The 72089-nt window shown below is 42.3% G+C and overlaps 1 protein-coding gene across 1 annotated transcript; it reads left to right on the top strand.

Moving 5' to 3' along the window:
* Nucleotides 1-24919: 24919 nt before the first annotated feature.
* Etnk1 (ethanolamine kinase 1) lies at nucleotides 24920-66563 on the top strand. Its single transcript, XM_028879864.2, has 8 exons — nucleotides 24920-25330; nucleotides 39354-39613; nucleotides 44118-44258; nucleotides 46270-46412; nucleotides 55446-55529; nucleotides 58152-58312; nucleotides 61045-61118; nucleotides 61390-66563. Exons 1-8 carry the CDS (start codon nucleotides 25175-25177, stop codon nucleotides 61460-61462), a joined length of 1092 nt encoding a protein of 363 aa, XP_028735697.1. The 5' UTR covers nucleotides 24920-25174; the 3' UTR covers nucleotides 61463-66563.
* Nucleotides 66564-72089: the final 5526 nt, after the last annotated feature.

The following is a 72089-nucleotide window of genomic DNA, read 5'->3' as shown; positions in this document are numbered from 1 at the left end:
TTATCACTAAGAGCAGTCATTGCAAAGTAAGTTCTTTTAAAAAAAGAACAGTAAAAAGTTACCTCTGAAACCTGTTTACCCTTTAATAAGAAACATGTTAGCAAGACAAACCTGTGTGTCTTTCTCAGCAGGAGACCTAGTAGCTCTAGAAAAAAGCAAGACCTGATTTTTGTATATGAAATGAACTAACAAGGTGGCTGCAGCCTTGAGGAAGAAACTGGTTGCCTGGTGTTGAGCTAACAAAGCTATAATTAGCCTAAACATCAATACCATCAGAGATCTGAGAAGCATAAATTATAGCAGGAAGTATAATCCAAATGGCCTATGTATGGAGTAAAATGACAGAGACTATCCATAGTCCATACCTAGACAGTCATCCAGATTCCTGTGGTCTCCATGGCGTTGGGGGCAGAGGTTTCAGGACAGCATTAGTCTTCAGCAGCCAGGCCCAGAAGATGTGAGAGGCTTTCCCGTGGAGGCGGAATATGGGGAACTGAGCTTATTTTGTTTATGCAAAGGAGGCAATCAACTCTCCAGTGTCCTATTTGTGACAGTTTTGGCGGGGTTCTGGTGGCAGGTGAGGCATTGGGCAATGTTTCCCAGTGGTTCAAGTCACCACAAGCAGGTAGAGTGGTTATCGTGCCCCATCATCTTCTTTGGAGACCTTGGGGTGACTGCTAGGAGTTGGGGGTCTCTGCCACAGTAAGATTTTTCCATTAAACATTTTAAATGCCACATTCAACAGATCTCTGACAAGTTTGAGGACCATTATCTATTAAGTATATCTGAGCTAAACAAACTTTGCTTGTTTTTAGTTACTTGTTTTAGGCTTAACCTTGAAAACATATATGGGAGACTAATTAAAGCTTTTTCCTATAATTAACTACATCAATACTTAATAAGACTACAAGTATCATACTGAACATATTAAAGAATATGATCCTTTAGGAGGTGACTGACCATTAACTTGCATGTGTTAATTTTATCTAACAGTTTACAATTATCAGCTTTTTATAAGATTAGGATTTTATAGCTTTATCTCTGTTAAGTTTGAGTCTTAAAAATATAAAACAATATCTGAATTGAAGCACCTTTTAGTATCAAAATAAAACTTTAATCATGAATGTAGTCTGTGGGAGACAGGCAGCTTTACTTTTCTAGTCCTCACATAGTGCACCACTGTAGAAGATCACATTTTCTTATGTGACTCAGTTTAACAAAATAGCCAAAGCTTAACAAAGTTAGCAAAGACAAAGGAGGCTAGACATACATTCTTAGCCTGAGGAGACCTTAAGTAAGGAGGCACAGTTTCTGAGACAGTTGTTCTTTACCTTCCTAACACTGTGACCTTTTACATAGTTCCCCATGGTGTGGTGACCCCCAACCATAAATCATCCTCGTTGCTGTTTCATAACTGCGCTTTTGCCTTTGGTTGGTTGCAATGGGAACACCGACATGCAAATGGTCCCAGGCTACCCTATGAAAGGGACTTTTGACCCAAAGGGTCCTGATCCACAGGTCGAGGACCACTGCTCCAAGCTCTTTGCCAAACACTTGCAAACCTTAGCTAGTACCACCTGGGTGACTCTTGTGTTACAAAGTTTGCCTGCCACCTCAAGGTATATTCTTGCATATGAACACATGAAGGTGAAACTTTAACATCTTATTAGACAAGCATTGTTTTTAAATCCTATTTTTCATAAACCTTGTTTTCAGGACAGAAATTATCATATAAAAATCCACCCTAATCCAAAATATCTTGGAGTCCTGGTATTGCCTCCTTGGTTGGGCCACACCATGTAGTCACCTTTAATCAAGATGGTGGTGACATCACATGACATCCGTTTTCTCCAAGCCTAACAAAAACAGTTGCCAGCCATGTGACTGCCTAAAGATGGCAGCAAGGCACAGGTTGCTTATATCCCAAAATAGAATCATGCCACATAGTTTCTTTAGGATTACTTATGCATAGATTTTTAATTATCAACCCTATGTTACAAGCCATCCCAATTAAATGTTTTCTTTATGAGAGAAATGCCTCTTCACAGCATTAGAACACCCTCACTAGGACACCTACCCATAAGATAAGCCATGGCAGTGGTGGTGGCTGGTAGCTGGCAGCAGCAGAGGCAGCAAAAATACAACCAAGGAAACACAGGACACAGAAAGCTCACATTCCAGATGGGGATCCCACAGAACAAACAGACTATGGTTCAGTGGAGTCCTCTGTAGATGCTTGCTACTTTTTTTCAGCATGGAAGTTCACCCTGATACTCCTGGAGCTGAAGGCAGCTTGGAGCCTTGGACCATCTCAAGGCACATGCCTCCTGAAGCAGTCACTCAGCCGCGGTTCCAAAGTGAAGCTAAGGCTTTAGAATTTGGGTGGTTGGTCTGAATCTTGCTGTGGTTCCCAGAAAGTGTCAATACCACCAGTGGAGATAAGACTACTACCACAATTTAAAGCCAGATTTGAAGCAAGCTTTAATTAAATACTGGCCAGGTTGATGGACTCTGGCCAGTCCATCTCTGGGTTTCCAGACAATGGCCACAAGTCATGCCTTGCAGGGGCTTAAAAAAAGTAAAACTCATAATTCACTATAATTCACCGCATTTCCCATCAGGTCCAGTCAGGGGCAAACATATATCCTGATGCATTTCCTGCCTCTGAACCTCCTGCCCACATGTGCTCAAGCACATCTGGTGTAGAAGTCAAACGAACTTGTTTAGGGGAATAAAAATATGTGGCTTGTTATCTCCCATGAACAACAGCCTCCAACACCTCAGGAAGTATCTGTCCTTGGGCAAGGGGCTCACAGGTTAGAGGCGTTTTTTGTTTCATGAATCTTTTAGGAACAATAATTAAAACTTAAAATGTAACTTTGGCTCTCACAGATCTTGTTAAGTCACCCAGGAGGACTACCTTGGTGTGTGCCCACACCCAGCTCTTTGAAAACTTATTTTTAAATTTCATCTATTATTATTGTGAGTATGTATGATGTGTGAGTGCGGCATGCGTGCTGTGAGTGGAGGCAACTTTTGGAGTTAGTTCCCTCCTTCCATGGTGGGTTCCTGGAGTCACACTCACATCATCTGCTGAGCCAGATCCACGGCCCGTCATTGTGTGGGAATGGTCATGGATAATGGCGAGTAACTCAGTCTCCAACCCTTGACTCCTCCTGGGAGGCTGAGGATGACACCGGACATTTATTTCAACTTTCTGATGGAGGCCTGGGCTTTCTGGAAATCATGCCCCATTCTGAGACTCCAGATGCCTGGCCAGGAGTGGCCTCGTTCAGAACAAGAGACACTCCTAATACTCCCAAGTGCTTATGGTTTTATTTTTCTGCCAGGAACCAGGGAAAGAGACAAAATGTCTCATCTTATCATAGATGGAGAAGGGAATGTTCTTGTTTTACTGCGGAACCTCAATGAATAAGTGTAGAAAGAAGCCAAGCATGGGAGGCATGTCCCCACTCAGGGCTGAGGCAGAAAGAGCTACTAGTTTTAGGTCAAGCCGGAGTTACATAGCAAGTTTGAGGTCAGGCAGGGCTATACAGCAATACCTTGTGTCAAAAGAAAACAACCAAATACACAAAACAAATTAATTAGTTTAATTAAAAACTGTGAACTCATTTCCTTTTTCATGAAATTTTCATTTTAAAAAGTGGTTTGCAGAATACTACGTATAACATAATATCTGTTTAACATTTATAAAATTTCAGAATAATATTATACAGTGCTATTGTGTGTATCAAAAAAATAGGTAAAACATTTATAAAAAGCATATCCATGCCAAGTTTAGGGTCATGGTTTTCCTTGGGAAGGGAGGGTGGTAAATGGAGTGGAAAGGCTTTAACTCCCAGGGCTTCATTTCCTAGGAAAAAATGACCGAAGAAGATTAGTCTTTGAAAGAACTAGCTAATGTGTGCCTGCTGAATTCTATGTGGTCCTTGGTAATCTTCCATGTGCCATGGTTGCTTCATGTTTAAAATGTTAGAGTTGGGGCCAGAGAGATGTCTCAGTGGTGAAGAGGTTTTACTGTTCTTGCAGAGGATCTGAGTTTGATTCCTAGCTAGCACATGGGAGGCTCACAACTACCTGTAACTCCAACTCCCCCGGGGTGTTCTGACATCTCTGGCCTCCATACACACACACACACACACACACACACACACACACACACACACACACACACACACTCATAATTTAAGATAGCAATAAAAATAGTTAGAGATGTTTGCCTCATGTGACTAAGGCTGCCAGTGACTCTAGCTGATACCATGGAGCCTTGGTTACTCACGCAGTCTCCTGGAAGTTGACATGTGACTATAGAGTTCATTAGAATACCTGAGGGCACCTGATATTGACATGATTGCATTCATTGGCATATCAAAGGGCGTCTCTTCAGAGGTTGCTTTCTCATGGTTGCCAGGTAGAACAGTAACAGCCCAAGATTCATAGTCAATTGTCCATGACTGTTGCTAAGCTAAAAAGGGCCAAAGGAAGCCAGAGGACACACACGTGTCCCAGTCAAACTTGCAGTCTGATGTTCAACCTACTGTAAGCCAGTGTTAACCCCTTCCAACAGTCCAGACAGGATGGAAATGTGGGCAGTGCTCTCAGCTAAGTTCTGTTTTCATTTTGTGCATTTTAAATGTAGTAACAAAGTATGGAAACAAGGGATTTCAAGAATGAGACAGACAGACACACGGGCATGCAGACACACGGAGATACATAGTCACAGACAAATACAAGGGCACACACGCATGAGTTGGGAGGACAATAGTGAGAGCTAGTGAGACAAAAGAGTAAAGGAAACACAATCAGGATTTAGGATGTGCAAATCTGGGGGCATGGAGCAGGTCTCTGTGGTGTTGGACTACTGACTGCTTTGTCTATTTCAACCTTCTCCAAATTATTTTCATTTAATTTTCAAGTGAATATAATAAGCACAGCAGCAAATTCAATGTGAGATAAAAGGTTTTTTGTTATTAAGGAAGATATGAATGCCAGCTAGTTCTTTTCATATAGCCACCCTGGGCTGTGGATCAGAACCCAGGTATGAGTACTCGTGAGTGTGCATGAGAGAGAGAGAGAGAGAGAGAGAGAGAGAGAGAGAGAGAGAGAGAGAGAGAGAGAATTAGAAAGAGGACTATGAGAGGTAGAAAGAGATCTTAGGGGAGGGGAAAGTGGTGGGTAAAAAAAGATAAAAAGCGGTAGGTAAAAAATGTACGGTTAAAAGATGGTTTTGGGGATGGAGATCAGAAGCCAAGGGGTAGGGCAGGATGGGGAGAGGGTGACGGATGTCAGGTCTCAGACCCTGAAACAAATGGCTGAGGTGCCTATTTAAGGTATCAAACTGGACCTGGCTACCAGGTTCTCCCAGCATCCCTCAGTCCCTACCTGTTACAGGGTATGGCTGGCATACCCCACCCCTACCCATTTCTCCAGCCCAGGGGCTGGGCTGCCCTTCCCTATATAATCCAGCCAGTCTCTTGGCCCAGGCTACCCCTCTTGGTTGGCAGCTCCTCCTCCTTCTCCCCTCCCCCTCTTCTCACATGGTTCAGGGTCACGTCCACTCTGGACTCTCCCAGATGTCTCTGCCTCAGGCTATGCTCTCCCTTTTATCTTCAACAAACCTTCTCCTCCACCTCCACTGTATCTAAGTACAGTAGTCACGTCCTTTTTTTTTGTTTTCATTCAATGACTAAGAGCAAAATATGTATGAAAATGTCATAGTGAAACATACTACTTTGTATGCTGAGTTAAAGATTAATTTTTAAAAAGAAAAATCAATTTAATAATTTTCTGTCATTATGAACATTTTCAGATATTCACAAAAGTAGAGCCACTAGTATAATGGATTGTTCAGATTTTTAAAATTATTTCAGCATTCTGGCTTTGTTTTATTAGCATTTATTTGGGAAAAAATCTAAATCTAAGACCTCTTGAGAATTCATCTCACATATTTATAACTCTTATTTTTAATTGAGCTGTTGAATAGCTGGTTAACAAAGCACAGGATATCTCAGGAAATGTCTTGTGAGGTGCAAAGCATAGCAATTAATCTTGTCTTTCTAATCAAAGAAAGCAGCAGGGTCCAAGTTATATCAATTATGCTTAGAAATGGGATTTTTTTTTTTAAATCAAAAATCATGGAAGCAATTTTGTGTCCTTCAGGCCCTGACTTCTCCTTCCCTTCCTCTTGGACTCCCCGTGAGCAGCTGGGTACATCTCAGCCCTCCCTTGTCCCTGGCGTGACCCTGCAGAAGGTAACCCACACTTGTTAACTCTGCAAGGAGCCGGCAGGCCTCTGGGACTTAATTAACAGGAACTGCTCACCTGACAGCAGGCTCCTGACCTGTCCGTCTGCCTCAAGAACTTCCAGTCCTTTACATGCTACCACAGCCACTTCTGTTAATACGTTAGGACTGCAGGTCTCAGTTTTTAAAAATAAATTGGGAGCCGGGCATGGTGACTGGTGCCTCTAAACACAACTTCCTGAGAGGGCAGAGCAAGAGGATACCCCGAATGCAAGAACTCAGGCCGCAGAGTGTGGCGTGCTGCTGTGGGTCCTCCTAAGGCACGGCATCAGTCTTCTTTGTAGCCAGGAGTCTCCAAGGTGCCCGTGCTGATCATAATAATCACACCCGTGAGTGTGCCCTGTGCTCCTGCTGCAGCTTGATCTTGTCTCTTTTTTTTTAAAAAAAAAAAGTATTATGGGGTGTGGCATGGTAATGCATGACTTTAATCCCAGCACTAAGGGGACAGAGGCAGGTGGATCTCTGTAAGTTCAAGGCCAGCCTGGTCTACACAGTGAGGTTTTTAAAAAGTCATAACAATTTTGTTGCTGTTGTTTGTCATGTCTCTTTGAGACAGGATCTCACTCACATAGCCCAGGTTAGCTCACAATGTAGTTGAGACAGGCTGGCTCCATGAGACTCTGTCTCAAACAAAACAAACAAACAAACAAACAAAAGAAAAACACAAAACAAAGAACTTTATCAACTGATTTACAACCAAAGGCCTTGAAACTTTGAAATTTCTTTTAAAAAAATGATTTTGTCGTTGGAATGGCACTCCTGTGAAACTTTTCAGTTATCTGCAAGCATGTACCTTCTCTGAAAATACCTGTTTGAAGCTAGCATAAGTTTCTGTTTAATGAATGTACTGTACTTGACACACTATTCTCCTAAAACTGGATTTATATTATTTCTAACTTTCTTATGTAAGACTCTTTCTATGATGAATTCACAAATACAGAATTAAACTGTTAAATTTTTTTTTTGTTGTTGTTTTTGTTTTTGTTTTTGTTTTTCGAGACAGGGTTTCTCTGTGCAGTTTTGGTGCCTGTCCTGGATTTTGCTCTGTAGACCAGGCTGGCCTCGAACTTGCAGAGATCCACCTGTCTCTGCCTCCTGAGCGCTGGGATTAAAGGTGTGCGACACCACCACCCGGCTAAACCGTTAAAATTTTAAACATCTTATACTGTCAAAAAAAAAAAATGGTTTTACTGTATGAATTCAATACACAGCTCCCGATAGAAATCTACAAGAACACTCATTATCTATACTTTAATCAACGCTGAGCTTGGGTAATCTTAATACTCAGGAGGATTAATAGTTGGAGACTAGCCTAGTCTCCTGGATTACCTGGCCTAGTCCTGATTTAAAACAAACAAACAAACAAAAAACAAAAACAAAACAGAACAAGATAAAATAAAGCACTGGCCAGGTAGGTGGTGGTGGCACATGCCTTTAATCCCAGCACCAGCACTTGGGCAGCAGACGCAGGCAGATGTCTGTGAGTTCAAGGCTAGCCTGGCCTACAGAGCGAGTTCTAGGACAGCCAGAGCTACATAGAGAAACCTTGTCTCAAAAAAACAAAAAAACAAAAAAAGAAAGAAAAAAAAAAAAAGCAGCACTGGGCATCTTATTCCCTGGGATTGTCACTGTAGGGTTGTTTGATAACTTTTGACATGTCTACCAGGTCACACTGAATACCTTTCCTGTTCTCAGGAGGAAGGAGGAACTAGAGACTGACAAATTAAATTGCATTTACCCATTAGAAAAAGATCTTTAATAAATGATCTTGTTTTCCTCAACCTTTCTTCCCCCTTCTTTCCTTCCTTCCTGCCTGCCTGCCAGCTTGGCTGGCCTACCTTCCTGCCTCTTGGCTGTCTCTCATCTCTCCCTCTCTTTTTGATTAAAAAAAAATTTCATGTTTATTTTGGAAAAATTTTAAAGAGAACAGAAACAAAGCCCTTTCCTGGCAATGATAACCAAGTGTGTCTCACGGTGTAAAGAGAACTCAGAGATGCAAAAATAAGGTCTAATCTGTTCTGGAAAGCTCTGGAATAAAGAGCCCATAGTGGCGCTAGTCTGTCCATGGTGACATATTCCCAAGTGGTTCACTAACCTGTGAGGCTTTCTCAGGACAACTGTTTACTTCAGAAGTGACCACGTTTTATAGGGCAGCATTATACATTGTCTAGATACACACAACTAAAAATACTTGTGCATTATGTTGAAACTATCCTTTGGAATGGAGTCACACTATTGGTTGACACTGCTCAGACCCTCTAAAAAGGGTTTCCTCTCTTAGAACAATGTATCACAGCATGGTGTTTGGTAGTAACAGTTGTTCTTGCAGTAGTTTTAAACTAGTGTTAATTGTGTATTGGTGGTTAACTGATGTGTTCTGGAACACTCAGATACAGTTAGTGTACACTTTCTGGTTATATTTATCTCCAACATCATCAAAAATGTCTTATTCTTTTTTAATTATTTAATTTACATTGTAAATTAATGGTAGTCATGCAGAAGTCTCATGTGAACTACATTAAATACCTAGCACTCTTCTTGGGATCTTTTTGGTTTTGTTCTTAAAGCAGAGTCAGGCTGTCTTAGAACTCACTGGGTAGCTCAGGCTGGCCTCACGCTCATTGCAATTCTCCAGCCTCAGACTCCCAAGTCCTGGGATTACAAGAATGAGCCACCATACTAATATGAGAAATCCATGGATGTCTAGGAAGAAGACTTATGAAGGGATGAAATAGGGATCACACACTCACCAGTACTAAATGAATTGATACCGTTACCTTCCAGGGGAAGACGGGGAAAGCTCCAGAGCAGGCTGCTGAACTGTGGGTCAGGAAGCCTTCCACATCTAAGAGAGCTCCGGACCCTCCTTTCTCTTCCCTTTTAAGAGGTCACATAGGCAGACAAGGAGCACCACCTCTATGTGTCCAGGTAGCCCAAAGTCACTGGCTGAGGGATTGATTATCCACTACACCATACCTGGCTACTTTTCTTGATCTTTTACTGTAGATTACAATCACTAATTTGGTTTATAAGAAGCAGGGGACTCAGCAGTGTGGTTGCACACAGGTTTAGTCCCAGCACTCCAGAGGCAGAGGCAGGCATATTTCCGAGTTCCAGCCAGCCTGGTCTACAGAGCAAGTTCCAGGACAGTCAGGACTACATAGAGAAACTCTGTCTTGAAAAACAAACAAACAAAATAAAAATAAAAACAAGAGGATCTTTTTGTCGGGCAGCAGTGGCACACACCTTTAATCCCAGCACTCGGGAGACAGAGCCAGGTGGATCTCTGTGAGTTTGAGGCCAGCCTGGTCTACAGAGTGAGATCCAGGACAGGCACCAAAAGAAACCCTGTCTTGAAAAACCAAAATAAATAAATAAACAAATAAATAAATAAAATCTATCACCCATAGCTAGGAAACAGTTACGTAAGAAAAGGAAAGAAAACCAGACCTGGTGGTGCACACCTTTAATGTCAGAGCTCGGGAGACAGAGGCAGGCAGAGATCTGTGAGTTCCAGGCCGGCCTGGGCCAGGGCAGCAAAGAGACACCCTGTAATTCTTTAATTGTAGTTTAATTTAAGTATTCTTAAATTACAAGGTATTCTGTTTTTCTCTTCATGTATTCATATGCCAGCGAACAAAAGATATACAAGACTCAAACAAATGTTTAGATTGTTGCCAAGTGGGTTATCCCTACCATCACCACCACACACACACACACACACACACACACACACACACACACCTTTTGTTTTTGTTGTGGTTGTTTTGAGACAGGATCTCCTGGAGCCTGGACTGGCCCTGATCTTCACGCCTTCACCTTCCTAAGTGCTTGAGCCAGGCACTACAGCTCAAACTGAGTTTTCTGTGTTAGAGAACTTACGAAAATACTCCATGTTTCTTTGAAGAAACTGTATCTAGACATTAGACACTGTACTCAAGTCAACAAACTTGTCACTCAGAGGTAAGGCCACCTCAGTGCCAATGTCATTGTTCTTTGGAGACTGAAACACACACACACACACACACACACACACACACACACACACACGTATAAACAAAACAGTGTTACATTTGCCTTTTAAATAGACTTTTAGAATTCAGCACCACACCACTGTGTTTCCATGTGCATATTTGAGTGGGTGCCAAGTTGTTATGAGAAATGAATCACAAGACAAAGCTCAGCTGAAAGCTTTTGCACAAATTTGAAATCCAGAGTTTGCTCTCCAAGCCAAACGCTGGAGGTACCATGCCCATAGAAGATAGCTCACCAGCAGGGTGGCATCTCTTGGTCCGAGAGGGCAAAAAAGTTCCCATCTCCAAACACACTTGGGAGTCTAGGTAATTATTTCAGGAGCCTCACACATGCACGCGATCGTGACTTCAGGAATACAAATAGTTAATGAGTTACTGGAAGAAGTTAAACAGCCGTGTAGAATAGCCAGCCTGCGGTCATGTTCCACAGTCCAACTCAGCGTGACGCCCGGGGAAGTAAAGGGCGGCTTGCAACTGTTCTCGTGTTCGGCAATAAACGCATCGCAGCCTGCTGCAAACAGTGAGCTTTAAAAACAAGTGTTGATGCTTTGTAAGTTACAATGCCTGTGTTTGTGGAGGCAGTTTGGTGGACAATGAAGCAGATTATTAGTTTGGTAACCGCATAACCTTACCGAAAAGTGACTTTGTCACCCCACACATTCAGACAGTGTCTTCACCAACATCGTTTAGGATGCTAGCCAACTTTCACCTTTCTGTTAGGTGAAACATATGATGTCTTGAATTCACAAACACATTCATTTTTAGGTACACATCTACTACTGAACTACATACACCTATACCCCATCATATTGAAAATGCCTACTATGTGTCAAGCATCTTGTTAGGCATGGGTATTTAAAAAACAAAACAAAACAGACATTCAACAAACAGACACACACATTCAACATTATTCTTAAGTACAACACTGTTCTCTTTGGTAGGGCCTATACTCAGAAATCTCACTTTTCTGTTTTTATTTGTCTACATATTTTTTTTTTTACAGTACTGGGAATGGAAGCCAGGGCTTCTTACCCACTAGGCCAGTGACTGACCAGTGCACTACACCAGCAGACCTCTTTTCGAGGCCTCACTAAACCGCCCTGTCTGGCCTTGAACTCACTTTGTAGCCCAGATTGGCCTTGACCTTTTCATCCTTTTGCCTCAACCTCCCAAACAGCCAGGACCACAGGCCTGTGCTCCAGGTCCAGCTAGATATCTTAGGTGGTTAGTAGTGTCAGTCCTTAGCAATCAGGCCTGTAAACTGCAAAAAAAAAAAAGGTTCAGAGTATTTTTGCCAGAAAAGCACACATATCTGATTCCATAAGCAGCCTTTGCTCAATAGGAATAGAAAATGTCTTTTCCTAACTCAAATTCTACTCTTTCTGCTCTACCTAATCCCACCGGGCCACTTTTTAAGGGCATCTTGGACAAATCCCATGGATTTCCAATCATACTGAGTTATTTAAAATTCAGCCTAGTTTGACCTACTTCTCTGCCCACACAAGTGCACCTTCCCCACAGGATGTTGGGGAGCTGGTGGCCCCAGGGACTGCAAAGGAGTAGGAAAAGGGTTCTTTCCCTCCTGGTCAGCGATCTTGCCAGAGAAGTACTTCAAGATCTTCGAGAGCAGGAGGAGACTCCGGTGGTGTTGACCATGGACTCCTTCGCTAGTCTCCGGGAAGTCATTAAGATTTTATTATCTGCCATTGTCAGCCAGACTCTCAATGGCATACCTCCTGAGTGCATTCAGAATAAACATTTCGCAATGTGTGGCAAGTGGCAGCCTGTTTATAACGCTATAACATTACTCATTAAAAAAAAAAAAAAACTTAGGGGCTGAGGGTGTGGCTCTGTGCAGACTGTGTACTTACCACACAAAGTCCAGGAGTCAATCTGAGCACCAAATACAGGATAGAAAAATATTTATGGATTACCTAGGCTGCATCAGACATTGTACTGGTGGGTGAAAACGATGCGTTTGGGGCTGTGGAGAAGGCTCAGAGAATAGAGGAACTTCACACTAGGCCTGGTGACCTGAGTTCAGATTCCAGAACGCGCATGGTAGAGAGTGAGCGCTGTTTGCTGCAGCTTGTCTTCTGACGACATCTGCACAATCTGGCACACGCACCCTCGTTAAACAAACAAACAAATAAATGCAGACACATTAGACAAGTAAATAAATAAATGTATAGAAATGTGGGTTTCATTCGGCTATGTCACTCTTTAAATTTTGGAGTGGGGCCTCGCTATGCTGTCCAAGCTGGCCTTGAGCTTGTGGGTTCAAACAATCTCCTACCCAGTTGCCAGTCCAGATAGCAGCTACATCCTGCTGACTGTATCGTTTAAAGTTAAAACATGAGGAGGCAGTACAGACAGTATTTCCTTTTGATTGACGGGGAAACAACCTAATAGCAGACATTATTGAGTAGAGACTGTTTGTTATTGAGACCCTGTTAAGGGAGTTACATGTTCTACTTAATTTAGGCGATGCTCTGATAAAGGAGTCAGTCATGCAAATGGTCATAATGTGGCTCCTCTTTATGTCCCTGATGAGCTGATCTCCAGTTCTGATTCAGAAGGTCACTGAGAGTCCCAGCTGGGGGCTCGGAGCCATGGTGTGCATGTAGTCAATAACACTCACGTTCACTTACGAAGTGGTCAAGAGAAGCTGGGCCTGATGCCAGCACCTGGGAGGTGGCAGATGGAGTTTCAGAAATTCAAGGCTACTCAGTGAGTGAGTCCAGTAAACCTGGAGTCAAAATTTGTCATGGAAAAAGGGGTGGCGAGTGGAGAAGACTTAAGAAGCTTTGCTTTCAGCCAAAAGAACCTAATGGACATGCACAGTGTCCCGACAAGGAGAGGACTGTTTTCTTCAATGCGCACACGAAACATCCTCTAAGAGAGGGCTAAAGTTCAGTGACAAACAAGACTTCCCAGGTTTCAGATGACTCCCCTCACCACAGCAGCATGCAACTGGAGGACTCTAGAAAATCGGCCAATGTTTGGAAGTTAACTCACATGCTAAGGAACAAGCAACCAGAGAAGAAATCAAACGAGTAACACAATGCGGAGACACAATCTACTGCAGGCAGATGGCCACAGGGCCACAGGGCCTGTGTCAGTCAAACAGAGAAGCGATCTCAGATGTCTAAACACTTGTGTTTCAGCGCTGAGGGCTGAATTAGCTAACGTTACACTGAAGGAGCTAGGAAGAGAACGGACTACAGTCAGAGTGAAGGAGTCAGCAGCGATGGTCGGAGCAGCTGCAAATAAAACAGAGGCTGGAGGCATGGCTCGGTGATGAAGAGCACACACTGCTCCTTCAGAGGACCAGAGTTCAGTTCTCAGCACCCACATCTGACAACTCACCTCTAGCACCCACACATCTGTCTGTCTGTCTCGTCTGTCTCTCTCTCACTCATGTGTGAGCACACACACACACGCATAGACACACACACACACACACACACACACACACACACACACACGCTCATGTGCAAAGTAAATAAATAAAATAGAAACAAAACAGCCGTGGAGGTGGCTTCTCAGGTACAAGCCTGAGCTATGCAAGCCTGAGGACTGGAGTTCAATCCCCAGAATCCACAACAGAAGCAGAGAATAAACTCCTGGAAGTTGTCCTCTGACTTCCACACAAGCATGTCCTGGTATATAAGCAACCATACCCACATACAAATGTCTTACACACACACACACACACACACACACACATACACTCACACACACACACACACAAACTGTGTGCGCTAAAATAAAAAATAAATAAATAATAAATAAAAATAATAATAAATAAATAAATAAAAATAAAAAAAAAACTCTAAAAATAAATCAATGACACAAAAAGACAAACCCTTAGTAGATTGAAGGAAACAAACAACAAAGAAGAGCTGGCAAGATGGCTCAACAGATAAAGGGCCTGTCACCAAGCCTGTCACCAAGCCTGACCAACTGTGTTCAGCTCTGAGAAGTACCTCCCCACATGCAGCACCTATTTTTTCATCATTTGACAGTACATTAGAACGCTCTGTTATTTGGCTTTTTCTGCCCCTCTGTATTGTTCTCTTATCTCTTGAATCTTTATTTCTTCCACCTGAAGATCTAAACATCGTCCACCTTTTATGTATTGGTTTCCAATATACATGGTTTTGGGTCAAGAACATGTACAGTCTCTCTGAGCACTATCCCAGAGAGGTAGGAATGGGTAGAAACTCCTGATTTTTCCTAGAATAATTCATCTTTGTTACATATATGTTAAAAATCCCCTAGGCTGGTCCTTAAATAAGACACTTGATGTGAGTCATCAGCAGAGGTCTGTTATAGTTGGAAGAGGTCTGCAGTCAGTCTTCTAATTAGGAATAGCGGTTAGTGCACAGGAGCAATGAAAGAATGGTGTCTCACTGGAGTCCAAAGAGATGGAATCCGGTGTTTCCCCATGGCTAATGGCCTGACACCGCACAAGAGTTAATGAAGTAGCATAGTAGGTCCGGCCACTGGCACTTTGTCTTGCTGTGTGCTAAGCTCTCATGGGCAGCCACTATAGGAGCCTTTGACAGTCTGTTACTTAGTAGTTAACTAGACATGGTGACAGTTCGTCTTGAGAGTCTACAATTAATAGGGTTACACTCTGCTCATCTTAATTAAAAACAGCAGCCCTAGGATCTCATTTAACTCTTTATGATTTGCAGAGTTTTCTTTCATGTGTCTGTAGACTCCTCCCAAACAAAAAAACAATGGCCCTCCTGCATCTACTCTGGTTTCGGGTGACATTGCAGGTATCATGATAAGCTACCAGGCTTCTGGTCACTCCTGCTCCTTTGCTATTGTGCTCTTTTGGGTCGTGTTACTGGTAGCTTGAAAGCACAATGGGAAGGAAAGAAGAGTAACATGAGCCATTTAATCCATTACGAAGGGCCAGAGAAAGCAGGCCCTGTAGATGGAAGTTTCTCCGGTCTGCACGCCCTGAGGTCCAGACAAACTCTCTCAACTATGGTCCTGCAGTCACTTATAAAATAATCACTCAGAGGCTTAATTGCAAACTGTATGGTCTATGACTTCAGCTTCTTGCTAGCTAGCTCTTTATTAACCCATTCCTGTTAATCCATATGTTGCCACATGGCCATGGCTTTACCTGGTCTGCTGTCATCTTGTTGCTCCTTGGGTGGTGGGTTGGTATCTCTCTCAACTCCACCCTTCTCTCTGTATCTCTGCTTGGATTTCCTGCCCGGCTGTAAGCTTTCTTGCCATAGGCCAATGCGGCTGTATTTATTATCCAATGGGAGCCACACATATTTACAGAATACAGAAAGACATCCCATAGCAAGGCCTTAGATATTGTCTGTACCCTTCTACCTGTTGCCTTTACCCCACTAGCATCTGAGAAAAGCAGGAACTCAGGTCCAGCCTTTGAGTCCCTTCCCTGAACGAAGATTCAGACATTGCAATGGTCCCCTTGGGCTGGATGAAAATGCCTTTTACCACTGCCCGCTACATAGTAGTAACAGCACAGCATTGCTGATTCAAGCTCTATGGATCACTTGACTTAAGACAAAAACTCGGTAAGTTCTTAAAACCCACTGGGAGAGCTGGGGATGTGGCTCAGTCGGAGGCTGCCTTTCTAGCCCACCAAAACCCTGGGTTCAACCTGAGGCACCACATAATCTATGTGTGGTGGCTCACTCCTGTAATTCCAGTCCTTGACAGGTGGAGGCAGGAGGATCAGAAATTCCCCACTAAACAGTGCCAACATAGATGTCCATAAGACTGTGTCTAAAAACCAACAGATGAGAGAGCCAGGCGTGGTGGCTCATGCCTGTAATCCTGGTACTCAAGGCTAAGGCTGACTGATGAGTATGGATTTCAGGCCAGTCCAGGCTACCCTGCAAGTACCAGGCCAGCCAGGGCCACATAAGCAAGATGTTGTCTCTAAATGACAACAAATCACAAAACCAAAATCAGACCAAAACCTAACAAAAACCAACCCCAAAGTTGTTGTTTAGCCTAGTTATTATTCTAAAGATTTGACAATTGACCGTGTGTGTGTGTGTGTGTGTGTGTGTGTGTTGGTGTGTGAGGTGTGTGTGTGACTGTGTGTGTGATTGTGTGAGTGTGTGAAAGTGTTCGACTCTGTGTGTGTGAGTGTGTGTGCTTATGAGTTTTGATGTTAAACTGTGTCTTTCCACACAACAACCAAGCACACCTGAATGAAGACCACCATTGTTGTCTAGACATTGAAATCTTAATCCACCTTGTTGTCACTGCACTACTGACCAGGCTCCTGAGGTGAACAGACGAAGTAAACTCAGTTCCATAGCAGGACAATGACAAAGATTCTCAGCGAGCAGAGGGGGCTTCTGGAACAAAGCAGAGCAATGGCTGGGGCTTGAGAGTGCAGCCATGTCCATGGGCTTTGCATGGTGGTGGACACTCAGCCATAGGGCATTCGCCCTCGGGAGCAGGCACATACATACACAATTTCTCTGAAACCCTTTCTTCAAAATATCAAAATGGTGCAAGCACTCGTTTGAAGAACCAAGCAGACATAAGAATGGAGACACATTAAGTTTTAAGTGATATATTTGCTACTGTTGTATATAAAACTAAGATGAAAATTAATCTGTACTTGAACTTTTAATCACTATTTTTTGTTAATTGGTTTTTAAATTTTTATTTTTTATTTTTCTGAGATATGATCTCCCGTAAGCCTGCCTTGAACTCACCATGTTGCTGAGAATGGTCTTAAACTCCTGACCCCCATGTTCTGGGAATACAGGTCTGTGTCGCCATGACTAGATTATCACTGGCATTTAAATGACAACAGTAAGGACTGCTAAGCTAAATTTATTAAATTCTCTGAAAAACAATTTTATTTGAAATATATTAGAAATATCTGAAAAATGACTATTCTTTTTTTTTTTTTTTTTTTTTTTTTTTTTTTTTTTTTTTTTGGGTGAAAAATGACTATTCTTGATTAATGCACACTCCTTCCCCTGATTTAAAGTATTATCTATAGTGAGCCAAGTATAAAGATATCCATTGTCCCATCAGGAGAGTGAGGCAGTGCAGCACGATCCTAGCATTCGCGGAACACCGTCCTAGCACGTGTGGAGCATCGTCCCAGCACGCGTGGAGCGCCGTCCCAGCACGTGCAGAGCACCGTCCCAGCACGTGCAGAGCACCGTCCCAGCACGTGCAGAGCACCGTCCCAGCACGCGTGGAGCACCGTCCCAGCACGCGTGGAGCACCGTCCCAGCACGCGTGGAGCGCCGTCCCAGCACGCGTGGAGCGCCGTCCCAGCACGTGCGGAGCACCGTCCTAGCACGCGTGGAGCACCGTCCCAGCACGTGCGGAGCACCGTCCTAGCATGCGCCGAGCACCGTCCTAGCGTGTGCAGAGTCACAGTTTCAGCTAGAGAGGACTCCAGGTAAGAGCACTGGCTGCTCCAGCAGGAGACCTGTTCTCTGCAGCTCACAACCTGCTGTAACTTCAGTTCCGGATCCCACGCCCTCTTCTGACCTTCCCTGACACCAGACACACACGTAATGCACAGACATACAGATGGGCAAAGTGCTTATATACAGAAATTAAAAATGTATAAATCTTAGAAAACAAAACCAGAAAAGCTTGCCCCCATATATTTAATTTATTATTGTTTGTTTTTTGAGTCAGGCTTCCTCCTGCTGCCACTTCTCAAGTGCTGGAGTTGCAGGCACATCTCAGCACGCAGAGCCCCCTGCGGATTTATGTGATGTAATCGGGGACAGTTTATTCCTCTTTGTTCTGCCAGTCCACAATTATAACTTGGACATGCAGGCACTGCTTAGGGTCATGGACGGGAGAGCGGAAAACGGTAGACTCTGTTCTCAGGGGGCAATCTGATAGGAGAAGATTTATCCTTTGATGCTCGATGCTGAGAATATGAGGAAGAGACAAGACGGGACCTGCGTGGCCCAGCCTGCCCTCCAGGGAAGCGGTATTAGCACGTAGGACTGTGCACGCCAGCGGTCCTCACAGGGGCTGTCTCAAGTGTGGGGTGTGCAGACAGAGGCAGCAGGCTGCCTCAGGCAGTCTTCATGTTGTTCAGCAGAGCAGGTGCAGCCTGTGTAGCCAAGGCTTCTTCCTCTCTTTTGTTTTTGCTTCTCACGGATTGCTTGGTGCTGCAGATGTTTTGAATTCCTGAGTTCTCAGTTTTGTGACAATGGCAAACCTTCATGTTCTCTTAGGCATATGGCAATAGTTTTTATTTTAAGCATTTTTTTGGCTTTTCCCCCGACTTAAAATTAAATTTTGGGGGTTAGCATACAAAGAAATGGGTATCATTCCAGAATCTTCATGTATATGTGTTATTTCGTGGTGTTTAATTTGTTCCCCTCCCCCACTCCCCAGCCTGTATCCTCTGGCCCGCCCCCTCTGCCCCACCCCCTTTCTCCCTCAGCCGCTCTTTTGCTTTGATGCCATAGGAATCCAATTACCCTCTCTCTTTCTCCTTTCCTTATCTCTTCCTTCCGTCTTATGATCTTCCAGTTTACACACACACACACACACACACACACACACACACACACATACACACACGAGAAAACACAGACTATGTCTCATTCTGGCTTATTTTGCTTAACACAATGATCTCCAGTTCTATGTTTTTCTTCAAATATTACAATTTCATTTTTCATTAGAGCTAAGCAAAATGGGTTGTGTATGTCTCCATATTTTCTTCACTCACTTGCCGCCTTTTTGTCCCTATTTATTTATTTATTTATTTATTTGGAGACAGGACCTCGCTTTGTAGCTCTGGATGTCCTGGAACTTACTATGTAGACAGACTCTTCCTTGAACTCACAGAGATCTTCTATTTGTCTTTTGATGGCCATCTAGGCTGGTTCCACTTCTCAGTATTGAGATTAGCTCAGCAATAAACATGGATGTGTGAGTGCCTCTGTGGTATGTTGATTCAGAATCCTCTGGGTAATAACCAATTAAACATGTTTTCAGTTGAGTAGATGATCCAGCTGTTAGACATGCCTGCATAATTTGATTTCACAGAGTATTTTCCTCAGTAGATGCTTTATGTCGTTTCTATGGGAATGAAATCAGGCTCCATTATAATAAAAAATATTTATCACTGGAGCCTCTAGGTTTACTTGGTCATCCATTCCTTCCCTCATACAGAGTGCTTATTACATAACAAGCTATAAATACTCTCTCTCATCTCTTATATGTGGTACAATTGTTATGACTTAACAGCACAGTGTAGGCGTCACAAGGCAGGTTTTTAAAGATGTTTTAACATGTGTAAAGGCAAGAAATGGGGGTCAGCAATATGGTTCAGCAGGCAAAGGTACTTGCTAAAAGTCTTTATGAATGGAGTTCCAATCCTAGGATCCACACGGGAGAAGGAGAGGACAGATGCCTACAAATTGTCCTCTGCTATGAGCAATTTTTCCCTCACAAAATAAATGTGATGTAATAAAACAATTCAAAGCAAGACACCAGGATTATAGGTAACTCATAAAGTGTTTGCCCAGGGTGCACCTGAGCTTGCCCCTGACTGCAGCAGCAGCAGCAGCAGCAACAACAACAATTGAGAAAGAAAATAAAAGGGAGAAATAAGTTTGCCACAGAAGAACCAGAATAAGCCTCATGACGGACATTGCTGGAGCATCAGTCCTTGAAGTGAGATTGAATGAGTGAGATTTCAAGGAACAGATGAGGAGGTGATGATTCCAAGAACTGGGAGACCTATGCCATGCTACACACAGGAAGCAGCTAGTGTGAACTGGATGCTTCCAAGTGATGTATGTTTTGACAACTGTCTTACAAGGTGCTACACAGTTTTACTGACACACTGGAACTAAGACCAGCCCAAAGATAAGTGGGCTAGCCACCAAAGCACTCAGTATAATCTACAGGGGATCAGACAGTACAATCCTTGGCGAAGGCTGTCCTTGCATTGGGCTGGCAGAGTTTCAAGAGCTAACTAGCCTGGCTTACAGGTTGATTAGCATCTTTTATGTCATGGCTGCTATTTTAAGCAGTGGAAATGTGGCAATAGATAAGATAAGCTGTACCTTTTTTCTCTTGGGGCCAACTTTCTAGTACAAAAGATAAACTTGCAGGAGGTAAACACACCGACTCCACGTGAGGAGGCAGAGGCAGAGAGACAGGCAGAGAGACGGGGATAACGGCAAGTTCAAGATCAGCGACCCCCCCCCCCCAAGCTAGGGCTACATAACGAGACTGGCTCAAACAAACCAACCGACCGACCCCATGGATTTCTGTGATGGAAGCAGTGGGAACAGCATCTGGGAACAAGTTGTGTATAAGGCCTTCCTGATGAGCTGAGCAGATGCGACCAAGAAACCAGCAGGCAGAAATCATGAGGGAAAAACCAAAACCCACACCAAGCTGAAAGAAAAGGCAGAGACATGAGTTTGCCAACTGAGTTTTAGTTCATGGATGTAGCACTTCTTTTTTCATTCATTTGTTGAAAGACACCTTGACTGCTTTCCAATTTATGCATAAAGGTTCCTATACACACTCATAATCCGGTTATGTGGATATAACTTTCCACCTCATTTAGGTAAGTATCAAGGAGTAATTGGCGGCATCCCATCCTTAATGGACACATGATGCCTGTCCCACCAGCATTTTGAATTTTAGCCGAATCTCACTGTTTAAAGTTACAATCCTCAGTGACGAGGATGCTGCACATACTCTCAGCAGATGCTTGCTTGCAGTCCCTGTAACTTCTTGGTAAGTGTTGACTATGCTCCTCTGCACATTCTAAAGAATGAGTTTTTTCTAGGTGTGGTTGCACGGTTTAAATCCCAGCACTCAGGAGCCAGAGGCCAATGGATCTCAGTGAGTTCCATGCTAGCTTGGTCTACCTAGTGAATTCCAGGCCAGTTAGGGCTGAATAGGGAGAATTCTTCTTCTTCATACACACACACACACACACACACACACACACACACACACACACACACACGGAGGGAGAGAGAGAGAGGAGAGAGAGAGAGAGAGAGAGAGAGAGAGAGAGAGAGAGAGAGAGAGAGAGAGAGAGAGAGGTGAATGGGTTTGTTTTCTATGGAGTTTGCTGGGAATCTGAAAACTGCATCTGTGACCTCACATGTGCTAGGCAAGTGCTCTATCATCACTGTAGTCCATTCCCAGCCCTCTATGGAGTATAAAGACTACACAGTGTATTTTGGAGACAAGTATCTTATTAGATATACCTTTTGTATATATTTTCTTTTAGTCTGAGACTTACCTTTTCACTGTCTTAATGAGATTTTTAGAGTAAAAGTTTTCAGTTGTTATGGAGTACAACATACCCATATTTCATGAATTGTGCTTTTGAGGAATAGGTTTTTTTCATGGATTCTGATTTTGATTTCTTACATCTAAAATGTTATGGTCAATCCCAAATATAGGTAGATTTTCTGCTCTGTTACTTTCTAAGAGCACATATGTGCACATGCATATGCTCATACATGTGCACACACAGACACATACACAGACATGTACACACATGAATGCACACACACAGACCTGTGCTCATACAGGTGCATACACACACAGGCACATAGATAGGCACGTACACAGACATGTATACACACAGACATGTGCAAACACACTTATATTCTCTAGTGCTGGGGATCAACCCAAGGCCTCACACAATCTATTACAAATCTTGTCTTATGTGTCCTCTTTAGATCTATGATCCAGTCAGTTAATTTTTGTGAGGGTTGTTAAGTCTGTATCTAGATTCCTTTCTACAGAGACAAGCCCAGTTGCCCGTCACTGGCCACTGGAGAGATGACCCTTTGTCTGTTAAGCACCTTGGCTCTTTGTCTGTCTTCAGGTAACTGAACCACACAGTTCTGTTTCTCCACTCTGATTTCATTTCTCTATCCGCTTAACAACACCACACTCTCTTAGTTACCATTACCGTACAGGAAATCTTGCAGCTGTGTACTGTCTGTCTTTTAACTTTAAAAAAAAATGTTCTTTTGGCTGTTGGTCTCCTATCTTTGCATCTAGCTGGGCAATTGTTTCAGTTTTAAAAAAGATTTATTTTAAATTGTATTTGTATACTTCTGTGCCTGTGACTGCAGCGCCCACAGAGGCCAGAAGAGGGTGTCAGTCCCCTGGATCTGCAGTTGTGAGCCATCTGCTGTGGGTGCCGGGACCTGAACTTAAGTCCTCTGTGGAGATCCTCCACAAGAGCAACATGGCCTCTTAACCTGAGCCTTCTTTCCAGCCCTGGCAATTAGTTTCTTGATATTTATAAAATAACTTATTGAGATTTTGATAGGAAGTGCATTGTATCTCTAGATGTAAGTCAGTAAGAATTGGTCTTCGACTGGATGTGGTGGTACACACCTTTAATTCCAGCACTCAGGAGGCAGAGGCAGGAAGATCTCTGTGAGTTCGAGGCCAGCCTGATCTCAAAAGAATTGTTTTTTTTTTTTTTAAATCGGTTCTCATATAGCCCATGTAGCTGAGGCTGACTTTGAATTCCTGATCCCTCTGCATCTCCTCCCAAGCCCTGGGATTACAGGCATGTGTGCCAGAATTTTAAAATATTTTTTAAAGTTTTATTTTTAATTGTTAAATTGTTGATAATTGTTTTAGTTATAAAGATTTTCCATATAATTCGTAAAATGTCATGGTTTAATAAAACATCCAAGAGTTACTACTTAAAACATGGACTATTAGTGTGTTCTGTTTTTTTTTTTTTTTATCAACTAGATGGAATGCATAATCTAGTGTTTCTTGTAATACTTTTCCCTTGTTCTCGGGAGTGCGTCTTTGAGTGCGTGCCTGTGTGTTTGCGTGTTTGCGTGTTTGCGTGTGTGTGTGTGTGTGTGTGTGTGTGTGTGTGTTTGTGAAATAGGATACTGAAAACAGGGCCTTCCATAGTGATTTTTAAAACAACATACCTGGCCAGGCCGCCCTGGCACAACGCCTTTAATCCCAGCACCCGGGAGGCAGAGACAGGCAGGTCTCTGAGTTCAAGGCCAGCCTGGTCTACAGAGCGAGATCCAGGACAGGCACCAAAACTACACAGAGAGAAACTCTGTTTTGAAAAACAAAATCCCAAAAAAACCAAAAACAACCCCTCCAAAACAACAAAACAAAACAAAGCAAACAACCCCCCCCCCAAAAAAAAAAAAAAAACAAACCAACATACCTGTCTGGAAAATGTTCAATAAACTGATTATGCTGCAAAAATGCAAAAGTGGGTTTCCTTTTAGGAAGTTTATCATTATCCCTGATGCATTTGTTTTGTGACTCACAAAGGTAAGTAGGGTCATTCAGAACAATGAGAACATACATGTATCCTAGTAGATGATAAAACATTTTGACCATTCACGAACAAATGTGTTCACTTTGTTCTCAGCCCCAGAGAAGCCAGAAGCCTGGGTGAAACTCGCCTCCATTGTTTCCGTCATAAAAGGAAACTGGGGAAGTGCAGACCAAATAGTTGTAGATGATGCGGTTTCCGACTATGACATTCCTCTAACAGGCAGCGAGAGGCGTTTCCAACAGACACTGGAGGTTTCACGTAGCCCCGCCCCTTCCCAGGGCCCACTGTGACTTATCCCCCACAGTCGTCTATTTTTCTTTCCTCTCCATCTCTCTCCCAGCCTCTACCTTGTTTTTACAGGCTGTGAGTAATTCTCAGCAAGGTCAAGTATCTGACCCTTAAAATGAGTGTTGCAGTTGTCTTACCCTATTTGATGGCTAAGTAGCCCTGGCAGACCTGGAACTCACTATATAGCTCAGGCTGGCTTCGAACTCGTGGCAATCCTCCTGCCTTAGCCTTCTGGGAGCTAGGATAACAGGTGTACGGCATCACACCACTATCGTCGGTTTACTCTTATTTTACTCAAAGTTGTCCTAAATACTATGATCTCTATGTACCGCTGGGGAATTTGGTTGTTAAACCTAGCATGTGGATTTCGTGTACACAGCTTCAGGAATAAGACGAACAAATTAATCCAGCTTGGCCGGATTGTGGCCAAGCTCACAGCCTAAATTTAGGGTTATTTCTGGACATGCCTTCTGCACCCCCTAAAAACCTCAGCCCTAAGTAAGGCCAGAGCCCAGGACCCTATTGATCTAGAAAGGTGTCGCTCTATTAAGGCCTGACTGTGGGCTGGGTACCGCTCCACAGGGCATCTGTAGAGTTCGGCGGGGCTCGGCAAAGCTCGACAGGACTCCGGCAGGGCTCGGCTGAGTTCGGCAGGACCCCGGGAGGGCTCGGGCAAGGCTCGTTAGAGCTCCGGCAGGGCTCGGCAGAGTTCGGCCAGGCTCGTGAGCGCTCCGGCAGGGCTCGGCAACATTCGGGCTCCTTCGGGTGCAGAAGCCCAGCCTGCCCCACAGTAGCGGAGCGGAGCGCCAGGCAGTGCGCGCTCCCCGAGACCCTAACCCCCGAGAGCCCCGCGGCCCGCCCATTGTGCCGCGGGGTTCGCCACCCCGCCGGCCGCCTGACGCAGCCGAGGCTCCGCCCCCGGCGTGACGCCAGCGTCAGGCCAGTCCCGGCATGCTCCGCGGCTGCCCGCGGTCGAGAGCACTGGGGCATCTTCCCGAGAGCGGCCGATCCTCCGCGTCGCTGCACTGCGCACCCCGGCCGTCCGCCCCGTCGCCCCCGCCGCCCGCCCGTGCGTCCGAGCGGCCGCAGCCCTCCGCCGAGGGCACCCCGGGACGGAAGGGTCCAGCAGCCTGCCGGCGCCCGCCGCGCTCGTGGTCGCCGTCGCCGTGGTCGTCGTGGTCGTGTCCGCCGTCGCCTGGGCCATGGCCAATTACATCCACGTCCCGCCCGGCTCGCCCGAGGTGCCGAAGCTCGACGTGACGGTGCAGGACCAGGAGGAGCAGCGCTGCCGCGACGGCGCCCTGAGCCTGCTGCGGCACCTGCGGCCGCACTGGGACCCCCGCGAGGTGACCCTGCAGGTGAGGCCGGGCGGGTACGGCGTTTCCTTCCCCCAGCCGCCGCGTCAGCGACGCCGGCCCCGGGGATGGCTGCCCCTGCCCGTGTGGTGAGGGTTCCTTCCTCTCCTCCTCCCCAGACCCCGCTGCCCATCCGCCTCCCGCGGTCCTCACGGCGCTGCCCTCCCTCCTCCCCTGCGCTTCCCTCCCATCCCTGCCGTATCCAGCCAGGGATCTTCCCACATCCTCCGAGCCGAGGGAGAACTCCATTCCAAAGCGGAGTGACCGTGGACCTGCTGCCCACACCGAGGATGCTAGGGAACGCTGTTCGTTACGTTTATTTGAAGGCTTGAGTTGGTGTTTCTAAATTTGTAAAGTCTTAGTAAAATTAATGCCTTAGGTTAGAGTGACCTGGGGATATTTTCGTGAGCCAGTGTGTTTAAAGACAAAAATTCTCAGGAGAAAAACCCCGAAAAATCTAGGATTAAAATAACAACAACAAAACACTTGTAAATTATGATTCCTCATACCCAGAATTTATTTGATGTGATTTGGTTTTAGTTTTTGCAGTACACTTCTTTAGGAATTACCAAGATGAACTTCCTTTTTTTCTTGCAAACAAACAGAAAACCAAATTAGTATTTTTTTTTTTTAAACGGCTGGGGCTTGTTTTAGATTTGAGCAATAATGGGGGAACATTTATTTGGATTATTCAAGTCATCTTTATTTTGATGACTCCAGTAAATTGTGGGGTTTATACAAGGTTTATTAATTTAATTTTTTGTTGAATTATTTTTAGTATATTTAAAACATGAGCAGTATCTAGGGTTCAGAGCAGTTCCTGACACTTGGGACTTTCATGAGTTTTAGTTTCGGTTCTTGCTAGAAGGGTTCTGAGCAGATTAAAGGGACCCATATGTTGTGGGGAAGAAACTTGTTAGACAAAAGACTTTGAATTTTAAGGCATGCTTGTTAGCTAAGTATAGAGGAAATAGTGGATTCAGAATGATTTTTATATATAACTTGGAAAACTATTACATTTCCTTCAAGGAAGTGATTTTCAAATGGAAACATGTTTGTGTGTTTTTTGCAGTGCTGGGAATGCAGAGGCTGTTTGAGTTCTAGGCAGATGCCACTGAGCTGGTCTGTCATGTAGCCCTCATGTTACACTGTTATTAATAGTGCGTATTCACTTATTTGAGAGGGTTTTAAAATTTAATGAAATTTATTTCTGGAAAATATTTTACTAATTAAAGGCAGTGCTGCTTCCTGGTAAACTGCAGTTTTGGCAACTGTTATTTTTTTAGCAGTGACTTTTAAAGTTTGAAACTTGGAAGCTTAGCATCTCCTTTGATTTACTTGTGTGTAGAATAGTGGTAATAGCTTTGGGATGGAGTGCTGTGTGCCGGATTGAGCTATATTCTTTTAAATCGTTGCCTAGGAAACCATATTAGGTAGGTGCCACCTCTCAGTTCATGTGAAATTTAGTGAAGGAAAGCCAGGGTACATGTAAAAAAAGGGTGGGGGGAGACATAAAGCTATTTTGGTTGTTGTACAGGAAATCAGGTTAAATCATGATTTATATGTAGCAATTTTTTTTTTGAGACAAGGTGGCTAGATTGTTCACTCAACTGGCAATCCTGATTCAGGCCGCCATTGTCATGAGATGTAGGTTTTTGCCACGATGACTGGCCTATGTTATGACTATTAACTTTAACCTTTGGGTTCATAATCTCAACATGTAACCTGTATATTTGAAAGTGATGACATCACTCACTTCCTCTCTAGAATTGATAATTAGAAATTCATTTCCTCCTGTACAAGCAGAATTCATGGATCAGAAGCTGAGCCATTAGTAAGCCAAGGTTATAGTTATTTATTTACCTCCCAGCTCAATAGAGTGGACTTTACACATACTAGGGCATTACAAAATAATGATGCCTTGGGGCTTTGTTTAGTAATTCCATTGTTGTTGTTGTTTCCATCTGGTCTGGAGCTGGCCCTGTAGACCAGGCTGGCCTTGGCCTCCTGAGTGCTGGGCTTAAAGGTTTTTGTCACTGCAGCCTGCCTGTATTTCTTAATGGTTATAGCTCTTTTTGAGACTTTTGTCCCTTGCACTGTAAAGATAATAATCCTACCTCATTTCAGAAAGGGAAGCATGTATCCTGTAGCCAAAAAAATCTAATTTCAGGGCAGCTGGAATCAATAATAGCATTTTTGGGGGTATGTTCCTCTCTCTCCTTTTTGTGTGTGCTTCTGGGAATGGAATGGAGCCTAGTACATACTACATAAGCTTTCTACCGCTGGCCTATGCCCCCAAGTCCTCACCTGTTTTTTTTCCCCCAAACTAACATTTTTCTTGGCTGCATGTAGTGGAGACGGGATCAGGAGTTCAAGGTATTTCCTGAGGCTTTACATTAGGAAGGAGTTCCAGGCCAGCATGAGCTACTTGAGACTCTGTCTTAGCACAACCCCTCTCCCCCAAAAGCATACTAAAAATATTCTCTAAATATATTTTAGAAGCTTTTTTTTTTTTTGACAACCCTTATCTTTCCTGGGAGTTACTCCTATAATAGCAACATGTAGAATATGAAAACATGTAAAAACAGGCCAAGACCCAAAAAGAGTTAGATGTGTGGTCCAAGTGATAGAGTTAGTCTCCACTCGGAACTCACTGGGTTTTAGATGCAGCTGTCCTCATTAGAAGTAAAAACACACTATAAGGAGGGCTTTCGTGAGTTTTGGGGAGTTAGAATTCTGCTTAGGTAGAGTAGTAGTTCTGAGACAGCACCAGCTAAATGCTTTCTGCTCCATACTGTCTTGTTCTGAAAAGCCCTTGCCCTGCATTCTCCAACTGTCCTGTGAGGGTATTATAGTGAAACGGAGCCTGTGTGTAGGTGACAGATCTGGAGGGACTTATCTCAGGAATTACTGCTCCTTGACCTAGGAAGGTTATGTGTGATGATCGAGGCAGGGAAGCCATGCCTGTGCAAGAGTAATTTCTTAAAAACCTGCCATGGTTCAGAAGAAGACTGCTTTGAGCTCTCCTGAACACATTTGCATTTCCTTCCACATACGCTGCAGTTTTAGAAAAAGGCAGGGGCTCCTTTTGTTGTGCAGCATCTCCCTCATTTGACTGTGGCTTTTTGATGTGTCTACATTTTGGGGGATAGTTATGTGTAAAGGATCAGAGACTTAATTGTTTTTTTCTTTCTATTGTTATTTTCTTAGATCTTCCTGCCTCAGCCTTACAAATTGACAAGTTACCGTGCCCAGGCAGTTTTTTTCCCCCCTTTGAAAAAGCTGGCTTAGTTCACTTTAGGGGCTTACTGAGAGCAGTGTTTGAGCAACTGTGAGTTCTTCCTTAGCTTGTAGCTAACGATATACTAGCAAAGGCTTGATAGGCTAGGGAGACCATCTTAGTTACAGAGGTTGTAAAATGAACATCTCTTCCCCAGCACTTGGAAGCAGAGGGGGGATCCCTGGAGCAAGCAGGCTCGTCCAGCTCAGGGTTCAGTGAGGGATCCTGATTTAATGAATACAGTGGAGCTTGATTGAAGTAGACACCTGCTGCCAATTCCATACACACTTGTGTTGTGCCTGCACGTTTCTACCCTCACACGTATGTGAGCTCATACATTATGTAGTTGTGGTGGACCCACACCTGACCACCCCTAACATCTGCCTGCTATAGCATCTCAGGAAACCTGCTGGGGAATTATTCCCTCTAGTAGCTGGCTGTTGTGAAGATGGGAAACATGGGGTTTGTATCTGTGCCCTGCATTTTATTAGCTTGTTTCACTGCTCAAGTTTTGTTCTTTTTCTTTTTGAGACAGTCTCATTCAATTGCCCAGGCTAGACAGGAACTTACAAGGCAGTCCTTCAGCCTCTGAAATGTTGGTATTACAAGTATGAGTTACAAAACCTGCCTTCTGGCCAGCTTTCTTAACCTTTTTAAACTTTATTATCCTTAGCTGTAAAATGGATCCAATAAACGATTCCCTTACCCCTGAGGCTTGTGAGGGGGGAATAAAAGCTAGCTTATGATAATTACGCTGCTGAGTACAGGCTGTATAGGGCCTAAATCAAAAACATCTGCTCTTTGAAATTCCCAGCCTGAGACAAATCAGAATATGTATGTGATGTTTTTGAATGACTATTCAAATGGTTTCACATGCAAAGATGGCAAAAGAACACGAGGAAGCGACTCCTCCTATGACCCAGGTCTGTGCCTCCGCGCTGCTGAGCTCAGTGTGTTTACTGTTAAGCTCTTCCCTTAAGCCGCGCGGCACCCCCAGCCCTGTCCATATTCCTCTGTGTTTGAAACCTCTGACTTTGAAGCATAAGCCAGGTTTATAATTCCAGCACACAAAATTATGGTTTTCCATTTACACATTTTTTTTAACCTTGCTCATTTTTCTGCCTTTATTCAGGTTCAGTTGTTTGTTTCCTATTTGTGCTCCCCCCCCCCTCCTGGTTTTTTGAGACAGGGTTTCTCTGTCTTAACAGTTCTGGCTGTTCTGGAATTCAACTTTGTAGACCAGGCTGGCCTTGAACTCACAGAGATCAGCCTGCCCCTGCCTCCTGAGTCCTGGGATTAAAGGTATCTACTACCACCACCTAGTTTCCTATTCTGTTTTTGATACCTTAGAAAAATAATGTACAAGGGTGGGAGAGATAGGTGCAGTTGATTTGTTTTTTAAAAACTATCCATGCATTTTTGATGTAATGATTTAACTGTGGTTAGGGGTCTTAATTACTAGTTACTTCTCAGGTACTAACACCTGTGATCTGGCTTAATCAAACCGTGTCCTCTCCTTGGGTCATCACTGTTGTGGTGGAAAGAGGATGATGTTGTAATCTTTGGCAAGTATTTTAATCTGTATAAAATGAATTGTTTGGAGAGGTGGTACATGCCTGTGATTCCACCATATGGGAGCTCTAGGTGGTAGGATTTTGACTTCCGTGTCAGTTTGGATTACAGGGTAAGACCCAGCCCCCAAAACCTAAAAGAAACCCAAATGAAAACGACAAAACACAACATAAGAGGTATTGTGTATCTTAGGCACTCAGGAAAGTAAATACAAAATTCTAAAAATAAGTGTGTTTCAGTATGGTATTTCCTATCTCATCTCCCACTCCCTTCATTGGTAAATGGGAGATTGAATAGAAGGAATCATGTTTTAGGGATCAGTATGTAGCTTGGTAGTGTGTGCTGTATGTAGTGTGTGCAGTATGTAGCTTGCCTAGTGTGTGCTGCCTAGGGGTCAGTCCCCAGTACCACAAAAGGATTAAAGACCTAAGTTCCTAAAGTTCAGTAATTGATAGTGTACCTTTAAACTAAAGATAATGTTAAGTTTTAGCTGGGCTCCTTTGTGCTGTGAGCTGGAGTACAAGGCAGGCCCAGGAGAATTGGGAAGACGCTTCATAGATGTGGGGGAACCCAGTCTCAGCCTTGGTGGGGTGTGTGTATGTGGGTGTGTGGGTGTGGGGTGCCAGGCATTGGAGATTGAACCTGTGGTCTTGTGCATACTAGGCAAACACTGTGCTTTGAGCTACCCTTAACCACTGAGCTAAGCTTTGAAGGAAAGATGTGATTCTAGGCAAGCAAGAAGTATTTCCCAAGGAAATAGTTGTTAAGCAAGGCCCTAAGTAGTTTGGGCAGAGTAGAGGAAGTGGGAGTTTTTCTGAAAGGAGAGATGGGCACTTAGGATCTGTGCCTCACTAGGCACACCAGAAAATGACTGAATGTCTCTAGCAGCTGAGTTCTACCCTCTTCTTTGTTGTTAAGAGAAGTGTCACATTACAGTGCAGAGAACCATTGGTTGAGAAGAATTTGTATGGCTTTAAAGTAAAATACCAGAGCGGGGTGTGCCTTGCGTTACCTATGTCCCGAGTAGCATGCATACCTGTGTGCACATGCAAAGTGTGTATCAGCAGACTGGGAAGTTACTCTGCCCAACACTTGAGAACTTCAGCTTAGTAGAAAACTATTTGTGTGCCAGTAGGTTGTTCCTTCTCAATTCTTTGAAAAGCATCATATTTCTCCATCCTGGTGGAGGTGCCTCTCCTTGGATCACATGCTACCATTAGAGGCTTCAGAGCATTGCAATCCCAAAGTCTTCCTCTTAACATACATGGTCGTGATGGATTGTATCTAAGAGTTGTCAAACTTGGGGAGTATGACCCTGAGTAGTTTATTTTAGGCCTATTTAAGCACAGGACAATTTGGTGAAAACTTCCCTGGTGATAATTAACTCAATCCCATGTGCACAATAAAGCACAAAGTAAGCCAAATAAAGATCAGAGATGACTTCATCCAGACTCTTTGTAAACTACATATGATACCTCCATAGAGATAGGCTCTATAGATTGATTGCATGTGACAACTATAAAGATGGGCTCTGTAGATTGACCACATGTGATACCTATAAAGATGTGTTCTGTAGATTGACTGAGAAAAACAAGTTTACAGTAATGGACTGGGGGAGGATCCGGTGTGGTCTCCTGCTGTACCAATAGCACCAAGGTCACTAGGATGTTAACCACGGCAGGCCAGCCTTCTGGGTAGATAACAGGTTATGCATCCCTTCCTTTGAAGGAACAACCCTTCGAGTTTAACATTCCAGGTTCCCCAAGTGCTTACCTGTGAGCACAGGGACCTCTGTGCCTCCTACACACTGAGGCTGCAGGATAAATGTGATTTGGGGAATAAGTGATTACCGTGGATGGATTTGGGGTCCTGTGACTATCATACACTGATAGAATGTCGAGTAGATAGATACTGTGGCTGAGACAAATTTAATTTTATTTATGTGTGCATGTTTCTGTGTGCGTATGGCATGTGTGTACAGGTACCTGTGGAGGGCAGAAGATGGTGTTGCATCCCTGGAGCTGTGTGGGTTCTGGGAACCAAACTTGTTCAGTGGAAGAGCAGCTTTTAACTGCTGAGCTGTCTCCAGTCCTGACAGCTACAGTTTGCAAATTTTGTTAAGGGCTGGTAAAATGACTCAGCTGGTAAAGAAGGCACTTAGTTGCTGCCAAGCCTCATGAACTGAGTTCAGTCCCAGAGTCCATGCGGCTGGGAGGGGAGGACTGTGGAGTCCTCACACACACAGACAGACAATTATAAAAATGGTTGTTGAAAAACAATGAGTTACAGTAAGGTAGATAAGAGCGGTTGGATAGGTGGCTCAGCTGTTAGGAGCACATGTTTTTTTTCTTTTGTTTTTTTCCAGAGGTCCTGTGTTTGGTTCCCAGCACCCACACAGCACCTCACAGCTGTCTGTAACTCTAATCTCAGAGGATCTGAAACTTGTCTTTTGGCCTCCTGTGGGCACAAGGTACACATGTGCACAGTCACAGCAGGCAAAACACCGTACAGGTCAGTACATTTTTTAAAATGAAGACAAGATAGTATCAGATCAGGGCTGGGGAGACTGCTCAGCAGGTAAAATGGCTGACATGCTTGCTGGGGTAAGGGTGAGGCCTGGAGCTTTGCCCTCCAGTGCCGGCAGAAATGTTGAGTGCACATGTAGGCCTGCTTGTGCACCCAGCAATCAGAGGGTTGAGATGGAGTCCTGGGACAAGCTAGCCAGCTAGACTACCCGTATGGGCTAGCTCTTGGTTCAGTTGAGAGACGCCGCCTCAGTGAATTAAGAGGGGGAGTGGTTGAGGAAGACGATCAGTCTCCATGTGCTCCTGCATATGTATGAACACGCATACATGTACATGGTTCATGCAACAAAAGAAGGTGTGTCCGAAAACTTCATATAATGTTAGGTATTTTGCCCTGAGAGGCTTGTTTTATATTTACATTAAAGTATATGCTTCATCAGGTAGTGTCTTTGTGTATATGCCATTGAAAGTAAGCTTAGCACATGGCCATGCTCACCTATAGGGTTAAACTTGGGGATGGGAGGGTGGGGAGGTTGCTTGAGGTCAGGAGTCAGTCCAAGGCAACATTCTTTCTCAAAAATTAGTTTGAGAAAATTTCATGAAACAAATTGACTTGTGTAGCCCCAGACTCTGGGCAAGTGATAAAATATTTCCATCAATTTAGACTTCCTCTGTTTCCTCCCTCCAGTGGTGTCCACGGTAGCAACACTTCCTCTTTCTCTTCCCTTCTTCCGGAAAATGAACTGTTTTGGATTAGTCCCTTTTCACAAGTGGAGCTCTTAGAGAAAATAGTAAGCCCGATGTATATCATTTTATAGGAGTGCATCAATATGTCATCTCACTAAAGAGACCAGTGTCAAACCGTGAGAGTGGGGAGGAGGCCTGCTTCCTGCATTCCTACACCGTTAATCTTTCTTTGCTGTTGTTTTTTTTTTTTTTTAACTGTGGTCTACTCAAACACTTGACAGAGTTAAACTCTATACTCATGTATACGATTTCATATTAAAAAACAAAAAAAGAAAAACCCTCTGGGCGGTGGTGTCAGGTCTTTAATCCCAGCACTTGGGAAGCAGAGGCAGGTGGATCTCTGAGTTAGAGGCCGGCCTGGTCTATAGTGTGAGTTTCAGGACAGCCAGGGCAGTTACACAGAGAAACCCTGTCTTCAGAAACAAAAAATAAAGCAACAATAAGAGAAAACTTTCAATGACATTGAATTTATTGTATGAGGGGAAGGGAAGAGTATCAGTTCTTTCCTGCTATCATGTGGTTCCTGGGGATTAAACTTAGGTCCTTAGGCTTGGCGGTAAGTACCTTTACCCACTGAGTCATCTTGTCATTCCCTTGGCCTTTTCACAAGAATTCACTCATATGTGACAGCTGCAAACCTTTTTTTCCCTCGAGACAGGGTTTTTCTGTGTTGTTTTGGTGCCTGTCCTGAATCTTGCTCTATAAACCAGGCTAGCCTCGAACTCATAGAGATCCACCTGGCTCTGCCTCCTGAGTGCTGGGATTAAAGGTGTGTGCCGCCGCCGCCGCCGCCGCCGCCGCCACCACCACCGCCACCACCACCCAACTCAGCTGCAAACATTTGATCATGTAAAAAACATGTGATTTGCCAAGTATGGTTTGTGCATGCCTTTAATCCCAACACTGGAGGCAGAGGCTGTGAGTCTAAGGCCAGCCTGGTCTACATAGTGAGTTCTAGGACAACCAGGGCTATGTAGAGAGACCCTTTCTCAAAAGATGGGGGTGGAGTGGGGTGGGTGACTAAGTGTGTAATTACTTTGTTTTCTTGTGGCAGGTCTTGGGTAGCCCAGGCTGCCCTTGAGTGTAAGATTCCCTTGCCTCTCCCTCCCAAATGCTGGGATCACAAGCATTTGATCCATGGTTTGTCCTTTCATTTATTTATTTTTCCTTTAATATCGTTGAAGCTGTTTCAGTTTTTTGGCAGTTAAAACAGTATTCTAGCCGACTACTTAGATGTATATTTGTGTGATTTGGATGAATTTTCTGAGTATTTCCATAGGGTAAGTTCTTACTGGAATGGGAAAGATGATAAACTATGTGTTGGGGATCTCTGGATCCCTTGATGAAGTAGCTTATGTGAAAACTGGCAGGTCTGTAGTTCCTAAGATGGCAGCATGAAACTCAGGTGTGGGTTGGTAGTGCAGTCTTGAAGCAGAATTTCTTTAGGAATGTTGGTTTTTGTTTTTATGGTCCTTCAGCTGATTAGATGAGATCCACCCATGTTACATAGTAAGCTAATAGTGTGTGTTCCTCCCATGAACAGCATTTTCACAGGGGCACTTAAAAGATGGGTGACGTTTGATCACTCTGCCAAAGATGTGGGCCCTAGGAAACAACTGAATTTTTGATTCTTATGAAGCCCGGCTGATATCTGTGCACACAGCTCAGCTACTTCACCTAGACAGGGTGTTCCATATTGTGTGCACAGAAGCAGCAGCACAGGTAGGTCCCTTTCCAAAATCTGGCCGGTCCTATTCATTCAGTTCCTGGAATGACATTGCAGCATGTTGGCTTGTCACAGCTGTCAATGACTTCAGTAGTGAGTTTTGGATTCCCCGTTATCCCAGCCATAAGTGACTTGTAAACTATGAAAAATGTCCTGACATATATGTGTGTATTATACACATCCATGTATATATGTGGAAGTGATCTTACTCTCTAGTTCAGGCTTGCCTATAGCTCACTGTGTAGCTTAGGCTGGCCTCAGACTTGTGTCACTTCCCTTGTCCCAGCTGATTTAGAGAGAGGCAGCTCCTTTACCCTTGGTTGCCTGTTCTCTAGTGACACGCCTCCCTCCCAGATGCAGTAGTCTTAGCAGGGAGCTGTCAGCCAAGTGCAGTTTTTCTCCATTGTGATGGTTCTGAGATTGGCAGCTCCAGATTATGTTGGGCTAGATCCCCATCCATTCCTGCTTTGTCTTTGGTGTCCATTCCTAGTCAGCCTTTGTCCTTTTTCTTAGTTGTATGGCTAACAGCCAGGGAGTCAAGCACTTCTCAGTGCTGTGAATGTTTTGTAGATGCAGTGACCCAACTCTTGTGGAGTTGGTCCTGTCACTGCTGGATTCTGCTCACCTTGAAGCCTGTTAGCAGTTGGTAGTGTTCCCACAGGACAGCCTCGGTGCTCAGGATCAGCTCTCTCTGCCCCTGTTTTCCCAGGTAAGGGCTGGGCTTGTGTTACTGACCTAGACATTTCTAGACATTTGACTCATAGCAGCAGGGTTCCATGGGTTCCATTACTCTCTGGTTTAGATAAATAGGACAGCTTTACCAGTGACATGGTTTTGTCTTCATACAAATTGATCATTTCCAAGGTTGTGTTCAGAATCACAAACCATTGAAATAGTGAAAAATTTCTGCCCTTCAGGAATGAAGCTTTTCTCCTTCCATGCATCCTCTCCAATTTTTGTGGGGATGTTCCAGGTTTCCTCAGATGTGTAAAGATCTTGCATGTAACTAACCTGTAGACTTCCTCTTCTACTTTTAACTGACCTAGGTTATTCATGTCTACTACAGTGTAATGCTGTCATGTGCAGGGAATGATGCCCTACAAAGTCTGTTGAGTGTGGGTGTGGTTTCTTTTCTTCAGGTATTTTTGATCTAAGGTTGTTTGAGGCCACAGATATGTAACTCATAGATGCAGACTGCTCTATCTCTGTATAAATTATATACAAATACATATGTTTGTGTACACATGTATTTTCCTTCTTTAAAATAGTAAGATGTGGCTACAGTGATGGCTTAGTGGTCCAGAGCTCTTGCTGCCCTGCCAGAGGACCCAGGTTCAGTCCTCAGCACCCACATGGCAACTCACAACCGTCTGTAACTCCAGTTCCAGGGGATCTGATGTCCTCTTCTGGTCTCTACAGGCACTAGGCACATACATGATGCATAGACATACACGTAGACAGAATATTCATACATATAAAATAACTAAAAATAAGAAAACCAGACAGAGCTAAGCATGATGACATGTCTGTAACCTCAACACTGATGAAACAGAAGTGGCATGATGGAGTTCAAGGTCATCCTCAGCCACATAGCGCAAGGCCAACCTGGGCTACATTAGACCTTGTCTTAAACAGACAGAGAAACTTAATATATTCAGTGCATTCATATTTTGTTATTGAGGTATATGCATAATTTTGAAAATTTGAACATTAAACCATCTTTACATTCCTAGAGTAAATCAAATTTAGTTGAGATGTCATATTATTTTGATATGTCTCTGTATTGGTTATTAATAATTTTAAGATTTTTGGTTTTGTGTTGTTTTTTCTTTTGAGACAGGTTGGCCTTCCCACCATGAAGGTCCTCTTGCTTCACCCTCCTGAGCTCTGGGATCCCAGTCTTGTGCTGTCACACCGTCTTATGACGGTTCATAAGGGACCTCGTGTTGTTTTCCCTTTGCAGTGTCTTGCTGAGCTTTAGGATCAGCTTGGGAGATTTAAAAGTGTTGCTCCTAATGAAGATCTGTTTTAAGTCTTCGAAGAAGTTATCATTATTCCCTTTATTGTTTTCTTTTCCCTCCCTTCCTCTTTTTTTTTTTTTTTAGCTTCCGGGTTTTTCTTTCTCTTCCAGTCTGTCTTTGTTTCATTTATCAGTAGCCTGGGCTGCTTTTGAACTTGGGATCTCTTCAGCCAACCTCTGGTGTGCTGAAATTTACAGGTATGCACCACACTGCCATGCTCAGTTTACTTTCCTAGCTTGTTGAGCTGGAAGGCTAGGTCTCGGTCTCTCTCTCTCTCTCTCTCTCTCTCTCTCTCTCTCTCTCTCTCTCTCTGTGTGTGTGTGTGTGTGAGTGTAAGTGTAATGTCTGGAGGGTTGAATCTAGGCCATATCTGCATGTTAGATGTATAGTATACCACTAATTTATAACCTTCACTTGTAGTTAGTTGTCCTTTTCTAATACATTAAACTTGTTACCACTTATTTTACTTATATAGCCTTTGCAGTCAGTGTCTCATGTAGTCTTCCCTACCTTTCTCATCTTGTAAAAACTGGCCATGGGCCTGCCATCCTTATACAGACCACACAGCCAGTCCTGGACGTGCCACTTCAGACTCATCTGTACTCGTGTGTGCTGTTTAAGCATGTATGTCATACCATCTTGCCAACTTCTAGGAGGATAGATACAGCCTACTAAGTCTGTCTTCTGTTGGGAGGTGACAGGTCTTCAAGCTCTGAGATAGGGATATATGCAGGTCCATTGTATCTGCTGCTAGGAGGTACTTGCCGAGTTCGGGGGCTGACAGCCCCTATGGAAGCTTACATTGCTCTTCTCTTTGAAGAGCTTCTTCATTTTGCTGGCCGTGGTGACACCAATACCAGGATACAGTGGACTAACCCTCAGACTTGTGCCCCTGATGATAGGAGACAACATGCCACTTGCTTGACAGTGTGTTTATTGCTGCTCAGTCTGACATGACTCTTAATTATAGGGTAGGTGGGAGACTGCACACTTTCACCCTGGCTATGTAGCCCAGGCTAGCCTTGAACTCAGGATATTCCTGCAGTGTGAATCATCACACATGGACTTTCTTAGGCACCTGAGGCAATACTCTTTATTATATTTTGTGGTGATATTTTGTTTGTACTCTTAGCAAATAAAGTTTACCTGAAGATCACAGGACAGAGCCTGCTATAGAGGTCAGGTAGTGGTGGCATACACCTTTAATCATAGCACTTGAAGGCACAGGCAGAGATCTGTCTGGATTTCTGTGAGTTCAAGGCCACACTGGCTACACAAGATTAATCCAGTCTAAAAGAGAAACAGAGCCAGGCAGTGGTGGCACACACCTTTAATTCCAGCACTAGGAAGCTTGAAACAGGAAGCGATCTGGCTGGGTAGAGAAAGGAATAAGGCGAGAGGAGACAGGAATTCATTCTCGTTTAGGCTACTATTTCAGGCGGAGTAGTTGGTGAGGTAACAGGTAATAGCTGTGGCTTGCTCTGCTTCTCTGGTCTTTCAGCTTCCACCCTGATATCTGGCTCTGGGTTTTTATTAAGACCAGTTAGGATTCATGCAACAATATTTTTTGTGTATATATGTGGTTACAGACATGCTGAGTAGAGGTCAGGGGCAGCTGTCAGTACGCTCTCCTTTCCCTACTAGCTTCTGGGATTGAACTCTGCTGTCAGGACGTGCTGTTAAATGTTCTCACCCTCTGAGCCATCTTGCTGACTAGAGCCATACTTCTTTTAATCAATTTTTTAAGCTTCTAAGCACCGAGTCTTCTTTCCCCTCCTTTGTCCTATTGCTGTACTTGCATATCAAGCTTGTCTGTCTTCTGCAAGTGAGCTCACTCACTAGTGCTTCTCAGGTTCTTTCCCCAGTGGTGCTAGGGATCAAAGAAGGACTGACCTGCTAAGGAAGCACTTTACTTCTAAGCTATGGTCTCATGTTCTCCAAAAGAATCTTTGATGATTAAACAGTAGGTGTTTTTCTTGTGGTTTTCCTGGGTTTGGGAGATTGAGTTCAGGGTCTGGTGTATGCCATCTACGCTAAGCTATACCCAAACCTCTGGTGTTCCAATTACCATTTTACTCACATATCAAGTTCTCTTCAGTCCCATCCTTATAAATGTATAATTGAATTTCTCTGTCTTTTCTGTGTTCCCTGGCAGCTCTTCACAGATGGGATCACAAACAAGCTCATTGCCTGCTATGTGGGTGACACCATGGAAGATGTGGTTCTGGTGAGAATTTACGGCAACAAGACTGAACTGTTAGTCGACCGAGATGAAGAAGTGAAGAGTTTCCGTGTGTTGCAGGCTCATGGCTGTGCACCTCAACTTTATTGTACCTTTAATAATGGACTGTGCTATGAGTTTATACAAGGTGAAGCTTTGGACCCACAGCATGTCTGCAACCCAGCCATTTTCAGGTCATTCCTTTTCAAAAAAATTTTTATTTTTTTGTTTTTTTGTGACAGTTTCTCTATAACAGTCTTGGCTGTCCTGGAACTCTGTGTAGACCATGCTGACCTTGAACTCACTGAGATCTGCCTGCCTCTGCCTCTCAAGTGCTGGGATTAAAGGTGTGTGCCACCACTGCCTGGCACTTTTCTAAATTTTTCCCTTAGAAAAGAATATTATGTGCACTAAGGAAATACATTTTAAAAAATTTAAAAATTACATTTATATGTGTGTGGAGGGGGAGAGGTGTATGTGTATATGAGTTTGGGTGTTTTTGTGCCACAGCACATTCTTAGTGGTCAGAGGACAACTTGCTGGAGTGGGTTCTCTCCCTTCACTGTGGGTTTCTGGAGTCAGATTCAGGCCGTTTGCTGGCCTCTTACAAGTTTTTAACAGCTGGGTGTGGTAGTCCACACTTTAATCCCAGGAGGATCTGTTCAGGGTCATCCTCAGCCACTTAGAGAGTTTGATGTCAGCCTGGGCTACATGAGACCCTGTGCCCCTCCCCCTGCAGAAGGAAAGTTTTTGAACACCCTGCAGACTTGTTTTATTGTCTGATCTATGTTTCTCAATATCTATGTTAGAAGTTGAAACACTTTAGAATATTAAGAATATCATCAGGTGGCCATCTTGTTTCATCGTCAGTATGGTGATTGGCAGGTAGACTCAGCTGCACTCGAGAACAAGGGTGGGCATGGTAAATCATGTCTCAGGAAAGAGCTTTACAGTGGAGCCTTCCTGAAAGGAATCCGTGGGTTGTACTTAAACAGTTTCAAGGGAAAGCTGATTAGAGATGAAGTGTGCCAAATCATTTGCCTGTGCTGAAGTTCTGTTAATTTAGAAAAAAAAAAATTTTTTTTCTTTTCTTTTTTTTTTTTTTTTTTCTTAATTGTTTTTTGAGGCAGCGTTTCTCTATGTAACTGCCCTGGCTGTCCTGGAACTCACTCTGTAGACCAGGTTGGCTTTGAACTCACAGAGTTCTACCTGCTTCTGCCTCCCGAGTGCTGGGATTAAAGGCGTGCGCCACCACTCCCAGCTTTGTTCTTGTTTTTTTAATTAAAAATAAATCTTCACAGAGGATGCTATGAGATTTAAATTTATTTTGTAACAGTATAAAATTTGTAACAGGTAGATTACAATTCTAAAAATGTCAGAATGCACTTACTAAAATTGGAACTTTGTAGTGTCTAAATCTAATTTAATAAAATTGATGCAAAATAACCCTACGGGATAGATGTTACTAAGCCTGCTTAAGTAAATGAAGAACTAAGGAATAAAGACATTTCAGTCATTAACCCTTGATCCACAGGGCTAATACAAGTAGATGCTGAAAAAATACCATTGATGGGTGACTGAGTCCTTATGTACTAAAATAGAATGTAAAGGAAAATAGGGCTTTGTTGTATGTACTGCTTAGAAAACATGACACTGTTAGACTTAAAGTGACCAGACGACATGAATGCAGGCCATTCTGTTACTGCCTTGGGATTTATAATTACGTAATCATTGAGCCTGCTATAGAGTTTCTTTTTTACCAAGGAAACTTAGTGATCTTTGTGAGCAACCTCTCGGAAAGAGTAGAATGTTTACGTAGTTGTTCCTTTATGTCCTTGAGAGACTTATTTCAAGATCCCTCCTCTCCACTCTTCTAAGTCTGGGTCCTCAGTGGAGCCCTTGTGTGAGATGATAGGTATGGAGAACAGTGTGCCTCCCAGTGCAGTCATCCCTGGGAGTGCGAACACTCCAAAGCTGTTACGCTTAACTCTTCTGCATCTGAGAACAAGGTAGCTCCACGCTCAGTCCAGAGCCGCCATTGTGGATCAGTCCAGCACACAGTATGTGACAAAGTGACAGCAGTGCCTGGAGGACAGAGAACAGAGCAGCTGGGATGGGGGCAGCTCCATCTCCGCACTCCGTGCAGTGCTGTTATGTGGAGATTTTGTAGGACTTGGTGTGTAGCAAGGTGTGACATGGTGAGATTGTTTGTTTTCACAGTCATTTTGCTTGTGCTTGGTTGGATCCATGGATATGGGACCTATAGAGATAGAGGGGCTGATTACAGTGTTTATTCAGGTTTAATTATGTTTGATTAAAATGGTCTTACACTTTTAGTTAGATCTACTCATTTAGAATATATATGAATGATAGTAGAGAAGTCATGTACTCAACACGTTGGTAGATTGTATACTGGTAGAAACTAGACATCAGCCAGGCAATGGTGGCACATGCCTGTAACCCCAGCACTTGTGAAACAGAAGCAGGTGAATCTCTGAGTTCGAGCACAGCTTGGTCTACAGAGTGAGTTCCAGGACAGCCAGAGCAGTTACGTCGAGAGAAACCCTGTCTCAGAAAGAAACCAGACATGGACTTGACTCTTTGAAGTGTATTGTGTGACAACTGGCTTGCAGTGAGTGATGTATTGAATTGACTGTCCTTTTTAGAAAAGGAGAGTGAAAAAGCAAAAGAACCTGATAGGAATCAAGTTAGTTGGTGTTTCAAGGAGTACATTTGCTATTTGGTTTGCTATTCAGTTTATTTCAGATAGTGTTGTAACTCTTTTATTGCATTTTTTTAAGTGCTTATCAGGTTTTCTTAACCACTAGAAAAAAAGAAACTACAAAAATCAGAAAAGACATGTTTGAATCACTAATAATGTTGAACCATAAGTTATTTTGAAAAGGATTATGGATGGGAAGTTCTGCTCATCTTTACTGAACTTGAAAGAAATGAAGGATAAGCCAAATTCCCACACCCAGCAGAACAGAACAAATAACGGCTAGTGAGGATGACCCAACCTCCTCACCCAACAAGAGAAGAAATAGAACAGGAGTGATGCCTTGCTGGCATGGAGCACACCTGAGCTTGAGAGGTGGAACCAGGAGGTCAGGAGTTCAGAGGTCATCCTCAGCTACATAGAAGTTCCAGGCCTGTCTATACTCCTTCCACCTGAAATGCATACATGCACACATGATGCACACATGAACATCAACAGCAAAATACATAATTTTTTAAAGCTGTTTGGTGCTGGAGATGGTAACTCAATAGTTAAAGGCATGTACCTTTTGCAGAGGGACCTGAGTTTTGTTCCCAGCACCTATATCAGGCAGCTTCCAGCTGCCTGTAACTCCAGCTCCAGGGGACCCAGTGCCTCTGGCCGCTGGGCACTCACAGGCACATAGCCACACATATGCATTTACATATACAGATAAATAAAAATTAATCTTAAAAGTCCAAAAACTGAGCAAGGTGGCCCATGACTGTTTTGTCAGTGGGCAGAGACAGGAGGATTGCAGCAAGTTCAAGGTCAATCTGGGTTATAGTTGAATTCTAAGTCAATCTGTATAACAGTATGTGGTCTGTCTCCAAAAAAACCAGAAAAGATTGAGGGTGTAGGAATATTTGCCTAGGTTTGGTCACGAGCATGGAAAAATAAGTCAAAATCTGCAGCAAAAGAGGGTTCTGCTTTATTGCTTTAAAAAGTATACTATAATACACTTGGATCCTGCTCCTTCATACATCCTGGGCAAGTACTATACCACTGAGCTGTGTTCCTCCCACAGGCTTGAATCAGTCTGTGCTCCTAAATTTGGCGATGGAATGGGTTCGAGTTTTAGGATTAAGGTCAGCATTATATAAGCCACATGAATAAAACTCAAGAATATTCATGATAGAGGGCTGGGGATGTAGCACAGTTTGTAAGGAGCTTGCCGAACATGTGTGAAGCCCTGGGTTGGTTCCCTAACACTGCTAAACTGGGCATGGTGGCACAAAAGGGTCAGAAGTTCAATAGCATCCTCTGCTGCATAGTCCAAGGACCGCCTAGGGTACAGGACACTCCATCTCAAAAAAATCAGACAAGAACAATAAATGTAGTAGAAACTTTCAGTAAAAGTGTTTAATCACAAGCTTATGACACTTATTTCTCTGTGTCTTAGTTTGAGTTCTCAAATATTTTTGTATGGTAAGGATATCAGGGAAGCTTTTAAATTCTCATTCATTGGCTAGATCCCAGCCAAGCCCATTAAATCAGATTTTGTGGGGATAATTTTTATTTCTGAAATACCATTGATGAGGATAGCTTTTACTTCTGGGATCATATTACTGTAGTATCTTACTGTAATAAGTATCTTGACTGTGGGGATGTTATTTTTCAGAGGGAGAAGAGAAACTGGATTTAACATGAGTGGAAGTGTGCCAGTGGGAATTTGTAGCCTAGGAGCAGGATGTGATGTTAATAATACACATTTCTGTAGGGTGGCATCAGGAGGCAGGGATGTTGGCCATACAACCTGGTGTGGGGCGCTGCAGCAGGGGTGCAGGTTGGCCAGTCTGGTAGAGTCACTGTTACAATGAGAACTCAGAAGGAAATGCCACAAAGATGTGGAGACAGTCGTGATACCTGACTGACGGTGATAAGTGAGGGTCAGCTTTATTACACTTATAACGTTTTTGTGCTGTTTTGTTTTTGAACAGGCTAATAGCTCGTCAGCTTGCTAAAATCCATGCTATTCATGCACACAATGGCTGGATCCCCAAATCTAACCTATGGCTAAAGATGGGAAAATACTTCTCTCTCATTCCCACAGGATTTGCTGATGAAGACATTAATAAAAGGTAAATTACTAAGGTATTTCATTGCTTTGCCCTTAGTAAGTACTGAAAGATCACAAAGCCTATATAAAATCTGGTTTGCTTTCCTCTCTACACTAAAGTGAACAAAAGCATTGACCCTGTGGCTCTCTGAAAACACTGCAAAAATGGCCTCCCTACCATTTTGAAGGTTCCCACCCCTGAAAAAATGTCCCTACAACATTAAAGGGAGGGTGGAGATGAGATAAATACTGAATATTTAGGAATACTTACAAAATATACTGTGAAAGGGTACAATGGTACCAATTATGATTGACCATAGAGACCTTTTAAGTGTTTCCATCTATAAACATCTAGAGATATATATTGGGACTGTAAAAATGTAGATTATCCTAGTTTATTGTGTTTATTTAAATGACTGGTTACAGGTTGAAAATTCACTTTCTGGGATCTTAGCTTGACTCCCAAGTTCAAACTGACTATAGTATTTCATTATTTTTTATATGAGATTTTTATAGATTAGTCTTTAGAATTTAAATCATGAATATTGTGATTATTACTAATATAAAAATTGAAAATCTTATTATGTCTTATCTAAAGTGTAATAAGGCTGCATCTTTGTGTAGGAAGTCCGTTTCTAGAATGACAGAGGCAAACTATCTAAAGTTCATAGTGTGCTCACCGGCATGGACATGCACACACACAATCTAAAAAATAAATTTACAGTGTGTCACATGCATATGCACACACAAAGAATAAATGTAAGTGGAGCAGGGGACAGCAGACTCTGGGTCCAGACTGGCTGGGTTACCAGTTACTGTCCCTGTCATGTCCCCTGGTAAGTGCTCAGCTCTCTGTCATCGTCTGTGTGAAGGGAATACTGTAGGTTATTAGCTGGGTGTGCTGGTGGTCTCCCCATGTAGACTCCCCATGTGGGGAGTAAGGAGTCATTGATAAACTTCGGATGAAGAACCAAGAGAACAGGTAGCTCTTTGGCAAGGGGTACTTGAATAGCAGTTTGAGTCTTGGTGTGGTGCTCTTGGTAAGATGGGGGAGGCCGGGCGGTGGTGGCGCACGCCTTTAATCCCAGCACTCGGGAGGCAGAGCCAGGCGGATCTCTGTGAGTTCGAGGCCAGCCTGGGCTACCAAGTGAGTTCCAGGAAAGGCGCAAAGCTACACAGAGAAACCCTGTCTCGAAAAACAAAAAAAACAAAACAAAAAAAAAAAAAGATGGGGGAGGTAGCTCATTTTGTATCATTTTATTTTCCATCAGATTTGTACAAATAGATCACCCACACCCATACTTTTGGGTTCTTACTTTTTCTAAGGCACCTTTTTATTAACCCTTATGCTTAAAAATCTGTGTTAAAAGGTCTTAAAAAATCTCTATCCCCACTTTACTAAGGCAAACTGTAGAGCTTTGCTGTTAAGATAACTAGGCAATATGAGTGTGTCATCTCCATTTCAGACCCTGGTCTAGGATTTTTTTGAAAACCGAATTCTTTTTGCATTCATCTTTCCTTGCTTAAAATAAGTATTTTCAGCCTGTAACTTTACATACTACACTTAAACATCTTAGTGCATTCATTGTGTCTCAGCCCCTTTCCTGTATAAGGTGACAGTAAAGTAAGATGCTCAGAACGGCACAGCGTGGCTGGTAACGACTTACCCCGTTCCTCCACCAAGTCTGAAGTATCAGAGTTTTTCTTTTTGGCTCTGCATTTTTGTTTTTTTGAAACAGGGTTTCTCTGTGTTGTGTAGCCCTGGCTGTCCTGGCACTCATTCTGTAGACCAGGTTGGCTTCAAACTCAGAGATCCACTTGCCTCTGCTTCCGAAGTGCTGGGATGAAAGGATGACTGTCTTATGTTTAAATTATTATAAAGGTTTCCTTTATTCAAGTTTTGGAACACATTGATCTATTGTTGAATTCAGGAATATATGCTTATTCAATGGAAACCTTTGAAGTAGATTTTTAACTTGAAAGAAGTTTCAATTAGATAAACGAAGCTCTAACTCTTCTTTTAAAATGGAAAGGTTCCTAAGTGATATCCCAAGCCCTCAGCTTCTTCAGGAGGAAATGACTTGGATGAAGGAGATTCTGTCCAACCTGGGCTCCCCTGTGGTGCTTTGCCATAATGACCTGTTGTGTAAGAATATAATCTACAACGAGAAACAAGGTAGGCATTTGACCTTAGCAGTGAGGAAGTTGATTGCTCGTATGCTCTTAATGGTTCCTTGTCTTTGTATCAGTAAATAAGGATTAAAAACATACACAGAGATTGTCTCTTGAAGTTATAAAAATCATTGTAATTGCTATTAGGGATATATACATAAATGGATAAAATGTCTTTATAAGTTGGTTTATTAGAAACAGTTGGTGGCTCTTGTTTTTTAAGTGTAAAATGATGAAATGATTGTGTGTACATATATATTTATAAATATATACATGTAAATGTATATATTCTTTAAAGCTGTTTGGCTATTTGAGTTGAAAGCATGTCTGCTGTAATGGGGAGGAGTGGGATCAGCGATTGCTGCCGCACTGCTGGTTTCTGTGGGAACCCTCGCAGTGCTGTGAGCTCAGCAGCATTAATACCACCAGGCCTTTGAATTCCTGTGTACATGCTGACGTAGGAGAGAGACTCAGAGGTAGAAAATACTGTCTTTGTTCATATTTATAGCAAATGAAGTAACAATAAAGAAAATAGCCTTGGGAAATAGATTTAAAATATTCGGAGGCAAAAGTCGATACTTCTGGTGTAACTTTTTGTGTGACTGTTCATATCTTGATTCTCTGTGTTCGTATCAAAAATTCATTGGTTGCATTATTAGCTCACTGGGTAAAGTGGTTTGAGGTTTGGTTGCTAAACAATAAACACCTTCAAATACTAATTTAAAATTTAAAAGTACAATTCGTGTTAAAAGTAAATATTTGAAAAGTATGCTTGAAACTGAAGCTGCTACTTTCACAGGAAGCCCATTTTGAAACTAGTCATATTTGGAAGACCATGTTTTAAATTTAAAAAAGGTGCTTTTGTGAATATGCTAAAGGCAAAGAATTACTATTGATATTGTCATCTATATACTAGATTCACTATTAGTGACCTATTCAAAGTTGGAACTGTTCTAATAAAAGAATTGTTAGTAATTATGGCTAACTTTAACCTGAAACCCAACTAAAGGGTCAAGGATGGTAGCCTTAAGCTTTATTTTCAAAAACATTTGTCTTTCATATTTCATATTTTAATGTGTGGAGATGGTTTAAAAAATACCAAGCTAAAGTTTTTGTTTTGGATCATGTTAATTCTTGTGTGGAATCACTTTATTTAAACCTTAGGTATGCCCTAAAGCATGAACTATGACAGTTTCTTTTAATGGGTTACTGTCCTGATGATGCAGTTGTTACAGTAAATAGTGGTGACCAAATCTCAATGCCATATGAGACAGGAGCGTTTTGTATGCCGAAGAGTGTGCTAGCTTAAGTTCAGTGCAAGACCTGATACCACACTTATGTAATGGAGTTTGAAGTAAGGGGCTTCATCTTACATTTGAAGTGGACACTCAGCCTTATTTTTAACTGCAAGTTAAAGGGAATTTGTTACTTCTTTGGAATATAATTTTAACTTGTCATATTTTTATTTTTATGTTTCTTTTGCATATTCATTTCATAGAACAAACTTGTTTATAAAACTAAAAAATAAGGGACCAAAAAAATCAGATTACTCTGTCATAGGTGCTTTACTTTTCATTTAAACAGTTGTCAATCTTAGCTGTTGATATTTACATGTAAAGTGCTATATTTCAATGAGAACAATTAGACTTTAATTTGGCATTAGAGGTCAAAGTGCCCCCTCTCTGTCTCTCTGTCCTTCTCTTTTCAGTAGGAGTCCATGTTGTATTGCTTGCTCCTTGTCTTCGTGGGTGTTTGAGTGTTCGTAATGGAAAGGCTGTGTGTATGTTTTCCTCTTTATCAGTAAGTTGTTTTATGTTTAATCGAAAGGCTACTTGGATCTTGTGGCATCCTTTTGTAAGATTTTTGTTAATAATTGATACATAAACACTAAGACACACACTCTTGGTTGAACTGTTCAGATAATTTCTAAAATTTATGAACATCTGACCAGAAGTTATGCTGTTACTATCCTTTGATGGTGTTCCAGGTGAAGAGCTGGTAGTTTTGAGATAATGAAACTATAATGACCTGTTTGAATCTATAGTTACAAATAGAAGATACCATGCCTTTTCCCAACAATTTGGTAAGCTTAATGCATAAGAAATGATGCGATTGCCCCTGGAGTATTCCTTTGACACTCCAGAGGTGATCTTAGAAAGGGCAGTGTGGGAGCCAGGTGTGTGTAGTGGTGCACATCTGTAATCACATCACTTGGGAGGCAGAGGCAGGTATATCTCTGAGGCCAGCCTGGTCTACTTAGTTCTGTGATAGCCAGGGCTACATAGTGAGTCTCCATCTCCAGAAAACGTGCGTGTACGTACACACGCACAAGAACATGCGTGCGCGCGCGCGCGCGCGCGCACGCACACACACACACACACACACACACACAACTGGGGAGCTGGCTCAGCCATTAAAGGCTAGGCTCACAGGCAAAAAGAAAGGGAGGACTGAGTGGACTACACATCTTGGCTGTCTGCTTCTTGTGCTGTAGCAAATGAAAGCTAAGCTGAGCTTATGGCAGGAAGGGTAACTTACACATACAATAATGAATTAAGTTTTGCATTATATTCACATACACATTTGATCTGTTGCTCTGAAGTCACTCATGTAACTTGAGTTCAGGCCCTCACTGTTTTCTGGTTATGTTATGAGATACAAATAGATAAAAATAATGGATGAAGTGAAGGGACTGGCCTTGATGTCATCGAGCTGTCTTGGTCATCTGCTGTAACTTAATTTCTCAGAAGTGTAAATTTGAAGCTGACTTAGTAAATTTGTACAGTATCATCTTGAGGTGTCTACATACATTAAAAATGATAATGTGATGAGCTGGCTTTGCATTAATATGCATACATAGTTTGCCAGCCCTTATATCTGTTTGTAGCATGCATTTTATACAATTTATCTCATCAAAAGAATGAAGGATAGTTTTTAAGCACTGTGGCCTGTGTGTGAGAGATGACACTCAGTTTTTAAGTGCACCCAATGTGTATTTGGCATTCTCCTGTGTAAATGTTAGAGGAATGCATAGGTATCGTAACAGAAAAAAAATTGCACACTTAACATCCTTAAGTGTAGAACATTTCTACCATCTTGGAGAGAACCTCATGTTCTCGTGAAGAGTAATTCTAACCCTGTATTGATGCTCACACTGTCAGAAGACAGCACTTAGGGGACACAAGACAGGGTAGGTGTCCTCCTGGGATGAATTGGTATGGGGATTTTGAAAAGTTAGCCCCAGAGTTCATATGTTTGTTAAGCAATGGCCCATTCCTGGCTTTGACTGAAGTGACATTGTTCCCCAAAGTGGGGACAGTGCATACTGATGAGATAGAATTTGGAATAAATAAAATGGAAAGCAGTCGTTCTTCCTCCAGAGCCACAGGCAGCATTATGCATTTATCTGTTAATTTGTTTATTTCACCGGCCTGGAGTGAGGAACTTGGAATATTGTTTATTGACTGGCTTCCAATGTAATATTTTGATCCTAACTAATTCTTTAGTTGCTGACATGTCAGCTTTGAAATTGCTTTCATGTCTCTACTTCTGTCAGATGACGTTCTTTGGTTTGACGATGACTTCTGGTAGTTCATTCATTTCTTTCTTCATTCTCATTTCTTCATAAGAGCCTATATATGAGGCTTACTATATCTCTAGTAATCATTGTCTGTTTTCTCTTGAGTAAAGTAAAAGAAGTTGGTTGGTAAGCATTTAGGCAGTTTAGAGGAGTAGAAGAAAATGAAGACCTTTTCTTAGAATTTCTTTAGTTGTGCACGCTGCAGGTAGGAAAGTCACCACTACTGTGCGTTACCTGATTGGCTCTAAGCCAGATCCATTCTGCTCTTACTAATGCTCTTACTAATTTGTTGTTTTAATGACTTAGAAGATAGTTTTCTGTTGATTTTATTTTAAAATTTCAACAAAAATCTGACTTGTTAGGAGAGTTGTAGAGATTTCTTTTAGTACCTTCTTGCTGGACTGAGACAGCTCTCCATGGCTCCTTAGGAAGACTGTCCCTGAGGTCCTGCAGATGGAGTTCAGCTGGTGTATTGCTGGCCTGATATGCTCAAAGCCTTGGGTGCCATCCTCAGTATTGCACATATGGGTGTTACGGCCCTCTAATCCAGTATTTGGAGGGTAGAGAAAAGGGGATGGGAAGTTCAAGACCATCATCCTGAGGGCCACTTGAGTTTCTATGTTTTTTAAAAAAACAGCAGAAACAAAACAAATCCTGTCTTCATTTGAAAGATAATCTCATATACAGACAAATATAAACATTTATTGATGAAACAACTAGAAATAGGTATATAATCATATAAACATGTTTGCTTATAAAAACCAATGTATCATACATATACAGCTTTGCTTACCCTCTTGGAGTACCACTGTACTCATTGAAATAAAAGCTGGTTATATATTATTTTATTTAAATATTTACAAATACAGATATAAAAGTAAATCTAATAAATAGCACATATCTGATGTATAGTGATTACCCATGTACCTGCCACCTAGAATCTAGAATTGACAAGTTTGTGCTTTCTCACCCCACCTCATCTGTCCATGCATCAGTCCATCTTACTTTCTTTTATGTGTATTAATGAGTTGCAGACATGATTGGCCTTCATGCTCAAGTTCTTTAGCAACATAGCATCTCTAGAGCCCGGCCTTTCACTGAAGTGTTCTGTGCCAGTCTTAGCCCATTGAACTGGGTGTGGTGATGTGGACCTGGAATTGCAGCCATTTGGGAAACTGAGGTGTAGGATATCTGGAGCCTGAGAAGTTCAGGGCTGACCTAGGCACCATAGTGGAATCCTGCCTTTAAAAACGAAAAGGAGCTTTAAGCATGCTACTTGGTGAATTTGACAGGTGTTTACACTCCTACAACTGGAACGCCTGAAGTGAAGAACATTTCTACCATCTTGGAGAGAGCCCTGTGTTCCTGTGACGAGTAATACTAGCTCTGTAGTGATTGGTTCTAGACTACTGTGCAGGAAGAGAAACTACCCCAAAGTCAGGCAAGCAGCTGTAAAACTGAACCCTAGCCAGGTGCCTGACTCCCAGGAGGCAAAGGCATGAAGATTGCCATGTGAGGCTTGTGTGGTCTATATTGTAAATACCTGGCCACTCAGGGCTGCATAGTAAGACCCTGTTTTAAAAACCAGCCAAACCATTTCTGAACTATTAAGGAACAATGACTAAGATGTTACTAGATCTTTGTTTTCAGTGTTTATTTTACTCTTAGTTTCATACATGTTTATAATGTACTTTGGTCATTTCCCTCTCCATTATTCTCTCCTTCTTTTATCATTCCTGCTGAACCCTTTCTTCAGCCCTCCCCTCCTCTTTGTGTATGGCCCACTAAACTTAAGGGCTGTTTGCATGGACACGGGCAGAGGCTTAGAGCTTTTTTACAACCTGTGTATTCAGGTCCACTAGATTTGATTCATTCTTGAATGGGGATGTTAGAAAGACTACATTTTTTCTTCTTTTAATGCTCTTTGCAACCCCTCCTCATCTGTTCCTGTGTCTCAGTGTTCTCTGTAGACTCCATTTCTCCCCTAGCATTTGGCCCCTTCTCATATGCCAGGAAGGCTCTTCTGTCCCTTCCTCCAGGCTCTATATCACACAGCAATTGCCACTCCCTAGCCCTCGAATTTAGAGTGATTTAAGCTCTGATGGACCAGGTGATGCAGCAGAACTGGGTCTGTGTGAGACAGACAGTGTTTTTGCAGAATTCCTGTGAAGATCAGTACTTTTGCTTATAGATGTTGCTATGTGTTTAGCAGCAGAGCAGGTGGAGTGAGCTGAAAGGGTATTTATTCATATTCTCATATTGATAACTTAATTTCTCATTTTTTATCTTATTTTTAACAAAATAAAGTCAAGACAAATGTGTCTTGCTATTATTAAATAGCCTTGGGTAGTTACTCAGTTTTGGCTTTAAAGTGCTTTTATAACTAGAAGACTTTTTCTTGTATCGAGATTTGAACAGTATAACTGGATGTTTCCTGCAGTAGTGAAGGGCTTCAAATGAGTAAAAAACAAAAATATAGCTTTAAAAATTCAAATTCATCCATCATTTGCTTTATGCATTGTATGTGTGTCACTGATGTAACTATCTAAGGTAATAAAATCAATGCTAGCCCTTAAGCTGGTTGTTGTTTTTAAAGGTTAAGGATGTCTTGAGATCTGGATGATCGAGAAGCCCCTTCGTAGGAAGTGAGTGTTCACATACAGTTCTAGGGAGTATTCTCATTATCTGTCTACCCGAGACCCCAATAAGAAATTTTTATCTTAAAGAATTATCAATAGTGATAGGAACATTCTTAATATTGGGAAGTATTAGAAATAAGAATTAAACTTGCTGGATAAAGAAATAGCATGTTCATGTTTCTTTTGCTAGGAGAGCCATTTCCAATACCGTAATTTGATTTTTCTGGCACCCTAAAAATAGACATCTATAATTTTACATTATTGCAGAATTTTAAATTTAAGGTTGAGTTCCACTTTGTATAACTTGAAAAGAATAGTTAATGCAGATTTTTAAAAATTTCTTTCCTTTAAAGCTTTGTGTCTTGTACAATGTGAGTTTGCCAAATTCTCTTCATCTGCTACAGATTAGGTATGCCATTGCTGCTGCCATGTGGCGGCGCACCCGTGCTTCTTAAACGCACTGCCTGGAGCTTTGTCGCCTCACTTGTTCCCATGCACGGAGCCTGGTAACAGCCCCATCTGTACTTTGTTAGCTTCATTTTCTTACCTTTAGATGTCATTGTAAACTCAGCATAGCATTTAAACATAAAGGCCAGTGTTAATGAGATAACACTACTACAAAGCCACTGCTAAACTTTTCATGCTGAAACAGATTTTAACTTTCCTTAAAATGATTTCTGTTATAAGTAAATTATGTGTATAAGCAGGTCTGTTTTTACCTGCCGTTTTAACTGTATTTGCCAAATTCTAAATGTAATTTTGAAAATTGAAGCTGTAAGCTTCAGGACTGGGCTGTGTATTTTATTGGCATTTAACTGTAACATGAGCTCTACAAGGAGTTGTGCTAACGAGTCAGAGCCATCAACAGCTAGCTGCATGTAAAGCGATGTGTATTAAACATGTTTGCTGGTTCAGTTAGGAACCCTGGGATATGTATTCTGTTCTTAGAAGGCTTGTGGAGGAATAGGCATGTTCTGGACCATTCTATTCCATTTTCTTTGTTGGCAGTTTCATATAGCATATCCATAGAGTCACATTTTTCCTTCAGAAATCCTCATTGTAAAGAAGTTAAAAAAATAGTTAAAGGGAAAAAATCACTTGTCTATCACCTGTGGCAAAAGGAGCTGAACATTTGTTAGGGTTTATTTCAGTTCATCTTTGCCCTGTATTCAGTATACTCTTCTTGTTTTAGACGTATGTTAATCAGTTGTGTCACAGTGTATTGGTTGATTCAGTATCCATGACTCTTATATTTTGGCTGTTAGGTTTGAAAGCTGTTTAACGGCTTTGTGTGAGTCAAGGCTTGCCATGGCACTTGTCTGCAGCCTCTCATTGCCAGCCTTGTCCACTTCCCTTCTGTTGCTCAGTGAAGTCCTTCACTTAGGAGTGTGCTTGTCCAGTAGTCCTGGGCTTGCAGCAGGTCACACTCGAGGCTAAATTGCAGTGTGATTTATTCTCACTAATATATATCTAAGAAACCTTATATTTATTGTAACAATATATGTCCAATTTCGCAGACTGAAGTATGCTCTGATCATTGTCATTTTTTGCAATAGAGCTTTCTCTCCCTAGTATTGAGCGTCAACCCCAGACCTGGTGCCAGCTAGGCAGGCACCCCACCACCAAGCTATTCCCCAGCCCCTTGCCATTCTTAAAGTTTTAGAATTATATTAAATATAATTGTTGCCCCCAAAAACTTTACATTTACCACAACATTTTTTGGTCATATGTTTTTGGTTTTCTTATGGTTGAATATGCTCAATATACTTTTTTGGCTTAACTATACAAATCTCTATTAAGACATTAAAATTCAGATGTTGTTTATTTGGGAAGTGCCACTGTGTATAGACCAAGAGTCCGTTTTGTCATCAGTGAGCTGGTGACAAGACGGAGTGACACAAATTTTCCCAACCTGAGCATCCTGAAAATGACTCTCAGAGCTGTGGCCATTCTTGTGTCCACTGTAGCTGTAGCTCCATGGTGTACACATTTCTCTGGTGTAGACAGTGACGTACATTAGTTATTTTCTTTTCTCAAAATTAATATCTCTAACTTCTATTTTTTGTTTATTTGTCCATATACAACATGTATATTTACATGTAATACCTCCATAATGAGTACTTAAAAATTTACATGTAGTAGTATTCACTTAAAAGGCTAACAGAGTTGTCTTTACACACACACACACACACACACACAATCTTAATTTAACTCATGTAAAAATAAAATGTTTAAATGTTAGAAACTGTCATTACTCGTTTTAAAAGGTGAAAGCACTACTGTAACACCCCTAAGACATGGAACACTCAGTTGTGGAATTATGCCAAACATAAGTATTTGATAGCAACTCACTTCTTATACTGGTCAGTCACAGAATTCAGGTTTTCAGAGTTTATGTTTGATTTTTCATGTGTAGATAAGCTTGTCTTACAGTGTGTCATAGGTGATATTTCGTGAAGCTAGGCTCTTAACAATTTCAAAGAGTTATTTCTAATTAAACATGAATTTTTAAGTTACTGATGCCCCCATGTGGCGAAAAACATCTTCCTTCTATTAGAACTTGGAAATGACTATATTTTCATTTTAACAAGTGAACAGTAGTGTTCTTGAAATGCTGTTGATCAAGAGACATAATTTGAGTTTTGTAAAGCTCATTGCCATAAAATTCACAGCCTCACCCTGTTGTTGTCTCAGAAGTGCATGTAACCAAGCACAAACATTGAGACAAAGTATGAGAAGGATTGAATTACAGATAGCATGGGGGTCTTCAGATCATGTATATGATTTCTTATCTGCTTTGTTTTTGTGTCTCACATAGGTGACGTACAGTTCATCGATTATGAGTATTCTGGATACAACTACCTGGCATATGATATTGGAAATCATTTCAATGAATTTGCAGGTGAGACCCACACATCACTTTGGGGGTTCCTACTAACAATGTTGTTTTTAGGATGAGTATCTGGGTAGGAGTGGCACACCTGCCCACCATCTTGACCCGCTGGCTTTGTTTACTTGGAGAAAAGAGCTTTTCCTTTATTTGTCATCAGAAGATACTGCATGAGGGGGAGATAACCATGGCTTGTGTGAGAAGAGCTCACTAATACTTCAGGGAAAGAGCCCAGGTTTTGATCATGTGACGACCTCTGTTGGGGCTGGGGTTTCAGCTCTGCTTCCCTATCACATGTGCCCGTGAATTTTATTCTGTCATTACTTAAAGAACAGGAGGTGCTTTCTATGTAAATGAAATTAATATATAATTAACATGACTGTATTTAGAATTTTCCTAAAAGTAAAGATTAGTAAATGCTTTGGGTTTTTTTTTTCTAATGAGGATATTTCATCACTGAACTTGCACCAGATTCCTGTCTTTTTATATATTTCAGATTACCAGGCTAGGCGAAAGTTTTGTTTCTAGTTACTTAGTTCCACCAAATTTACCATACATGTATGTGCCAGAGCTTATGTATATTGTAGAAGTAACCGTCTTATTAAATAAGCAACACAGAGCCAGTGCAAAGATGAAAGCCCAAGAGGTCAGAGCTAAGAGCCTTACCCTTCACTGCTGCTGTTGTCCTCTTCAGCCAAGAGACCTACTTCCTATGTGTTTGTCTTTATATAGACTTTCTGTTCTGCCTTCTCATTGGTTGTAAACCCAACCACATGACTGTACAGACCTCCAGGTCTTCTATGGTTGGTATTGAGATTAAAGGCGTGTGTCTCCATGCTGGCTGTATCCTTGAACACACAGAGATCTACCTAGCTCTGCCTCCCAAGAGCTGGGATTGAAGGCGTGCATCACCACCGCCCAGCTTCTGCGATGGCTTGCTATTAGCTCTAACACCCAGGCAACTAACTAACTAACTTACTTTCTTTCTTTCTTTCTTTTTCTTTCTTTCTTTCTTTCTTTCTTTCTTTCTTTCTTTCTTTCTTTCTTTCTTTCTTTCTTTCTTTCTTTCGTTATTTATTTAGTTATTTATTTAGTTATTTATTTAGTTATTTATTTATTTTTTTGAGTTTTTTGAGACAGGGTTTCTCTGTGTAGCTTTGCGCCTTTCCTGGAACTCACTTGGTAGTCCAGGCTGGCCTCGAACTCATAGAGATCTGCCTGCCTCTGCCTCCCGAGTGCTGGGATTAAAGGTGTGCGCCACCACCGCCCGGCCATGCAACTTTATTTATTAACATACAAATAAAATCACATTTCAGTACAAATAAAATGCCACCATATTTCACATGTTGTCCCATAGGCAGGAATGGGTTTGTGTAGGATAAGAATTGACCCTTTCAAGCCAGCACTTAGGAGGCAGAGGCAGGTGGATCTCTTGAGTTCAAGGCCAGCCTGGTCTACAAAGTAAGTTCCAGGGTTACACAGAGAAACCCTGTCTTGAACCCCCTGACTTCACCCACAAAAAAGAATTCACCTTTCATGACAGATACACTATTGTAACTATGAAGGAGGAAGCCAAAATTGTCTTAGAACTTCTGTGGGGAAAAGCTGAATTAAAACCTGAATGTTAGGTAGTATTTGGATGTGCAAATGGAAGAGGAAGGAGGCAGCATTAAGATGAGTGTCTTAGTTAGGGTTTTTCCCACAAAAAAGCAAAAAAAAAAAAACATTTAATTGAGGAGGCAGCTTACAGTTTCAGAGGTTTAGTCCATTATCATCATGGTGGGACATGGCAGCATACAGGAAGACATGGTTCTGGAGAAGCAGCTGAGAGCTCTACATCTTTTAGGCAACAGGAAGTAGTCTGAGACACTGGGCAGTATCGTGAGCATATACGAGACCTCAAAGCCTGCCTTCACAAACAAGACCACACCCAGTCCAACAAGACCACACCTCCTAATAGTGCTACTCCCTTTGAGGGCTGTTTTTTTTTTTTTTTTTTCTTTTTTCCAACCACCATGATGAGATTGCTATCTTTAGGATAGAAACCTCTGGATGGAGAAGCAAAGGTTACATTAGAGAGGCAGGTTTAGGGTATTCACGAAGAGCCCAAATGCCAGTCAGGAATAGTAGAAACTTTAGGGTGGGTCATCAGACTGTGATAATGGCCCACCTAACTTCCTTATTCCCTTTTTTTTCCCTCTCTCTACTTCTCCTTTCAAGCGAAATGGAAAAGATAGAAATAGAAAATACCAGAGTTGGATGATAAATGAGAGTAAATATATTGTTTTCCGAAACTTTATAGCAGTTTAACATAGGGATATGTTTACCCTGAGTGTGATCAAAAACTGCATAGAGGCAGGGCTTGTACCTCTGTTCACCTTATCATGCTTAAAGCCAGCCATGGCCTTATTCAAATGTAGATTGGGGCTACTGCTGAGAACTTTATCAGTTTCCTAAGATGAGCAGCAGCTGTGTGCCTTAGATTTAAGCTGGGATTCTGAACGCCTGGTCCATTGTTTAATAATAAGGTTTTGCTAGCCGAAATGAAAAGTTTCATTACTTTTCAGTTAAAACGTTGGCTGGTAGTATTTAGGCCTTCTAAAGGGTGTTTCTCAATAGTCTGTCTCTCCCCAGGTGTCAGTGAAGTAGACTATAGTCTTTATCCAGATAGAGAACTCCAGGGCCAGTGGCTGCGCTCTTACCTTGAAGCCTACAAGGAGTATAAAGGCTTTGGCAGTGAAGTCACTGAAAAGGAAGTAGAGACACTCTTCATTCAAGTCAACCAGTTTGCATTGGTAAGTTCAAATGGAATCAGTGACAATTTTCTAATGCACCTAACTAAATTTTGATCATTGTATAAATCACTTTTTAGTTTTTTCAATTCTGTTTCAAATAATGAAAAATATGATTGCTTACAGTTTGCCTCTTAGTTTATTACCTTGCTTTAAGGACATACTCGTTGTTTTATCCACTTATTTATCTTTACGTGCGTTTAGTTTGAAAATACTTTATCTTCTGAGAATATTGTAGTTCATTAGCATAGCTTGCAGCTAATGTGTTAAAGTATTCCTGAGTAACTTAACTTGATCAATTCCTTCAGCTATGTTATAGGCTTTAATATGACTGTAAAATTGGCTTTGGGAGCATTGGCCATCTTGTTTTTTTCAAGTAGACTGCAGCGATGGCCCCCAGCTAGACTGTTGATAGTTTTGTGCAGCACAGATTCCCCAGATACACTAAGAGCACTCAAATGAGAGGATGTGTTCAGATGTGGTAGCTGCTGTCTGTGGTTATGTAGTAGAGCTGCTGGGCAGCTAATGAGGCTGCCATTGAAGTCCTTGATGTCTATGTAACGATACTCATCCACAGACTTCCTGCAGTGTTCACATGCTTTTTTTGATTCTGGAATTGTGTCTGTATATGGTTCATTAATCAGATGCTAAGCATGTACTGCTATGCTAGTTTAGGTGGATTGGAAGTATACCATTAAAGTCCTTCAAAATGCTTATAGCTTAGAATGAAAAGATATCATATTTTGGTAAAACTTAGCACCCATATCTATTTAAAATTCCTAGCAAAGTGTAATTAGAAATAAACTTAAATGTGATTTAAGGGGAAAAACACCTTCATGGTGGTGCATGCCTCCAGTTCCAGCTCTTAAGAAGCAGATGCAGCAGGATCTAGAGTTTACCACCAGGCTGGCCACACAGCAAGGAAGGCCAGCCTGGACTATATTACCTTAAAATACTAAACCAAACCAAAATAAAAAGCTTACTGTACTTTAAATATATTTATTTGGACCCATGTGTCCTCTAGCCTTGTTGTCCAGGCCCCTGGTGTTAGGATTACGGGTAGAGTTGGCCATGGTGGCTACAGCAGACAGAATGTCATTTATACGAGGACTGCAGAGATGTTTGAATGGATGGGTGACCTCAGTTCTTCTTGCCTTAGAGTTTAAGGTCTTTCTCCAGGTGTCTTTTCCATCACTGATGCAGAGCCAAGAGTCACGCATAGGGTTTCCAGTAACATGATGATCAGTCTCATCTCCTTAGCCCCTGTTTCGCAGCATCCCTGTGACTTGCCATAAGGATCTGCATGGTGAAAACAATGTTGTTTGAGGCTTACTTCCACCTACCCCAAAGTGGTCTCGATCCGTAGGTTCAGCACGACTGCTCTGAGCGATCTCATTTGCTCTTTTGGTGCTTTTGTCTTAGAGGATACACCAGAAATAAAACCTGGTTCTTAACACCATTACTTTTCTAGAGCATCTCTAGTAAAAGTAGAATATTTCTGGGAAAGTAAAATTTCATTTTTGTTACCAGCATTAAAAAAAAGTGTGCATGAGTGTTTTGCCTGTGCCATTTGTATGCCTGGTGCCCACAGAAGCAGGGAGAAGACATCAGATCCCCTGAGTTACAGATGGCTATGAGCTTCTGTGTGGGTAGGTGGTAGTTGCTGGGAATCTCATCTGGGTCCTCTGGAAGAACATCCCCATGTTACCAGAATAAAAAAAAAGTTGAACATTCTAATTTATCATTTGTGTGTGTGTGTGTGTGTGTGTGTGTGTGTGTGTGTGCGCGCGCGCGCGCGCCCCCTCAAGTCATTCAAACAAACATGTAAAATAAGAATGTTAATCATTTAAAAAATAGTTGTAAGGCATGCATACAATTACGTTTCAATTTCTAATCACATTAGTTTTAAGTTCTAGGATCTAGTTTTCACTGATAAACTTGTTAATCAGAGTTGTCATCTGTGTGTATAATGAACCAATAAAAGAGGTGGGGGGTGTGTGAGCCTCTGCTCGTGTCTGTTTGCTGTGTGGAGGGAGTGCTGCGTTCTGCATTGGGCAAAGGCTATAGGAACTACTAGGCTTGAGTTTTCAAGTCATTCTGACTTTGTCGCTTCCTACTATAGACAGTCATCAGCAACTACCCTAGTATAGACAGTCATCAGCAACTACCCTAGTATAGACAGTCATCAGCAACTACCCTAGTATAGACAGTCATCAGCAACTACCCTAGTATAGACAGTCATCAGCAACTACCCTAGTATAGACAGTCATCAGCAACTACCCTAGTATAGACAGTCATCAGCAACTGCCCTAGTATAGACAGTCATCAGCAACTACCCTAGTATAGACAGTCATCAGCAACTACCCTAGTATAGACAGTCATCAGCAACTACCCTAGTATAGACAGTCATCAGTAACTACAGTCATCAGCAACTACCCTAGTATAGACAGTCATCAGTAACTCCCCTAGTATAGACAGTCATCAGAAACTACCCTAGTATAGACAGTCATCAGTAGCTACCCTGCTTCCACATGTTCTTCTGTCTGTGTTCTGTAAAAATTAACAGAAGGAAGAAGGTGCTTCTTGGGCTAGACAGTGAATGGAACTCAGTAGTCCTAAGCTCAGTATTTACCAAGAAAGTACCATGCATGTAATTGATGAAAAGCATAGAATTAACAATTTTGTATTGTGTACAAAAATTTGTTTCATAATTCTTCCTTTTTCTTCTCTTTAAGGCTTCTCATTTCTTCTGGGGACTCTGGGCTTTGATCCAAGCCAAGTACTCCACAATTGAGTTTGATTTCCTTGGGTAAGATGATGTTGACTGGAGGTGCTCTCTGTCTCTTCTTGGTTGAACTAGTGTGTAGAAATGACAGGAGCATCACATTCCTGTTCTCAGGCAGCACTTTGAAGGCCACATCCACTTAAGCCATGTGGAAGCTTCTAGGCTGGCAAGTGCTCAGCATAGGAAGTGTCCAGTAGGTGGCGCAGCAGGCTGTGTGCACTTTGAAATCTTAAACTTCTGGAAGCAGCTGAGGGACTGCGTCAGCTCTGAGTTTTCCTTCTTCTTTTCTCACTAGGTATGCCGTTGTTCGTTTTAAGCAGTACTTTAAAATGAAGCCCGAGGTCACAGCACTAAAGATGCCTGAGTAAAGAAGAGGCCTCCTTGTTCTCCAGGAGCTGAGCAGTGCTTGTGGATGTTTCCTGAGAAATTCCAAAAGCCAAGATTTGTTAACACTCATTTAATTTGGTTATCTTGCTTTACAAATTATGCCTCTAAACAACCAGTCTATTTTTAAATAGAATGATGTTAAAAATCTGCTTACTGTTGTGAGTATGCTGCAGGCTAGAGATGTGTCCATTAGCGGAAAGAGTGGAGTCGGCTTTAGCCTTCGGCAATACAGTCCATGTTACATGTGAATTATTTATTACAGATTTGACATGACTGACTGCTTTCATCTCTTCATTTGTTGGTTCAGTGTATGCAATGAGAATGTTGTAGAAATCTTTTACAAGTTTTGTTAATAGGGTTAATTTTAGAAAAACATTCTTGTTCAGTGTAACCTTTGTAAAATGAATCATTTACTCTTGACATGGCAGTCACTGCCTCGGTGGTAACTTAGGGTGTTCTAGAGTTTTCTAGAGAAGTGCCCCTCGAGGAGGAGCAAGGCAGTCCCTGTCTCTAGGGTATACTTTTTTTAATTGGAAATTGGAAATAATTTCTTTGAAGAATACAACTTAGAATTAAATTGTCTCTTTACATAGCCTGACAATATAAAATATATTTACTGTATAATCCTGGAATATAAGTATAACAATTTAATGTTAAAATCTGTATTAAGTCATGTTTTAAAATACTAGATATGGTCATTTAAGGTAATAGTCTCAGTTTTTAGAATTTACCTATCAAATTGTTTCTAACCCAGAATTTTGTTTAACTTGAGAGACTCTGTTTTTCTTCATTAAATAATAGCTTATATTGTTAGTATTTGAAACAAACGTACAGAGTTCATCATACTTGGAAGCAAGGAATATCATTTAGATGCTTTCTATTCAGATTCATTCCTTAGGTTGGTTTTCTGTCTGTAGAGTCAGCAAATGATTGCTTATACATGTAATTTCAGAGTAATATTGTTAAAGCAGTTAGAAGAATCAGTAAGGAACATTTAGGGTAGGTCATTGAGCTTGAATACTTAAACTCTTAACAAATAAGGAAATGTGAATTAAATAGTAGTTGTGGTAGGAGGACTTGTTTATCTTGTTTTTTGTTAGTCTAGTTTTTATTTTTGTATAGGTGGAAGAGGGAGGCAACTGTTATATGGAAGGAAGTTAGGTCTTTGAGGTAGACAAGAAGGCTTTAGTCTTTGAAGACTGAGCTTGAGCAGTCACGGCTAACTTAGATTAGGCAGACAGGCTTTGCACTTTGGTCACTTAAGTGCTTTTGTACAAAGTTGGCTCCATGGATCTGCTTATGTAAAGTATGCAATGCAGATCTAAGACATCGTCTGGTATATTGTCCACATGACTTATGTTCTCAGACAAGTGCTTTAAAATACTTGGATTGTCTCATTGTGTTCAAAGCTAATAAAGTAAGTAGGAACACTTAACAGCCATGGCCATTTGAGATGGTAAATTCTAGCCACTAAATAGACTCCTAAGTATGTGTCTCTAACAGTGTTAGACCTGGATTTGGTTTCTACCTCCCCACTGTTGTAATGTTCTTTTGTTTTTACGAACCACATTACTGTAAGATCATTACAATTCTGCCGACTTCCTTGAATGGAAACAAATAATGACTAGCTCTTTTCAATGTTAAAGCAAACCTACAGAAACTGGCTTAGTGGAATTTTCATTCGTGGTTGGAACATTGTCATAGAATGATAAAGATGTGAGCCTCCTGATTCTTTGCTTTCCTTCTCTCAAAATTCAAGAGGATGTGTCATGTGAAAACACTGGAGAAGACAGTGTTTGCTAGTCTGTTCCTGTTCTTACCTGAGAGTGCTTTGAATGGAGGCTCACCGTGCTAGGGCTGCTGGTGGACTGCCTAGCCGCCGGCTGAGACACAGCTGCCGAAGACTGCTGTGGCAGTGAATGCAGCGAGGCTTCCTGGGTCACCCTGCCAGCATGTAAGAGATCTTGGGAAAAGACTAGCCCATGTAAACTGTTGTCCCCATTCCTTGGCCAGATTTGGGTGCTCTGATGCGCCTGCTTCCCATACAGCTTTTGGGGATCATGGTGTAAACTATCAACAGGTTTCAAAATGTCTTTCCTTTGTATTGACCATGTAAGGGATTCTAAAGAGGGTGCATTGGGACAGCTCTGAAGAGCATCCCTCTCAAATGTGTCCTGTGGCTTGCTAGGATATCAGTTGCCTTCTTTTGTTAAGCTAAGGAACTTGAATGCCTTACCTAATCACTCAACTGGTGGTAAGCTCATTTTGTAAATAGGAAAGTGAATGTTAGAAGTGGCATTCATGGATGTTCAATGTTAATCAATAGACCGTAGTGGCCTGGATGCTGTAACAAGCAAAATTCCTCATTTCTGCCCTCTACCCTGATCCTGTCTCCCTGGCACACCTGTATGATCTTGAACCTGACCAATGATATTTGATTTCCCTCCCTCTTCTAATCCTGTGCTACCACCATTTTTCCAGAAATGAGATGTGGTGGCCACATTTTACTGTTGACATGATCCGCCTGAGATCAACATGAGCACAAACCTCATCAACTAGGTCTGCCTGGAGTGTAAATAGGACAGTGTAAATAAGCAGCTGTAATTAGTGTGAGTTGTGTCCTGCATCCAAGAGTGTGTTGTTCTGCATTCTCCTCTGTGGAAGTTTTTCTGTCATTAGATGATCCAGCCTGTTGATGTTTGGCTGGGAACAGTGCACACCTCCAGCTGTGCGGTGAGATAGCAAGAACTGGAAGGAAGGTTTATTGGGTTTAGTTAATGTTGGTATTTATTTATTTAGCCTCTCAGTGCCTAATAAGACTTTTCTCCAATTTTTACTTAGCTATTAATTTCTTGTGAATTAGATTCTGGGAAGCAGTGAATTTGTAAAGCTCATTCTTTGAGTCACAATTTGAAGATAAAGGAAACTAAAAATATTATTTGGTGTTTGTAAACAGAAGTGTGGTCCCCTTTTTTATTTTCAGAGTTTGTTGACACTTTCAACAAAAACTTGAAATTCAATGTGAATGTAAATCCCATCCGTACAAGTCATAGGGCAAATGGCATCTCTTAGTTTGTCAGGTGGCTTCTTTGGAGTAATTCAGTTTGGGATTGTGAGAAAAAGGGGTCTTTTGTGACAACCCCCCTCTCCCATGTTTGTTTTAACTTTATGAGTTTAGACTTTAGACTTAAAGAATTCCCCAAACACTCTAAAGAAACGTTAGAGACCTCTACTTTGAACAGTACTCAGTTTTCTGTATTATGCAGAAGCTGCCTGTACCTCTTGATCTCACTAGCTGATGTATAAAGGGCAGTGTGTTGGGTTGATTTTTTTTTTTTTCCCTGACTTGCTTTTAAGCATTTTATACTGCATTCCAGAGTACTGTAGACTTAGCTATTTTCCTATGAATCTGTCATCCTGTTGACAAAGTGGACAGTGCTTTGTCCTGGGGTTTTCCTAGTAGCAGCAGCGTGTGCTACCTCACACAGAAGGTGAGCGTAGGTGGAGACGAGCCTCTTGAGTGTCTCACTTCAGGGCTGGTGGCTGTGGGTTTTCTTCACCATCAGATTTCATGATGGCCTTTACTGTGAAGCTGAGCTCCATCTTCAGGCATGTTTCTGTTCTGAAAAGCAAGATGGAGGATGGTGCGCTGCCTTTCCCCATAGTGATGGCAGTGTTAAATCCTGGGTTTGACAAATGTTATCAGCTGATCCAGATAAAACATCCCTGTTTGGGGAACTTCAGCCCATGTTTCTATAAAAGAAAATACTTGAGGTTTTTGTATTACCTTGAATTCTTGCAGGCTAAATTCAGTGACACGTTATAAAATGAGTTAGATTTGTTTGAATAGTTTTTTTGCTGAAAAATTTCAATTTTGGCTCAATTTGATATGGGAAGAAACCCAAAGTATTTGGATTAGAAACAAATCTGATGCTTCGCCCACAAGCACTTTCAACTCCTGCATTGGAGGCTTCTCTCCTGACTGTGCACTGCGGTACCAACACATCTTTGCCCATTGTGCATTGCATAGCCTGTGTGCGTGCAAAAACACTCTTAAAACAGTTACAATTTTATCTCTCAGTTACCTTACCCCTGTGGTGATTTGAATCCCATTAATATGTTAATTAAACACTAGATGCTTACAGAACTGAAACATCACATTGTCTCTTGACTAGTTTGTGAAAGTGGAGCAGGAAATTACAGGCTTCCTAGCCAGGAACTTTGAGAGCTGGGTTGAAACCCAGTGACACCTGCCGAGCAGTGGAGGGACAGAGTACCTGCTCGCCATGCCTGCACTGTGGCATGCTGCTGCTTGTTTGTAGGTAGTGTTCATTGTCAATAATCTAAAATTGTCCTCTGTATTTACCTGTACTAAAGTAACTGTAAACTAATGGAACCTACAAGAACTTTTCTGTATTTAGGAGCTTTTGTACAGCAAGGTCAAATGTCCTGAATGAAGGAAGACATGGTGTTACCCATACACAAGGGAAAAAAGCTGAAATGAGTTAACTGTTGTTGCGTTAGCTGTCTGTTGAATTGGGAAGCTGTGGCATAGATCTTAAATTTGTGTTCTCAAATGTGAATTGTAGTCTAATGCTGCTTTGTATAGACTGTAAGTGCTACGGATAGTCTCAGCACTGAACATGCATCGATACCTCGCAGATGAATGCAGCTTTTGTCCTAGGTTTCCCTATGCCTCAGCCAGGGTCTGAGTGCCAGAGAACTTGCTCATCTGTTTGCTAGCGAGATACTTCCTGCTTTTTCCTTTGTTGTCACATATCTTTATGTTTGAAGTTTTGCTACTGTTAATTTAAGTAAAATTTGTTCCGTGGATAAAATGGCATTGCCAGTGAAATCAACAGCCTCATTCATGTAGCTGCTGAAGTGACATTTGTGTTCTGTGTTCATGAACTTGCAATGAAGCCGTGTTTCTGTTAAGATACAAAGTGCGGCTTAAGCTTTATTTCTGTTTAATAAGGCTTTCTACCATTGATTAAATGAAGGAATGTATCTTTTTGAAGAGATTTATATTCTGTAAATAAACCTCGGTTGTAACAATAAAGTTGAGTTGTAACTAATGTGTCCATGTTGTTCATACTCAATTTGGAAATTGTCTCTTGTAGAATATGGAAATACAAGACTTTAATTGGAGCTTAGTGGTGATTGTTTGCCTAGCAAGTGCCCTGTCTTAGGTTTGATCCCTCACACTAGAGGAAAAACAAAGGTTTTCCAGAGTCAGTAATAAGGACTGGGGAGTGGTCTGCTTAGGAGAGTAGTTACTGAGCAGTCATGAGGCTGGAGATGGGATCCCAGTACCCACATAACAAGGCAGGTGCTCCACACACCTGTGACCCCAGCTCCCTGGGGCTTGCTGGCTCTCAGCCTAGCCAAGAAAGTGTGAGCCCAGGTTCAGAGGAACAGGTGAAGCGTGACAGGATACCTGTGGCTTCCTCATGCAGACATTCACCCACATATATTGTATGCGTAATTTTGTTTTCTTTTTTAAAAAGGTATGCAAATGTATATATGGGACAATTTAAGTTTTTCATTGTGTTACTGTTCTGTTGCTATGATAATATACCACAGCCAGAAAGCAACCTCAGAATTAATTTAGTCTTACAATTCCTGAGGGATAGACATTCATATGGGAATGCATGGTGGAGGTAGAAGGTGGAAGCTTGCTTGGCTGATCACCCCTTCCTTCCTTCCTTCCTTCCTTCCTTCCTTCCTTCCTTCCTTCCTTCCTTCCTTCCTTCCTTCCTTCCTTCCTTCCTTCCTTCCTTCCTCCCTCCCTCCCTCCCTCCCTCCCTCCCTCCCTCCCTCCCTCCCTCCCTCCCTCCCTCCCTCCCTCCCTCCCTTCCCTTCCTTCCCTTCCTTCCCCCCTCCAGGCTGGCCTTGAACTCTGGGATCCACCTTCCTTTGTCTCTGCCTCCCAGGTGCTGGGATTAAAGGTGTGCACCACTATCCCCACCAGGCTGATCATACTTCAGCCACATAGAAAGAGCATTGGAAGTGGGGTGAGGCTATATACTCAAAGTCTACTCAGTGATAGACTTCTTCCTGCAAGTCTTTACTAAATGTTCCTTAACCTTTCCAGATAGCCTTCAGCTGGACAGAGTGTTCAAACACTTGAGTATATGGAGGGAAATAGCTCATTCAAACCACCATCCTCTTACTCTGGTTTGCAGTATGCTGTGGAAACATTTTGAAATCTGCTTTTGGAAGTTTAGTTGCAGATGTGTGCCTCCACCATCCCCACATGATACTGGATATTAACCCTGCACTTCGAGTGCTGCACAAACTGCCAACTGAGCCACACCCCTAGCCTCTGGATATCTGCTGCTAATTGTCTCCACCTGTGGTGGTTTGAATGTAATTGGCACCCATAATCTGATAGGGAGTGGCACTATTAGGAAGTGTGGCTTTGTTGGAGTAGGTGTGGCCTTATTGGAGGAAGTGTGTCACTGTGGGAGTGGGCTTTGAAGTTTCCTATGCTCAGGATACCACCCACTGTCACAGTTGACTTCCTGTTGCCTGCAAGATTAGCACTCTCAGGTCCAGCACCACATCTGTCTACATGCCGCCATGTTCCCCCGTCATGATAAAGGACTGAATCTCTGAAACTATAAGCGAGCCACTCCAGTTAAATGTTTTCTTTATGAGTTGCCATGATCATGGTCTCATCACAGCAATAGAACACAAAGACACCACCAGACTAATTTTAAAAGTTGTACGCAAAAGACTTGGGAAGTTTCACTTTCAGAAAGCCATCCTTCTGCTTAGCCAATTGTGCTGTCCCCTTTCCCTGCCTCACTACAGTACCCCTTGGGCACCTCTTTGGGTACTTACTCATCATTAACAGTTCTCTGCTTTAGGGATCTGTCTTTTGTGGCACCCATGCTCCCTAGCAAGATGAACGTTATTTCTCCAGTCTCAAAACATTATAGTACTTCGAGGTACAAGATGAACTTTTCACTTCCCACATGAAGGAAAGTATGGAAAGTAGAGAAACATTTTTATACAAAACAGGTAGCATTTGGCATTGCAGGGAGGCTAACATCTGGGCAAAGCTGTCCAGGGTAACTTACCTGAGCCAGGGTGATGCCCACAAAGAGAAAACCTAGTCTGTTGTCTTGGAAGTAGAAATCAATACCATATTCTTGTTCCTCCCCTTGATTTGGTTTGGTATTATTTGTTTGAATAATAAATAATAAAAATTAACACTGCAGTTAATTTTTTTCAGGTGATCAGAATTCAGCGTTCTTAGATTTTGGTATCTGTAGCTGGAGTTTCCTCTCTGGGTCCCGCCAAGCCCCGGCAGTCCCTTAGCCCACTTAAAAAATAAACATACAGATGCTTATATTATTTAAACTGCTTGGCCATTAGCTCAGGCCTATCATTGTCTAGCTCTTACTCTTACATTCAGCCCATTTCTATTAATCTATACTTTGCCATGTGGCTCGTGGCTTACTGGTACCTTACATCTTCCTTATCCTGGCGGTGGCTGCAGGCAGTCTCCCCCTTCCCTTACTGTTTTCCCAATTCTCCTCTCTGTTAGTCCCACCTATACTTCCTGTCTGGCTACTGGCCAATCAGTGTTTTATTTATTAACACACTTGCCATAAGAACATCCCACAGCAGGTATCCTAAAAGCTTTCTAAGTCCCAAATTTTAAGTTTTGTGTTTTTGTGATGTAGGTGGAGGTGCCACTCTGTGGAGGTCAAATATTGGGGAAATTATTAAGGCCACTCCACGTAGTTAAAAGGGAGGTTTATTTTGTGGGGTAACTTACAAGTGAAGGGATAGTTTACAGGGTCTGGAAAAGGTGTGGCGGTGTTCTCTGGAGAACTCTACTTGGTTTACCTCCAGGGTCCAGGGTCCAGGAGCCAAGAGAGCCAGTGCTTCGGGATCTCAGGTTTTCAGGGTCCTCTCTTGGCCCCGCCTTGTAGGTGTGACAGTTACCGAAGCCTCTGGGGGTTGGAACTTCCAGAGCAAAGCTGGAATGGCTACCCACTACAGTCAAAGGACAGTTTTGTGGAGTCAGTTCTCTCCTTCCACCTTTCCATAGGTATGGTGTTTAGTATGATGTTTAGATGAGAACACCACCTCCACCCTACAGGCTCAGACGGTCGATTACATGGTCCTTGCTTAGTGGCACTGTTTGAGTATCTTTAGGTACTTTGGCCTTGCTGGAGGAAGTAGTCACTCGGGGTAGGCTTTGATGTTTAAGAACCTCACACTGTTCTCAGTGCTTGCTCTCTGCTGTTTGCTCATGGTTCAAGATGTGAGCTCCAGTTTGCAGCTTCAGAAGCCATGCCTGTCTCTCCGCCATGGTGGACTCATCCCTCTGGCACCATAAGCCTAAATAAATTTTCCTTAAAAAGTTGTCTGGCCATGGTGTCTCATCACGACAATGAACATGGCTTGCAGAGATCAAACTCAGGGTCATTAGACTTACACAGTGCTGGCCCTGCTGAGCCATCTCCCCCACCCACTTCTGAGACGGCCTCTCTATGCAGCCCTGGCTGTCCTAGAAGTCCTTCTATAGACCAAGCTGGCATCAAACTCAGAGATCCCTGTCTCTACCTCACAAACACTGGGATTAAAGAAGTGTGCCCCAATGGCTGGCTCAGCCTAGTTTTTAAAAAGTTGTGCCAGTAACAGTGAGAGAGGCAGTAAATGGTCTTTTTCACTTGAGCTACATCTAAAGCCTACAGTCAGTTTTCTTATATTTTATAAAGTTCAGGAAAACCCAAAGCAGATGTTAATGACTTACACTAAAACTCTTATCTTGAAAGATATTAATAGCTGTCAGTAATGACTTGCATTGTGTATCACCTTTGGAACAAAAAGGGGAGACAGCCTGTCTTTGTTACTCTGTCACTACAATAAGGTGCCCTGACAAAAGCAACCTGAGGAAGAAAGGTTGGCTCAGAGCCGGAGGGTGCAGTTCATGGCAATGATGTCACAGTGGGAGCTGCCGAGGCTGCCAGTCACAGGGCGTCTGTGGGTAAGAAGCAGAGATAAAGCCTCCTGTCAGCTCACTTCCTTTTTATACCTAGGATTCCATCCCAGGCAATAGTGTCATCCATAGTGATTAGGTCTTCCCAACTTACCCTAATCGAGATAACTCCCCATAGATACACCCAGAGGTGATCCTACATCTCACAAAGCTGACAACTGAGGTTAGCTATACAGCCTACAATTTCTCTGGACACATCAGGTATTTTTCTCAAATTACTTAAATTCAGTGTATGACTATGAATTAAAATCAAACACCCGTCTCTACTAAGATCTCTCTAGTTGGTTTTCTCAACTTCTCATTTGTACTGTGAATCTTAATAGCTGAAGAAATTAATCCTTTTTACAAAAATGCTATATTTAGTAATTAGTTGCTGAAGAATGCTATTTCAATCTTCACACCACACCGAAGATGCTAATTCAAACTGCTCTCTTTTCCTCATTTTGTAACACTAGGAGAGAATTTAAAATGTTATTGTGCTTCTTGCATATTTCTTTTCTCATGGTAGCAGAAGCTGTGTAGGTGCCTTGAAAAAGGCTGTCTTGCTGACATCCCTAACAAGAGCCTAAAGCCATCCTACTCAAAGATTTGTGAGTTTCAACTTTGGAATCTAACGGAACTTAACGAGAAGGAAAATGCTAAGTACTTGATATCGTTTGCCAGCGCTCACTTCCTTATCAGTATAACAGAATCCTGTTGTCTTCAGTTGTCTCGAGTGTTGACAGCACCATTTCATCTATCTTTCAAAATAAAAATGAAACACCAGGGCAGGGTGTTGTGTGAATCTCCGAAATGTGAAGACTTCACTATTGCAATCTTTGTCTACACATTCTGGCTTATCCAGCTTTGGCCACATTCTTCCCCCACCTCAGTAAGTACTCTTTAAGACCTCCCTCCTAGGGACATCTTCATTTGTTTCCCTCTTCTGGCCTTCATTAGGAATCCTGAACTCCCATGTGTCACCTTGGGCCCTCCTGCCAGGGTCTTTAACAAGTCATGACTCCCCGATGTTTCCCACTGCCATCTAGAAAATAAGCTTGGATGGGTACAATGTCTCCCCATTTACTCCTGTGTAGGCAGCTGACTCGTGTGTGTGTGTGTGTGTGTGTGTGTGTGTGTGTGTGGTTTTTTTTTTTTTTTTTTTTTTTTTTTGGTTTTTCGAGACAGGGTTTCTCTGTGTAGCTTTGTGCCTTTCCTGGAGCTCACTTGGTAGCCCAGGCTGGCCTCGAACTCACAGAGATCCGCCTGCCTCTGCCTCCCGAGTGCTGGGATTAAAGGCGTGCGCCACCACCGCCCGGCGTGTGTGTGGTTTTTTGATACAGGGTTTCTCTGTGTAACATCATTGGCTGTCCTGGAACTCGCCCTGTAGACCTTGCTGGCCTCGAACTCAGGGATCTGCCTGCCTCTGCCTCCTGAGTGCTGCTGGGATTAAAGGTGTGCACCACCATGCATGGCTATTGTCTTTTGAAGCAGTGCTGTGTTTAAATACAGGGTCATGTACATGCTAAGCAAATGCTCACCAAGCTTTACCCCCCGACCCAACTCATTCTTTTTTCATCCCTATTCTCTTTCCTTATTCCTCATGA

Source organism: Peromyscus leucopus, chromosome 3 (assembly GCF_004664715.2).
Source record: "Peromyscus leucopus breed LL Stock chromosome 3, UCI_PerLeu_2.1, whole genome shotgun sequence".
In the NCBI taxonomy this organism is placed as follows: Eukaryota; Metazoa; Chordata; class Mammalia; order Rodentia; family Cricetidae; genus Peromyscus; species Peromyscus leucopus.
This window is presented reverse-complemented; position numbering and strand designations above follow the sequence as displayed.

Bases quoted from the DNA above. Each gene is read 5' to 3' on its own strand.
- Etnk1 (XM_028879864.2), top strand. From the start codon at position 25,175: ATGGCCAATTACATCCACGTCCCGCCCGGCTCGCCCGAGGTGCCGAAG. The intron at 44,259-46,269 runs GTAAATTACTAA...TAAAATGGAAAG, and splicing joins GATGAAGACATTAATAAAAG to GTTCCTAAGTGATATCCCAA. The intron at 55,530-58,151 runs GTGAGACCCACA...GTCTCTCCCCAG, and splicing joins TCATTTCAATGAATTTGCAG to GTGTCAGTGAAGTAGACTAT.